This window comes from Phragmites australis, chromosome 10 (genome assembly GCF_958298935.1).
Source record: "Phragmites australis chromosome 10, lpPhrAust1.1, whole genome shotgun sequence".
Classification (NCBI taxonomy): domain Eukaryota; kingdom Viridiplantae; phylum Streptophyta; class Magnoliopsida; order Poales; family Poaceae; genus Phragmites; species Phragmites australis.
In genome coordinates, this window is record NC_084930.1 from 30053485 (window position 1) to 30124952 (window position 71468).

Below are 71468 nucleotides of genomic sequence, written 5' to 3' on the forward strand. Positions count from 1 at the left end.
ATGATCTCTGGATAGAAGGTTGTTTATGGTTATGTGTAGATGCTTACACTTGAATCAAAATTTCTCTTGCATATGAAATTCACTTAACCTTGTTGTCGAGTCCTTGCTAATTATCCAAATTGCATTCTCCTTAAAGTCGGGCTATTTTTAAGTGCTCATTATGAATTAAGTCTTACGAGTACATTCGTACTTACGTGCTTCGTTTGCTTTTCAGGTGAGAAAGGTTTAGTCTTTGGCTACTTTACGCCCGCCAATGTTGGTAATGGGTAGAAGTAGTGTCATTCTACTCAAGTGTTGTTATTTTGGGGTGGCGCTTAGGGCAATGGCGCTACCATCTTTTGTCGTTTTGTAACTCTTTCTGCTGCGTAGCTACTCTAATAACGTTTGGTTTATGCTTTTGTTGTAAAGTTAATCTACTTAAAGACTTGTGATTTAATTTAATTACTCGCTCTTTATTATATCTTGTGATGATGTGCTTATTGTAAAGGTGTGTGTTCTGATCTTGGGCACAAAACACATGACAGGACTATCAGAGTGATATTCTAGTTAATCGAGTGGTCATGATTATACAAATGATAGACATAATTATTAATTAGAATATTATCTAGATGGTTCCTCACATCATACATTTGGGGATGAGTAGTAAGGAATCAACCACATGCTTAAATGAATTTACAAGCAAAAACCATTTATCGACTCAAGAGTGTGAGCATCTACAAAACTTAACAAGCAGTACCATCCTATCATGAGATCATGACCATAAACGTAATTGTCATTTGAACTTAGTCTTCTCAACATCAACCCTCATTGGCCACTTACAAACATAATATAACAATCCAACATCGAAACCCTACAATTGATGTGGATGGATATAAGTATGCTCATAACTGAGAGCACGACAATTCAAATTATTCTTACACCGTGCATGGGGTATATATTTACCCACATGACTCGGGTCCATCCACTTGGCCCCCGAGACAACATTTCTTATACCTGTAACTACCCACTTACGCTTGCCCCTATGGCACCGGAGTTACCGCAAGCGTGTCTCGGACACCTCCAGCTCCCTGCCATCTTGCTTCTAGTCATTCTTTTTCTCTTATGCATCATAGTGCTACAAGCCAAGTGTTAGCATAGCGTGATAATCGACTCATTCGTAGATTTATTGAATATGTGGAAGTACGAAGAGTGCTTAAGCCAACAATAAACAACAGTTGATGCTTAATCGATGCAAACAGTCTATGACATCCGGATTCCTCTCCTGACCTATCCCTAGCACCGCCCATATCTCGTCTCATTCTCACCAACTCTTCATCCCAACATTATTTACACCGTGAAACATATTTAAGCCCTATAGCTCACGAACGATGGTCATACAATCACTCGACTTCTACCGATGATCTATGCATTGCTAAGCATCTCAGATAACTTTTAAGTTAGATATTATCATGGTTATACCCAAGTTACAAGGATGGAGATCATCAAATATTAAGGTCGGAACAATGTATCAACATAGGTTCTATCCACAAATCCTGATATTGACTCTCTAAACATGCATAACATACATAGAACAATAACTTATCAAATTAGACACCACAAGATCCAAAGTAAAGGTAAAATATGCTTAAATGCTTGCCTTATTGCTTTGGTGCTTCGCTCACGTATACCTCCGGTTCGATATCTGCCTCGACCGCTTGGACTGTCGACGCGTCACTCTCTAATCATTGGAATAATGCATCAAATGAAAAAAAAGAATGAATGAAGATGTATGCTCATGATGAATGATTGAGAACGAGATGCAATATGACATGTTATGAAAATATTTGCAAAAGAATGCTAATCGATTGGGCTAGAAGAGTATTGAACATCACATGATACAACCTAAGCTCAGTGGGTATTGAATGGCTGGCGGTCAGACCGGCCCTTGTGACGGTTAGACCGTGGGGGTCAGACAGAGAAGAAAACGGTACTGAGTAGACCTGATGGTCAAATTGAATCCATGGCGGTTAGACCACGAGGTCTGGTGGGCAGACCAGTCCTAGTGGCGGTCTAACTCCTAACTATGGAGTCTGACCGGCCATGTCAGGTTCCGGTGGTCAAACTGACCCAGGTGGCAGTGAGACCGCTGGGCTTAGCTGCCAGCACCTCGCTGAGGTTGCCGATGAAGGCTCTGGTGATTCATTCGATCAATAATGGTATCAAACCACTCTATAAGATTAGGAGGATTCATTTAGGGTGGTTTGGGTGACATGCATGGGGCCAAACTTGAGGACCCCATGGATGATGTCCATGGCTAGGGTGGAGCTCGGGTATAAATTAATGAGGGACCAGTTAGAGCTCAAAAATGATGGGGGAAATGGATAGGGAAGTATCACCTTAGTGTGAGAAAGCTTCCTAGAAGGTTGGTTAACTCCGGGGAAGGTTTGATTCGAAGATCGGGCTCCGGGGTGATGGTTGGCCTTAAGGTGGAAGAAGACATGGGGAAGCATCTCCGGTGAGGAAGATGGCGAGGAGGACCTCGGGGAAGCCTTCTCTGTTGATCTCTAGTTGTCATGGTGGTCGAGGTGGTCACTCTCTCTCTCTCTCTCTCTCTCTCTCTCAGTTTTGGTGAAGGAGGAAGTGAGTGAGGGAGAGAGAGTGAGTGAGAGTCGAAGGGGTCTTAAGTGAGGGTTCTGAGCCCTAGCAGTCAGACTGCGGGCTAGACCAACGTGCTGAAAGTCCTCTTTCATTTTCTTGTTTCTTTTTATTCTTTTCCTTATCCTTTCTAAACAGCTTTGGAGCTTCCTAACTATTTCTAAACAATTCCCACCCATAATTATATGGTGGGAACACGCATTGATCGACCAATAACATTTCCATAACGTTTTTGAACACTTAAAACAAAACTAAAAGTATAAAGCATGATTTCATGATACGTATATGTGTTTGATGACTAAGTTATGATTTTTGGGGTGTGACAAGAGGACAAGTCCATACAAGCTATTAGAAGTCGAGACAACTCCATCAACGTCATTCAAGCCTATGGAAGCTCTATATCCTTGAGCCCTTCTGCAGTTTAGATCTGTATTAACAACTCATCTCGACTATAATAAGGGAGCCATCAGACTAGGTTTAGATCCATTTAAACTAGCCACATACCTCTTGTAACAGTCTTAGATCATAATACAAGACCAAAATAACGTAGAGCTATTATCCTCAAGAAGACATGAACCTGTATAAAAATCTTCTATATGTTCTATGATCCGTCTACTTGAAACATCCTCTCCTTCGTACAAATTCATAAGATCGACGATTCACCAATCGTCGACACTTTGCTTTTGCCAATTTCAATACTAATCCAAATTTTCAACATACATGATCTTACATTTGTACACTAAATATGCATATTATTTAACTAATTGATGGTCAAAGCTAATGAATGTTGATTTTTCAAATTAAAATAAACCTAATAAAAATGGTCGGATGGAGTATAGACCAAAGGCTCTTGTCATTCTTTATTGAAAGCAATGCTTGTATATATGGCTTTAAGATACAACAGGTCAGAAAATGCCCCTAAGCATTTGATTTTTTGCGGAAAGCCCCTAAGCATGATTAACTAAACAACTTGCACTTTACAATTTGGCCCGGCACTTGTCCCCATATTCTGCATCGGTTAGGTTCATGATGCCCGGCATATGAGTTTGCGATTTTTTATTTCAAAAATAAAAAAGTTGCAAACCTGGGTGTACGTTTGAAAAAATTGCAAAAATATGCTACTATTGTCAGTTGAACGTGCGATAGGTTAAAAAAATAAATCTCTCACCCTTCTAACAGATGACATGTTAGCAAAAATATATCATTTCAATGTTTTCAAAATTCAAAATACTATCAAAATAGTCATATTTTTTAAAAAAATAAATATATTGCAATGAGAATTGCTTTGTCTGGATTTTTTAGAGCTAGATTATAGTATACTCTATATCACTAATTTTTTTTCAAAATTTTTCATTACTATTTCGATATTGTTTTGAATTTTAAAAGCAATAAACACAATTTTTTTTATTTTTAACCTATCATCCATTGAAAACAACGTCTATAAACATATCACCCGTTGAATAAACAAAGGTGTCTGTCACCCTTCTAACAAGTGATAATAATCTATTTTTGTAAATTTTCAAACAAACATCTATTTTTCAAATATTACTATCTTTCTTTTTTTTTCCTACTTAAAAAGATCCTAATACCTCCTTTCCTCCCGCATCGTCCCATCTTCCCGCGCTCCTTTCGCTCGCCAACGCCTCCGCTCTATACTGAACAACTGCCCACGCCGCTGCGCCCGTTCCCACTCGCCCCTCCTCCCGCTCTGGACGCGCTCCTCGCGAGACAGCCGCGTTCGTTCGTTCCTCAATCGCACCCCTTTTCCGATCCGCATTTCGCTTCTGCTCCCCGTTTCGCGTTCGGTTCCGTCCTCTCCCCCCGATTCCTTTCCATAACCGGCCCCCGATCTCTCCTCCCCCGCCCCGATCCCCATCCCAGAAGACCTCATCCGCGCTGCCGCGCGCACAGCCGCGCCGTCCTCCACCTCGACCTCATCCGCACCGCCCGCATCGACACCCGCCCCAGCCGCGTCGTCCTCCTCCATGACCTCCTCCGCGCCGCCGCCCGCACGCGCCCTCCAGCCTCCAACTACCCCTCAGTCCAATCCAGCCCAGCCCAGCCCCGCTCGGGAACCTTCCAGAAGCGCAAGCCTCCCAAAGCTGTCGCCTTCCCATCCCTTCCTCGCCGCCGGGGTCGCTTGAGGTATGCTACTTGACCAAAACCACCCCTCGAATTAGTGGGTTTCCAATCGCACGCGCTGCGCTGGTGTTTCGTACGGTTCATTCTCCGGTTCCGTAGGAGCAGTTGTAGCTGGATCTTAGATCGGCGGGTGCGGTTTCGTTTCCTTTGTTCTCTGTTTTTGTTAGCTTCTGATTGATTGATTGTCGATCCAGATTATGGATTAACCAGATGACCTGAGGAAATCCCCAACAGGCCTTCAATTTTTCCCCTGACACTAACTAGATGACCTGCATAGTGTGAGGTCACCAATACCTCGCGAAACTGGCATCGCAATTTTAGATGTCATGGGCTCGTGGTTTCAGCCTATTTGATGTTAGCAAAGCTTTTTAATCACATAAGATCACGGCAGGGGACGAAAATCCCCTCGTGAAGTGATTTTCGTTCCCTTCAGCATTCTAACGATTTCTCGTCACGAAGGGATTCCTAAAGTCAGTTCCTTCAGGATGAGATTCTCTCCTTTCCCTTCGCGATGAATCTCATCCTGTCCCTTCGCGATTCCTCTCAAAGGGAAGCTATTGGAGATAAGAGAAAGTAAAGATAATAAAAACGGGGAAGTGAATCAAGAAGGAAACGAAATGAAGGGATATTGTTGAAAATGATCTAAGTTGGATTGTAGTATGAAAGTGTTGTAATCACATAAGTTAGATAGTAGTATCAAAGTGTTTTAATCACATAAGTTGGTAGTATCCTGTTATGATTTGTCAGGGGAAGTGAGCACGATATAATTGGGATGATTGGATTAGCAAGGTGACCAGCCGAAATCACCTCTACCTTCATGACTATTTTTTTCCAAGTCCCATTTCGACAATCTGATGTTTTGTACTTGTGTGTACATCAAAAGAATCACAGTTACCTCGGATCTCCATGTCATGTGCACTCATGTGTTGGACGTTTTGTTTGAATGAAGCTAACATTCTTGAGAAGTGCCAGTGCATTAGCAAGTCACTATGTCAATCAGTTTCACTAAGGATTTTCACTCAATAAGTGTCACTAGGATTTCTTATTCACATATCACTTTTTCAAGCTGTCAGCAACCTCACGGCCATCTTTCTGAGCCCCAAGAGAGGTGATTCACTCGACAAGTTACTAGAAATAATAAAACAGAACGGTCTTTCTTTTGAGCTGATAGATAATTATGATCCTACCGTCTGGAATCTGAAATTGGATCTTGGTTGAATGTTTATAAAATCTCTGTTAAACTTGCAATTCGACCAGCTTAGGGGAAAAAATGCTTGCTTGGAACGCATTAGTGGAGAATTCGGTGGCAGTAAGTTGTAGTGACAGATTAGATCCTTTTTTTCCTCCTTTAGCAGAGCAAAAGCCTGTCTCTACCTGAAGCTAATTGATGTTTTGGTTAAGAAAGCCCTTATGTGGCAGTAAGTTGTAGTGACATATTACGTATTTAATTGATTAGGGAGTCAAACTTGAGTCAATTGAAGTTATGCTTTGTTAAACACGCACGCTAGTAGTGGCTCAGCTAGAGGACCACAGCAGCCGAAGCCGCGTCATGAGCACCGGGCAAAGGGACGGTTGAGCAATTTTTTTAGCGGGCTTAGAATCGGCTGTCAGACCTGTCCTTAAATCAACCCCTAGGGATAATGGCTTTATCTGCCCTTGATCGCTTCGAGGTATTTACATTCCCTGAGCTTTTTGTTTAGTGGTGGGTTAAATAAGGAAAGAGTAGTTACATCCATGAAGATGCAGTGATTCCACATCTCCTAGGTTGTTAGGTTTAAGCGTGGCAGCCTGATTGTGCTGTAGATGCTTGGATCCAACTGTTGAGTGTGGACATGGTTAGATTCCATGTGAGTGCCATATATTAGATGTTCATTTGTGAACTCTGATGATGTTTGAGTTGGCCTACTTATATGGTTCATTGCTCCTGCATTTTGATTGGCAGCTACTGAACTTGAAAACAATAGAGTGGCAGGGGGCATGGGACCTATCATTTGAGCTCTATAAATTTGAATGGTTTCTAAATATAGGCAGTGGGTTTTGTTGGAACTTTTTTTGATTGATGAATCGTGAGAGAACATGAACATATAGGCGTCCAACTTTCGTCATTAATTCATGTGTACCTGTGATGATTTTTTTTATATTCTGATGATGTTATTAGTTATAGTGTAGACCAATCACATGTTTCTTCCTCGCAGATGGCATCAAATAAAGAAATCAGTGATCGTACTCCATTCAAAGACTTAACCAACACAACGAGCACACGTAATTCTTATCAACTACTATCTAAATATCACATCTGATACTCCACAACTAAATACACGTTGTATTTTTTAGATGACGTTAACAATAGCAATGTTGGTGGATCCACGACATCCAATGAGCAAGCCATCTCATACAACAAGAAAAATATGTCTCCTGCAAAAAGTACTGATTGGCTACATAGAAATGATTCATACCAGAGGCAAAAGATTCCTATAGCAAATCAGGTTGAAGAAAGCATGATGACCAATACTCAAGAAACAAATTCCTCTATTCAACTGCCAGGTAACGTGAATAATTATCTGTTGCCATCGTTTGGTTCTTTTTTAGAAGTATATAAGATACATTTTTAACTATGATTTAGGTTCCAATACAAGATGAGTAAATTACACAAAACCAAACTATGATTGGAAAAACTATCGCAAAACTACGCTCTTAAGAAGCAGTTTCGCAAAACTATGCTTTGATTGGCACATGTATCATAGAACTGTATATTTGTGCTCATTCTTTATCACAATACTATGTTTCTAATGATTGCATGTGATTCTATTATAGGAAAGAAGCGTCCTCGTGATGCGCCGCATTATAATAGCATGCCAGAAGAGCAAAGCCAATCACAATGTACTCATGCAACTGCTCATAGACAAGAATTAACAACTGAGCAAATACATGCAAGACGTGCAAATGATAGGACGCGATATGCAAATATGACACCAGTGCAGAGGCAAGCAAGACGTGATTGTCAAAATACACGAAACGCATTACGACCCAATACTCTAAGTGTGTCAACTAAGATGGAAAATACTATGGGAAATCCATTGAGCATACATGACCTGTCTAGCTTATCTAATCCAATTGAGTCCATAACCAACGCTGATTGTGCGACTCCTACTTCCCTTGCTGAGAACGCTCGTAAGTTAACTAGTGAGCAAATTAAAGCAAGGCGTGCAAGATATAAACCACGTTATGCAAATATGACACCCGAGTAGAGGCAAGCAAAATGATACTGTCAAAATGCACAAAACGCATTGCGACGCAGCACCCCAAATCAAGAGTCAATTGAAGCAAGGCGTGCACGTCATAAGATGCATTATACAAATATAACACCCGAGCAGAAGCAAGCAAAGAATGAGCACGACAGAGCGAACCATGTGTTGCGACACAACACTCCGACTCAAGATTCCATCGCCATGGAGAACCCTATGCATATCCCGTCGGATGTGCCGCTTCCTGATAACGTCTCTATTCCAATTGGATCCATAATCATGGGTGCCTGTGCTACTCCTGCAATTGAAGGTTCTCCTATGGACATAGATACCGAGCAAAGTTTGTTAGAAGTGGAAACCAGGAGATGAATGCTAGCCAAAGATGCATATGGAAATAGATGATGCTCTGATGAGCTCAATTCGTAGGTCACATCCACTGGAGGAAACTCGGCGATGGGGCAGACCCCCGATATCGCCTGGAAGAACTTCCAGAAGAAGACTAGGGCTAAAGTTAGGAACTGGCAGAGGAAAAGGAGCTTCCCTCAGACGATTGATGGTGCCGAGGCATGTCTTGACTTTTGACACCTCTATTATTTTGCATTTCACATTGCATCAAAATGGTCAATGTAGATGGTCATCCCTACATTGTTCTGCCTACTTTTAGGTGACTTCATAAGCAATAAAAAAAGTAATGTAGATATGGTTAATTGCGGTTCACCTGATTGTATGTTTGTTACCCTGGTGTATTTTTTTTCTCATACATTTGGAAGATGAAATATTTGGTTTCTCTAGCATCTCTAGCATATGAGCAATTGCTTTTTGGTCAATGGAACACCAAAGGAAAAAATGGAGGTAGGCATACATAATCATGAACATTTTTATTCAATCAATTGAGGACTAAAACTCAAGGGCCCTGGCACATACACCAATTATATCATTGGAATCTAGATACTTTGTTCCAGTAGGAAACAACAAGTTTCTATTGATCAATAGGAAGCATTGCTTGATTATTGCTTTCTTGAATAGAATTTTTAACAGACAATAAATGCACATGTTAACGTGTTTACTGTATCCAGATTTTAATCATGTTTTAATTTTGCTATTGCCTTACACAGCTTTTTGGGTTAAAAAATGCATCTGTTCAGAGATTGCGTCGTGAGCTTATAGTAGATTCAACTGAAGCAGTTGTACTAAACTTGCCTTGTCCAATCACTTCTGATGCTACTTCACCATCAACAAATAAAGATGCAGCTGATGTTCCTGATGCTGAAGATCTTCCTGTTTGCTTGGACAAGATAGGTGGAACTGCTAAAAGGGGTATGAAGCCAAGCCAGATGGAAGGTGCCGCTAAGGGTCCACTACCAGGGCATTCTTGCTTCTGTTGATAACTGTAGTGAATCTGCTCAAGGGAAGTGCAAATGAAGTAAGCTGAGCTCTTCTTTCTTAAACCCCCTTCCCCTTGAAGTGTGGTTGGTGTTTGATTACTTATGTATCACACAATATTTTTGTCAGTCAACTATCACAACTTCCTTTGACATGTCGGTGATTGTCATCTAATGTACTCGTGCTCTAACAGACTTTATTTCATATCACAACTTCCTGTGGGTCATTTGATAAAATATCCATGAAGCAATTGTAGTGTATTTGAATCTTTTTTACTCTAACAGACTTTATTTCATGTGTATATGTTCAATAATTCATCTGCACGTGTATATGTTCAATAATCCATGTGAGTGAGACAACTTTAGGTACTTCTTTATAGCTTCAGTAATCAATATCGTGCTGTAAGAATCCATAGTTTTAAGATGCCTCTGATTCAAGATGCCTGCTTCCATTGCTGAAAGAAATCCCTGACAATTCGAAATACACTTGGTTGATAATTTGGGAGAGCCTTCCCCAAATTTATCTCATCAAGTTGGTTTGTCTTCTGGTTCTTCTTATTTAAGCAATGAAAACTCTGATCTAGAATCAGCTGAGAAGGAAGTAGCTAAGTCTATGATGCATCTTCTGCTAAGTAGCTAAGTCATTAGTTCTGCTTGATTACATTGTTCATTTCCCAATAGTTGTAGCCTCCTCCTTCTGAATTCAAATAATATGGAGGGGAAGTATGCTGTCTATTCCCTCTAGGTACTGTTCTTACCTCGATTTGGCAGAAAACAACTCAGTTATATTGATGTGCCTAAATAGTGTATGTAAGTGTTTTTTTTAATGTTGGCTCAGTGTATACTCAAATAAGTATGTAAATTTGGCTGTGCGATGGTGTATTACATGATTTTTAGAATAGTGTCTTTAGTGTTTGTAGTGCTTTAACAATATAAACAATGTTATAGTTTGAAAGATACTTTGACGATGATAACTAATTTTAGAGAAGTCAATAATGTTATCGTGTGTAAATTTTTGACTCCTGTTGTAATGTACGGGTATTCAACTTAATTGTAACTACAAAGCAATGAGAACCTGAGGTACCTAATTAAATCGTTATTTGGTTATTTCTACGATCAAATATACTATGTGGAAAAATCACTAGTAAAAATAAAAAAGCTCATGAGTTTGTAGACTCTGAAGCTTAATTACGAGACAAATGGAGCAGTTTTACTGGTCCTCTAGAGTCTAGTCTTTCATGCCATAATTGGGCACGGCAAATTGCCATATATTTCTACAACCGCCGACGGCTTGTAAAAACAATTTTATATTTTTTTTCTTTAATATTTTCAAAATATATACCTGTTTAAAAAAATAGTATGTGTAGACTACCGTTGTCTGTTTATCGGATGAGAATAAGATCTTATCCGTTAAACGAGCGAGACCTTGTGGACCCTAACGGTTAATGTATTATATAACCAGAGAAAGCAACGTCTCACTTGTTCACTAGACGAGAACTTGATCTTGCCCACTGAGCTGGCGAGATCTTCGTGGTTGCGATGTCGAGCGTGCCGACCTAAAAGGTCTCGCCTGTTTAGTGAGTGAGATCTTTTAGGTATATAATTTGATCGCGTCGTACCTATTGACGTCAGCCGATCATTTGATTCCAGCCGAGTCGAGAGGAGAGGAGAGGGAGGGGAGGGAAGAGGAAAAATTTCAGCGAAGCCTTGCCGAAAAAAAGAGGTATATTTTTTCTATATTTTTTTACAAATCTCGTATGGTAGCCATTAGTGCTAGGTTTTAACATAGATTAGATTCTAGATATAGGATGTTTTTACAAACCTGGTAAGATAATCACTAGACATAGGTTAAAATATAGATCTAATTTTAAATCAGGGTTAGATATAGTTTAACAACTAGATTCTGTTTGCACGTATATTTTAGTAATTAGATGCAGTATTTTAATACTCCCTCTGATTGCAAATGTAGGTCGTTTTAGCCTCCTCAACTATTCGTTAAATATAAGTAATTCTCAAATTTCTATACATTTTTTTCTCTTTTGTTACCTTCTGCCCTTGTTTAATAAATGTTATCACTCTCACAAATGAATGAGTTATCTTTTCCAATGCAAAATAAATAAGGGATAACAAGGTCATTTGATCTACTTTCTTAATCTTTGTGCATAAGTCTAAAACGACCTACATTTGCAATCAGAGGGAGTATATGTTAGGTATTAGATGTAGAATTTAGATATAGTGTAGTCATAACTGATGTGGTAGATGTAGGATTTAGAGGTGTTTGATGTAGCACCTCGAGAATATTTTGTTGCAGTATAGATTACATGTTGGGCTATGTTTATAATAAATTTTTCATTGTAGATGTAGTTTTATATAATTATTTCTGTTTTGTCACAATAATGTTATGGTTTTTATCGATGATTATTAGGTATATCGGATATGTGGCGGTTTGGGATTTTTTTTATAGGGACGATGAAATAGTATATGGTTTAAAAGGGATAATATTGTTCGTATTTCAGTTAATGGATAAGGGTATCTTCAAACTTATGCATAAAAGTGTCATACACTTGTACATCTAGTTGATGCAGGGTTTCAAAATAGACTTCAAGGTTCAAGAGCTGACTAGTATATTATGGGAAACCAAGTGAGAGATGGTATGTACTGGGAGATGTACCCACTCAGGGAAGATGATGTGTGGAAGAGTTACCTGTAGGATGTTGTGCATAGATGTTGGCCTCCTATGTTGCTTGTGCAATGGAAGAATAAGTAGGTAGTTGGGGAGATGCAAGGTGGGGTAGCAGAGGAGGATAGTGATGATGATGTCTATCCGGATGGCCCACATTCATCAGATTATCTAGCAAGTACACGAATCCTAACTGCTATTGAGATTGATGGGAATAACCAAGTTCTATCGTTAGCCTTTGTATTTATAGAGAGTGAGAACACCAACAATTGGTATTGGTTTCTATATCGTGTGAGGATGATAATTATTGGTACTCGGCTAAATGTGTGCCTTATATATAACCGGTATGTTCGGATACTCGCGACAATTCTGGATCTACAAAATGGAGTGATTGATGGCTTGATTGGACCTGTGTGGTCAGATCTGCAGAGTATGTGGTGCATGAGGTATTTAGGTGCAAACTTCTTCCGTCAATTCAAGAACAAGAACCTCTTGAACAAGAACCTCATGAATATGTTCAAAAGGTTGTGCGGTCAGAACCAACAATGAAAGTTTGATGCTCTTTGGAAGACATTGGATAGGCTAATGAAGAAGCAAACACATGAGCGTGAAAAGGAGGCTCGTGAGTGGATCGAAGGATGAACCAGTACCTCTTGCGTCTCTGCCAACAAACAATGAAGCTGGCATCACGCGGGGAAACGTGTCATCTACCAGTTATTTAGCGAGTGGATTGAGAATGAGCCAAATGAGAAGTGGAATCTTCTCTATGACACAAATAGGGCTAGGTACGGTATTATGCCTACAAATTTAGCAGATGTTTACAACTAGATGATAAAATGTGTGAGGGGGTTGTCACTGGAAGGGATCGTAGAGTTCATACTTCAAGTGACATGCAAGTATTTCAGGGACTGCTATGCAGTGGCGCAAACAACGCTAAATAATGCTCGTCTGATTTATGGGACGAAGATGACCAAGTACATGGAAAAGAAGACGAAGAAGACAAAGATGCACTGGGTGAAGATCATAGGAACTGCACAACACAGATACAAAATTCTATACAAGGACAAAGGAAGGAGGGGGCAAACGTGATAGAGTTATCAAACAGTGCACCATCTTCATTGATAGGTGCATTTGCACCTGCTATGAGCTGATGCTACTGTAGAAGCCATGCTCCCATGTAATTACCGCGTGTGCTGTGATGGGGATAAAGATCCGGAGGTACGACTCCGACTATTTCAAGAAGTAAGTTCTATTGGACACCTGGAACCATGATATCTATGGTTTTAGGATTTTGGTTCTTTCACGAAAGAACTTATGCCCGATTGTTTGTTCATCCCTGATCCTGACAAGATGATGAAGAAAAAGGGATGACGCAGGACTACGAGTCTCTGTAATGATATGGATAAAAGAGAAGCTGGGCCAACTACTAGTACAACCTGCCTCGATATGGACTGTATGAGTATTCACTGGTATAGCGATATAAATCACTCATGTGGCACTTTCCATATGATTTCATGCATTGTCTTACTAATCTTCCCTCTTGTTTCATTTCTCCAGTCTCCTCCACCTATCTGTGACTTTATAGGATGGCTGCACATAGAGCAAACTGAGAACTAGAAGAGATGGGTCGACATGAGCATGCAATGGAGGCAAGCTTATGAACACTGAGAGTACGAGTAACAGTAGGAGAAACTACGACTCAAGCATCAATAGGAGGAGCACACGAGGAAGGCAACGAAGGAGCGTGTCGGAGCTGAAGCACACGAAGCAAAGAGGGAAAGGAAGTGGGAGAGAGCTCGTCGTGCTAAGGCGGAGGTACTCGATGCCCTGCGAAAGGGCAAATATCTTAGGTGCACCCAGTAAAGAGTATTTATTGTAACTCGACCTATTTTTATTCCCTAAGGCAAGTTAGGTTTAGCAGCGGTATACTATTAGGTTAGTCTTTAGGCGTACTGTATATGTCAACGTTTGTTTTCAACATCTCTTTATGGTTAGGGCTCATTCGTGTAATGACGATAAACCTCATGTTCCCATGTAATGTTTATTACCGTATATAACCTTCGTGCCGGGTTATATAATAATTACGTTTCACAACTACTATTGTTCAATAAATTAGATTTTGTATCCTTCTAACATTACTTCACTAAAAAATAACACACACACACTTTTATGTCAACTAAATAAAGAAATATTAATAAAATTACATCGAACTAAAATTAAGGATAAAATAAACCACTCTGTGAAGCTGTTTGGACAACTATTCGCACAACCAATATTTTTTGCCAAATGAATGTATAATATTTTACAAATTTCTGTATACAAAAGTTATATTAAAAAATTCTATGTATACCTATTCTGTTGTAAATTAAATTAATTTGAATGTATCGCCCATTCACTGAGTGAAATAAAGTTCTCGTCCGTTCAGCGAACGAGATCAAGTTCTCGTCCAATGAACATGTGGAATCTTATTGTCGTCCGATAAATACACGACGATAGCTTATACCAGCCATTGTTTAAAATGGACATACATTCTTGAAAATATTAAAGAAAAAATATTTTAAAAAATTGTAAAATCTGGTCATTTCTGCTCAAATTCTACAGCCCAAATCCCGAACCACATTGTCGGTTTAGAGAGCCTTTGGTTCAGTAGGCTTTCTGCTACGACTTCATCAGCCATTCTCGGCCGCCTCGATTATTTGGGCCTTGGCCCATGGGTTTCTCGGAACCTTCTGTGGGGGTTCGTTCTATAGCTCCACCAACTCAATCTTCTCAAAAACGTCGGGGGGGGGGGGGGGGGCATAAGCTCTCTCTCCAAAAAAAGAGGGGAAAAGAGATCTCAAGTCCCAGACCCCAAGAATATACCGATAATATAGCCATGCATGATATGCATTCGAAAATTTCCCGGAGAATTTCTGAGATGTTGATATGAAATCTAGTTTGGCTTTACAGCGGACCCGCCAAATGCCAATGCTCAAAAAAGAATAGGAAACAATGAAAGAAAGAAATATTTGTCGTTTGTTTTTGGAGTCAACATCCTGAGAGACTGTTACAGACCATCAATAACTTCGTCCGCACCAGATCGATCGAGACTTTCCTTTTCCAGTCCAAAAGAAAAAAGTCAGTTAATTTCAAAGGTGTGTTGAATCCGATGTTTTATCTTCAGTTGTTTTGGCCTTAATCAGGCGCCCGGATGAGTATTGCTTGCGGTCGTGGCTCGAGCTGCAGGGGCGGCCTGATCAGCTGACTGCAAATCTGCCACATTTCAGTAGCAAAACGTCAGCTATATATGTTCTGAAAACCTGTCGTCTCAAGAACTCTAGATGTTCTACACTAAAATAGACACATCTGGTGCACAAAGTGCAAATGCGCATGTGAAGGAGCAATATCGTACCGAATCTTCTTTTTTGAAAGGGAAAAAAGCAGTATATGTACCTGCTGTGTTGGGAGCCAATATTAACATTGCCTGAGGAGGCAGCTGCTGGAGCCTGAAGTTGTGCGGAAGCGAAGGCGCGGGAAAGAAAGAGCCCTGGATCTGCGCCGTTGGATGATGGACCAACGGTTGCACTGCGACCGGCTGTGCCGGCAGCGGGAGTAGCGCCCTCGGAGCCGGAGATGAAGACGGCATGTACCCAACGTACTGGTGGTATGTTGGCGCCGTAGAAGTCAGCCCGTAGAGCTGAGCATAGTAGTTCTGCAACACTTGAGGATTGGCCATGGCCTGCTCACCCATACAAGTTATCATACATTGGAAATTGGTCTCATAATGAATTAATGATCACACACAATGAAGAAATAACAAAGTGTCGCAATTGCCATCTTGTCAAATTTCAGAAGACGTCATAAGAAAATGATGATGCCAAGTGTTTGAGCAGTGCCACTACGCTTCTAAATAAAACGTACAGTACCAAATTTAGGATATTGATTTGCTAGACAAGCACTTCCCATCTTAGTTTATACAAACTCCACATTTACTAAGACGAGCGCTGTCAATGCAAATATGACTGAGATCAGTAATATATTTTTTTGAACGATGGAGATCAGTAATAGTGAAATTTATCAATGCATACATAATGGAGTCATCTCATCCCTACGCATGTGGATTCCAGGTGGCACTGGCAAATTTGCATGCGAGAAAAGGTAAAACAAAGGAGATGGCATTGAAGGGCATAGGGAGCATGCTTACCTGTTGAAATTGAAAGTCAGGTGGGTACCAGTACCTGCAAAAGTTTGCAGAGCTTCTTCAGTGACTGATTTAGAGAGTGTTAAAAAAAGCTTGGGTTTGCCCACATCTGGCCCAACGTATCCACACTACCAGTACAGTACATACCAAGGCTGTAAAGGCTAGAATCTAGATCATTGACCACAGTATCTACTCCATGGCAGAGCTGCCGGCACAATCGAGCAGCCCGAGTGCTCCTGGATCAATCCTGGAACACAAGCACGCTAGCTGGAACACAAGTACTTGTGCTGCTTAAGAACTGAGCAGCCTTTTCCTTTTGTCTGATCAGCTATATAAAGGAAACTAACTACCTAAACTGAACACGCCATGACCTCATACAACCGTGCCACCCCATGATCTCAGGCCAGGGCGCACACGACGCTTAAGAAACGCAAGGGAACGTAGAAGACCCCACATGAATGCAGCACAGTGTCAGTCCCCTGGACGCGCGTGGCCACGAGCATGACCATGCTCACTAGCTGAATGAAAATCGAGATGCTGAACATGCATGGATTATTTGACAATCACCCCCCTAATCCTCGCATTGTTCACTCAACCTTGACAACACCGATCTACATGCGCAGTTCTACGAACCGAACGCGCCCAAGTGGCTTCGTCAGGATGTAGGCCAGCTGCTCCTCAGTGCTGGCTCATCTAAGCTTGATCTTTCCCTTGTCGACGCACTCCCGAATGTAGTGGTATCGAACATCGATGTGCTTGCTTCGGTCGTGGTAGACAAGGTTCTTGCAGAGAGAGATGGCGGACTTGTTGTCCACCTTAAGCATTGGCGCACGGGGCTCTAGGTTGAGCATGTCACCTAATAGCCGCGCTAGCCACACGCCCTGACTCGTCGCGGTGATGTACTCAGCTTCGCAAGATGACAGTGCCACCACCTTCTATTTTAGAGCTTGCCAGGTGATGGGGCAGCTGCCAAGAAGATATAGCACACCAGTCGTGCTCTTGCGATCGTCGATGTTGCCAGCCATGTCGCTGTCACTGAAGCCCAGCAACTCTGGCCGTGTGTTAAGCTTCCTTGGGTAGAAGACCCCATAGTCGCGTGTGCCTGCGATGTATCTCAGCACATGCTTGACAGCGACCATGTGACCTTCGTATGGATCCTCCATGAAACAGCTGGCATAAACCACTGCACAAGCCAGGTCAGGCCATGTGTTCACCAGGTATTAGAGACTCTCGACGATGCTCCAGTACTAGGTTGGGTCGACCGCCTGCGAATTGCTTGACTTGCTAAACTTTAGTCACAGTTCCATGGGCACATGGCTCGGATTGCAATCCGCCAGCTCCACCTTCTCCAAGATCTTTAGTGCATACATTGCCTGGTTCAACATGATACCGCTCTCGCTCTGGCGCACCGTGATACCGAGGTAGTAGAGGAGCAATCCCAGATCGCTCATGCAGAATCGCACCTCCATCTTCTCCTTGAACCGGCTAATCTCACGAGCGTCAGAGTTGGTGATGACCAAGTCGTTCACGTAGACACCAACGATCAGGTTGTGGCCACCCTTGTCATGCATATAGACGGTGTGCTCACTGCTGCTTCTACAGAAGCCAAGCGACACCAGAGTGTCATCAAGCTTGGTGTTCCATGCGTGCGAAGCCTGACGAAGACCGTAGAATGCCTTGCGTAGTCGGAGCACCTTGCTCGGGTGGTGGTCGTCGACTAAGCCAGGCGGTTGCGCAACGTAGACTTCCTCCTAGAGGTCCCCACGGAGGAATGCCGACTTGACATCCATGTGGTGGACCTCCCAGGTGCAGTGCATGGCGACGGCGAGTAGCAGCCTAACAGTCTCCAGCTGTGCCACCGGAGCAAAGACTTCCTCGAAGTCGACGCCCTCATGCTAGACGTAGCCTTTGGCAACGAGGCACGCCTTGTGCTTCACCACGACATGAGCGCTTGTCCCACTTGATCTTGAAGACCCACTTGACACCAATTGTCCAGTGACCTATAGGGAGATCCACCAGGTTCCATGTTCAGTTCTTATTTATGGACACCAACTCCTCCTCCATTGCCTTGCGCCAGTATGGTTCCCTCTTGGACTCGTCGAACGAGGATGGCTCCTCTGCTGTCACCGCATGGAGCTCGCCAAGGCCACGCTCTGCTAGCCCAGGGTTGTTGGCCGCGCCCAGGACATTGTTAAGGTCACGGAGCCTCAACGGGTAGTCATCGTGATCGTTGTCGAGATGACCATCGACCCCTGGAGGTAGGGATGTAAACTCCATGCTAGCGCTAGGTGTCAACGCGTCATATGCTGCATCAGGGTTGGCCGCACCCTTGCTTTCTGGTGTGATAGGGGCGTGGTGCGGTGTGATTTCCGTCGCTAATCAAGTTGGGGTAGAAGAGTGTTCCTCCGGCTTGTTGTAGCTCATCGTGTACTCCACGGTGAAAGGATCATTGTCCGACACCTGGTTTCATCGAGTTGTCCCATGCTTATGATGCTAGCAGTCAACTTGGGGATGTGGTACACCCTCATGAGCGCACAGTGTGTGACGCCCTAGCAAGAGAACAACACAGTGTTGCACCCTTCAATGCTTACAACGGATCCATCCCTAAAATAGATGGCCTTAGAAATCCTTGTGTAGAGCTCAGAAAAGGCGCCCCTCTCACCAGTCATGTGGTTGGTGGCGCCCGTGTCAAGGATCCATTGGCCTTCGTAGCACTTCTCCTCTCCTCCAGCCCTCCTGCAGTGTAGGCGATGCCAGGGGATTAGGGGCTAGGGTTGCTCGAGCTAGGATCAAGGTGGGCTCATCGTCCTCCACTTGAGTCAGATGGGCCTCACCTCCCTTCTTGGGCTTGCTATGATAATCCTTGGCCCGGTGGCTCACCTTGCGGCAAATACGGTAGGTGTCCTTGGACACGTCTTGACTTGGCCCAGTGCTACCACTTTCACGCCTAGCTTCAGCGCACCCACAACCGCACCCGCATCAACAGTTTCCACTGCCACCGTTGTCGCTGCTAGATCCATCGATGTTCCCTTCGAGCTTGTGTTTCCTCAAGCGAGCCATCCAATCCTCCTCCGTGACAAGAAGTCGACTGCCAGTGTCGTCTGCCACCCTACTGAAGCCGCTACACTCGTCCGCCGTCTGTAGCCACTCGGCTAATGCCTTGACCGACAACGTCTCAACATCAAGAATTGTCTCGATGGAGAGCGCGATCTGGGAGAGTCATGAGGGAACAGCCTGCAGGAAGTGCCGGACCACAACCTTGTCATAAGTCTACTCACCGAGGGTGTTGAGCTCACCGGTGATGCCCATGATGCAGAGGGTGAAGTCGTCGACCGTCTCGTCATCGTGGAACATCAATGCCTAGAATTCGCGTCATAGGGTCCATGCCTTCACCTTGCAAACATGGTCGATGCCGACGCGCATTGTGCGAATCGCATCCCAGGCCTACTTAGTGCTTCCCTTGGCGACGAGCGTGCACATCATCTCAGATGGCAAAGCTTGGAGGATGGCCTCCAATGCCATCCGGTTCTCCTGTTAGTCGACATCCCTTGTCTTGACAGCGGTCCAGAGGCCATGAACCTCTAACATCACCTTCATGAGCACTGCCCAGTCATTGTAATTCATGCTGGTAAGGTCCGGGTACGTTCTGGATCCACCGCCCTCCTTCACCACGCGTTGCAAGACGATTTCGCGGCCACCATTGTCGCGGTGTCACCCACCCTCTGCGTGGAAGAGGCGATGGAGATTTCCGCCGCCCACTCTGGGGCAGCGTCCTGGACGGCCTCACGTCGGTCGGTGCCGACATTGCTTGCTCACTGGACGCAACATGCTCTGATGCCAATTGGTAGAGCTATCAGCGCAATCAAGCAGCCGGAGTTCTCCTAGATCAATCCTCGAACACATGCACACTAGCTAGAACACAGGTACTTGGTGCTGCTTAAGAATTGAGCAGCCTTTTTCTTTTATTCGATCAGCTATATAAAGGAAACTAACTACCTAAACTGAAGAGGCCATGACCTCCTACAACCGTGCCATCCCATGATCTCAAAGGAACGTGGGTGACGCCGCATGAATGTAGCACATCGTCGGTCCCCTGGACGCGCGTGGCCACGAGCATGACCACGCTCACTGGCTAAATGAAAACGAAGAAGCTGAACATGCATGGATTATCTGACACTCCAAAGCTAAGACTATATCCTGAAAAAAAATGCCCTTACTTGCATATATAGGAAAGAAATGGTTACTATTGCTCATTTCATATCTTCGAAAGAAATAGTTATTACTACTGCTTTCTTGTACGAAATGGACAAAACAGATCCACTCCGATCTCTTCAAAACTTTTCCTACGTGTGAAGGAGGAGCTAACCACTTTGGTAATCACAACGTGGTGCCACAGTAGTGCTCCTATTCATCTGTTTTGGATTCCATGTTCCAAACACGCCTAGAAAAGTCTGAAAGGATCCATGCACTACCGCATCTTAGACTAAAATCCAACCGATAATTGAAGCCCTAATCAATTGCATGGCTGCTGAAGTGACTAAAATCCAACCGACAACCGATAAATGAGCCGAATTAGCTTGCAGGATGCAGCACACCAACAAGGGCAGCGAGTGTTGGCAGGAGAGGCAAACACCCTGCATGCTGCATGGTGAAAGAGAACCACAGGAAAGAAAGGGTTGGGGGACGATCCACACTGTTTTGACCGTTCTTCAATAGGAGACCTTGAGTTGATGCTATGGTTTCGCTCTCATATGCTTTGTGATGAAGACATGGTTCGATTATCACCAACAGTACATCGATTTGTTTGGTTTTTTTACTATGATAATCTATATGGAAACGTCGGTTTATTTTACTCTCCCAACAATTCACTTTATCCGTAGGACTAATACAAAACTTAGCTCATTTTACATCCCAAACTATTCAGTAAAACTACAATGTACACCACGGAAAAACGATGTGATTATAGTTCTACGACATTTTTATCTTGTGCTACCTTTGAGCAATTTAGATTCAAAAATATACAAGTGGATCGCAGGAGTACAGGACACTCACCCATATTGAGAAGGGTAGATCGTAGCAGGACCACTGTGCTGTGCCGTCATCTGGGGCGGTTCCCTGGGGATGAACGGCGGGCCCTGAGGCGCTGGCGGCGGGACCTGCAAGTGGGGCCCGGGGGAGGCCCTGCCTGTGCGAGCAAGAGCAGGAAACAATCATCTGCGACAGGGAGAGGGTAGAAACGAAAGCAACAACACCAAACGAATAAATGGGCAGCGCAGGGCGCCATCACATTCTCGCATTGGAAACAGCCGGGCGTGCAAAGCTACAAGCCTACACGACTGCTGCTTCGATCTGCGCTGCGCGTGGAGGGTGCAGTACAGCCATGTGCGCTACACTCACCGCTTTGACTGGCTTCGGCAGACGCCTACGTCCTACAGTTTGCGCGCTTGTTCGTTTTCAGTTCTCGCGAGCCGAGGGCAGCACTGCAGGCCCACACGAGCATCGAGCATTCAAACTTTATCATCACAACATGTATGTGCTGCAATGGTTCATGGCAGAGGTTCGAGTGCCTTGTCGTGGCTTTCGCCTTGCTTCTATCGGCCTGACTGTTGAACCTGTAACATCACGCGAGACTGAGCACTACCGAGGAACAGAAAATTGGTTTCCACGAGACGAACACGCACGTACATACGCGGCAGAACATTTCCTAAAGTTAGGTAGTACATTTCTTCACTAGGGCAGAGTGGATTCCGGATTCTCCAACTCTCCACTTGATAATCGCCATCGGGGTGAAATTAGGTAGAACTGGAGTAGTGCATTAGCATCAGGGTAAATCAAAATTTTAATAATAATTGTCCTATTTTAATCATATGTATACCAAAATAAATTAAGCTCTATAACTAATACTAATTTGGATTGCGCATTTGACACCAGTATCATTTAAGTTGTAGCTTTGCGACTGTTGTCCAGGTCCTTTACATCTGATTCTCGCTGTCACGAGCACGTTCAGTCAAAGGACGGATCCTCCTCCCTCCTACTGATTAAATTAAACTAAGCAAAGAAGCAAAAAGATTAAAGAAATAGAACGAGTCTCAAGCCGCCGCCTGCCGATCGAACCCATAACTGCCATTCTAACTGCCAGTTGGTCTGCGGCAGCAGCAATAGAAAATGGATCGAGCATACGGCTGCATGGCCACGCCACGCGTAGCGGGGCACGCAGGCAGCGAGGGAGCCAAGCCAGTTGAACTGACACGCCAGCCTGGGCAAGCTCAGCCACATGACTCGAGCCGTGCGTGCCGGCTCACGAACTGGGCACCCCAGTGCGCGGCTTTACTCGCTTGATCCACCGTGACCTCACCCGCCAGCCCGATCTGCATGCCAGTCTATTTTATAGGACTTTGTTCAGAAAAGTTCTTCGCAAGATCTCATCTATACCATCTATTCAGTAATTTAATAATTAAATTAAAAAAGAAAGAAAAAAATAGACATGTATTATCACAAAAGAGAATTTTTCGTAGCCTATAAAATTTGTTTTCGCCTACTCTCGCACTCCGTCTTTGAGCCTTTGATCGACTTGCTGCAGTCAGCTGCTTGATTGTCTGGTGTGGCAATGGCGATGGGCTTAATCAGGAAATCTACGCGCTCATGTCGTGTGCGCGTGTTGCCGAGCAGGGGATGGGGTCGAGTCGGAAGGAGCAAAGAAACTTGATGTGATGGAGAAGGGGGCATGGAGGGCAGGCATCGGGTTCAACTAAGATTGTTTTCCTCGGGATAGTCACTCACCTCGATGCTGGGCGGGGCGCGGCGGCCCCAACGAGGCAATGTTGCAGTTGGCGCGCCGCCCGGTGATCGTCGGGTTCGGGTCCTGCACCGCCCGCCGCGCCGCCTCCGGCTCCCGGAACGTCACCTGCGTGCATACATACAGACAACCAGTCGGCCAGCTCAAAGAGCCAGAAGAAACATAGCAAAAGGGGCGACGCGCGCACCGGATGCGCGTCTTCGTCTACGCGAAGATCGAAGTGATTGACGAGAGAGAGTGTGAGCAGGGCTTACAAATCCGTAGCCCTTGGAGCGGCCGGTGAGGCGGTCGGTGATGACGACAGCCTCCAAGATGTCTCCGTACCGCTCGAAGTGCTGCCGCAGCCCCTCCGACGGCGTCTCCCACGCCAGCCCGCCCACGAACACCTTCGTCAGCGTCGTGTCGCCGAACTTCGACCAGTACGGCCGCGGCCCGCCGGCCGGCGACCTGGACGTCGACGATGACGAGGCCGCAGCCATCGCCCCCCGCTAGCAAAGCGGCCGAAGCCTCGATGACGATCTTGACAAAGAGCTACGCGCGTGCCGGGAGGACTGCTAGCGATCTAGTGCGCGCACTGCAGCCTTGCACTCTCTCTGCGTGGCTGTTTTTTGCAGCGGAGGAGTCCGCTTCCATATAAAACCTTACTCTGATCGAGGTGGCCTAATGATCAGATGAGAGGAGGAATCTGATCGTAGGTGGGTTGGGAGAGAGGAGAGACAGACAGACAGGTTGCAAGGGGTTTTGCGCTTGAGGGGACGGTTTAGATGGGAAGCAAATTTTAGAGGATTATATCTAGAAAGATCTTTGTAACATCTAATTTATTCTGTGATTTAATAGTTAAATTAAAGATGAGAGAGAAAGAGTGAATATATGTTATCATAGTGGAGAGAGTCTTTCGTAGGACATGATCTTATAGAATTTGCTTCCATTTAAATAGGATGATAGCTATGTTTAGCCTTTTATACTGTTTCTTCTCCCTTTCCTTTTCTTTGTTTTATCTCTATAGTAATAAGCGGGTGATCTTACTTCCTCTAGTAGAGGATAGACCTATGTGTCGTCCATGTGCTCACTGTTGGATTGGACTATCGTGTCATTATTTCCTCTAGCGGATAGGCCTCTTTGTCGCTAGATTTCATTCGTCCATGTGCTCGCCGTTAGATTGAATTTTTGTATAGAGGGTGTCTGTTAGCTTGTGCATCCAGTTTTCCAAATTTTGATCACATGATAAACCAATCCACAGTGCCCCTCCTATTGCATCTTCAACTGTGTTGCCACCCTCAACCACCAATCCCGGCTTCCATTTTCCCACAACTTCTCCCTTTTTCTCTTATTTGCAAAGCCCACCCCTCTCATGCTCTTTCTCTTCACATGTTCCAGTATTCTACCTCTTTTTTTCTTGTGCGCCCCACCTCTACAATATTCCTTACAAAGTTCCAGCCATTGCTATCATTACTGCTATGATCCTCACAAGAAGCAAACGCCAACACTACACTCAGCAAACCATATCTAACGACCAAAACAACACCTCGCACACGTGGAAGAGGAAGAGGGCAAAAAAAAAAAAAAAAAAACCCAAAACCCAAACCAAAAGTTACATGCATGTTGGTGGAAAGGTGGAACCACCAAATCAAAATCTAATTCAAATATATGAAGGGTGACTATTTTGGAGCATCTCAAAAGGGTAAGGTGACCCGGCTTCCAGAAGTAGAACAAGGTAGTGTGCACCACATGTAATTATGAAGGAATCAATAGACATGATTGGTGTGTAACATGGCAAAATAATTTATTTTTTGTTGGCTCTATCTATTGTCTATTGCTCTACCCAATGTGGTTTCTAGCTCTGCCACTACCTCCCATAGCCACTCTCCCACCTCATAAATGGAGATCCCCTTCTCTATCTGCGGTTTCTTGTCCCCATTAGATCCACTGCTGCCACTACCTTACATCCTCGTCATCCCTCTAAGTTTGGGTGAACCTGGCCTAAAGCTCTAAACCCTAAATTTGCCATGGAGCTCTAACCTCACCATCGGTGGGACCTACCCTTAGAGACAACGTGAGGTGATCCATGATCGTATGATAAGCATTGACGATTAAAAATTTTATAATTTTCAGGCAAACTAAGACTTATGATAATCTTTTTATTTATACAAGAATACATTACCTGACACTTAATTCCTTAGTCATTGTGCTTGCTCTATCTATACTACACAAAGTCATGCATTTCTTTCATGCCATGCATTGCCAGGACATTTGCTTGGTGCTAAAATGTTGATTCACATCTGTTGGGAACAAGGGTTACTAAACAGGGAGGGCCATTCGGCTTCTCCGAGGGAACCAAAGACTCCTTTATGTGACACGCGCTTATAGGAAACTGTGCAATATCATTCATATCATCCGTCTTTTTATTTATAGTACCGGCGTATTTATAGCCCGTACTCAATCACTCCCGGTTATAATTTACAATTTTACCCCTCTAACTACCACATCCCGACATATTAGAGGGTATTTTAGTACTATCCTAAGTACATTAGCATATTTAATACTATACCCTCCACCATCATCGGATTCCAGCTAACGCCACCCCCTTCGCCCGATTTCCCGAAGGTCTATCACAAATGGGGCCTTCAGCGTACCTTCAGTCGGCTTCGTCATGGTGTCACAAATTGGTCTTAGGTTGGCCTCCAAAGGCCCATCAAAGGCTTTGCCTACGATGATAGCTTCGGCGCTCTCTTCGGGGGATTTCCTCAGGGTGACATGGGGAGCAAGTATTTCTTAAAATTACACAACTGTATTCTATCAGTAAATAGTGTTCACTAGAGGTCTTCAACCTACCATTCGAAGGAGGCTGGGGAATGTAAAGCATTCCCCAACAGCAGCCCCCACGTGTAAGGTTCTTCTTCGATGATAAAATGATACTCTTTGCCAATGCATCTAATTGGCTCTCCTTGTTGGTGATGTGTTGTCTCATCCCTTCCTCGGTGACTCTTCAAACATGTAACCATCGGGCTTGCAAATAACAAGTCATTAGAATTTTCCATCGGGAGAAGTTTGTGCCATCAAAAAGTGCAGCACTATGAAAATCCATCCCCAACTCCGTACGTCACAGCTCACTAAGCAGTGGAGCCTAGCCGATCACAAAGAGACTAAGGCTCAAATGCCATAGAATTAGTGAAACCTTGTGAAAAGTGTGAAGCTCTAATAAAAATTAAAGAGCTAGATGTGAGCCCTAGCTCTGATATCAATTGATGGGATTGGTGACATCCTAAGAGGGGATGAATTAGGACACTTAAAATCTATTTAGCTCTAAAACTACATAAGATTAAACTATATCAATTTCTATTGAGATGTGCTTTAGATTTATTTAGTGTGTCTACTCTACCGATCAAAGGGCTTGCAACCTATCTAAGAAGGTACATTGCAAGAATGTACATACAGAAACGTAAATAAGGTAGAGAGAGCAAACTTGGCACAATGATGTTTATCTCGTGGTATGATAGCATGAATGCCACCTCTAATTCACGTTGGAGCTCCACAAAGGATATGCTCCTAGTTGGCACCGGTCACGGCTCTTGAGCCACCAAGTCACAAAGATAAGGCCTCCACCCAGATGAGCCACTAAGCCACCAAGGAATGTCTCATCACTAGCCTCTCTTCTGGTCCCTTGCTGTCGTGATCACTTCATAGCTTGAGCCACCAAGGCAAGTGTCTCTGCGTACCTATACACGTTTTTCGTCACCACTACACACCAAATCGAAGGGTCAACAAGTTTACCATCGAGTTACCAAGACTCCAAGGTGCTAGCGTACCACTTGGTACAAGGTTGGATCACTCCTTGATCCACTCTCTAGGCAGCAATCACCTGGCAACACTCTCTCTAAACCTATAAGCACTAATCACTCACTAATATTATGCTTAATCACCTTAGATAATCACTTTAAGTACTTTGGTGGCTTGGATATCATCTTAAGTGTGTATGAGCTTCATCTAGACTCCAACGGCATGCCACACCATCAAATAATTTAGTGGGGGGGGGGGGTATTTATAACCTCAAACCCGAGCACTAGCTGTTAACCTAACGGCTCAGAAAAGTTGTTAACATCGGATGATCCGGTGAGAACAATAGTACTAACACGGGATCATCCGGTGAATATACTCTCACAAACTAGCCGTTGGAACCCCACTCAAGCCTCTGTGAACACCGGATACTCTGGTGTATACTTTATCTCCATCACCGGACTATCCGGTGAGTTATCCTGAACCATCTGAGCCAATTGCATCCTCTCTATGTAAATTGCTCCGGTGTTAGAATCCGATGCACATCACTTCATCACCGAACTATCTGATGCCTTGAATTTTGTTCTATCTCTTTGCACTGTTCGTTGTCTGGTGTATTTTTCGGTGTAGCCTTGCTTCATCACCGGACCTCCCAGCCTGTTGATCTTCGATCTTCCACGGCTGCAACCTTCTTTAGTGGGTATGCTCTAGTGTGTATCTTACTCTGATCACCGAACTATCCAGTGGATTGTTCCATTCTATCTTTTGGACAGAAACACTTCAGTGTTGCCATGCTTTGATCACCGGACTATTTGGTGAGGCTTAGCCTTCATTCTTCAGCACGATACCCTTCTATGAAAGAATTGCTCTAGTGAGCATACTTGCTAATCAACAGATCTTCCGGTGAGGTCTTCAGGTCTCTCTGCCCTTTTATCAAATATGCTCCGATGAGTTTAACACCCAGAGCACCGGACCATCCGGTGAGGTAAATCTTTCTGGGACTTCTCCAATTCAGTTCAACTTTGTTCCGGCTACGGTGACTTCTTTATATATTGCATCTATGAGACATATTAACTTATATTTTTGACAAACACGTTAGTCCTATTGACTATGTTGTCATTAATCACTAAAATCACAATGATGACCTAATAGGATTATTTTTGCTATAGCTGCCCCTTCGCTCGAGCTCCCGAAGGTCTATCGCAGATGGGACCTTCGGCCAGCATGGTTGTGGCGTCACAAATTGGTCTTCGGTTGGCCCATCAAAGGTTTCACCTGCGATGATAGCTTTGGTGCTCTCTTTGGGGGATTTTCTCGAGACGGCGTGGCAAGCCCGAGTCGCTTGCCCGAAGGATCTATTTGTCATCGAGCATTTCTGAAATAACACAATTAAATTCTGTTAGTAAATAGTGTTCATCAAATATCTTCAACTTACCATCTAAAGGAGGCCTACCAGAGTATTCCCTAACAACTCGGGAGAAAAATGTATTGGATGTGGCGAGTCTATTTTGCTATTTACAAATATCTTGAAAACGCAGTTGCAAAATTCCCATGTGTAGGAGTAGGACACACAATCGACACAGGGGAAAATACGCATGCATATCAACATCGATAAATGGAGTCATTAATCAATGTTGTAACCTGGCTAGAAGTGGTTCGTATATAGGACAACAAGGCTAACAAGATGGTGAAGTTTCATGGAAACTACCGAAAGAGGCTTAAACGAAAATGCCGTAGCCCCTTCGTCAGTTTTGTTGGACTACGCAGATGATCACAAATCCAATGTATAAGTTACATTGGTGAATCCTAGCTGGCAACTGCCATTAAAAAAATGAGTTTCATGGTATTTTATTCGAGAAGTTTAGAGTTTGGATTTTGTGTAGCCGCCACATCCTTTCGTGCAACTTTGTCAACTCATGATAACAACAGCCAGTGGTTTGCCATTTACACCGGCACGAAGCAGACTCGTTGAAATCGTAATACCCAACTCATTAACCTTGTATTTACGGAGAACATGTATATATTGACGCGCATATTCTTATGTTATGTCTAGGCCGGTCCCACTACCTGTCGTGGAAACATGAATCGTAAATTTCTAAGAAGCACTCCTGGAACTGAAATGTCTACATCGTCCCACCTGTCAATGGCACACATAAATAAGAATAACTTTGTGTGACCATGCACGGATTATTTGTCTCCAATATGGCTATATGCACGTGAAAAAAAGTCTAGTCTGAATATCTTCGTTTTGCTATCCTCCGATCATTTGTGCCCATATATGCATTGTGTTTTGCAGAGACGCCTAGCCATAACACGAGGAGATGATGATGGTCCAGGAGCACAAGAAGCACGAAAAAAAATAATCTATGTAGCGGTGTTGGAGACATCTCATCCTATAGCACCGTCCGAATAATTTTTACCTATCCTCAATGTAGATCTTAAAACGGTGGATCTCATTCAAATAGATTATATTGTCATGCGGATAGTTACAAACAAAGCTACATGGTTGCCGAACATATCGGCGAGTCTGTTCCACTAATTTATGAGCTATCCTGTTATACCATACTTCGTATGAGATAACAATATAACATATACGAGCACAAACTCAGAATTTGCAACCAAAGAGGAAACAGAATACGAATGGATCAATTAACCCAAATTTCATACAATTCAAACAACTATGATGCATACGATCGTCTGAGGGAAAAGGCCAAGAACATGTCCCCACCACAAGGGCACACTCCTCGTCAGTGCTCTCTTTAGGCAAAGCGATGAACACCTGGTGCGCAGTACCGGCAACCAGCCGGCACACATAAAAGCCAGAGACACCGGCTAACGAGACGAGAGAGCAAACAAGCAGAGATGATTGCGCTCATACTAGAGATTTGAATATGGATGAGTACCTGGATGAGGAAATGTGGAATGCGCGGCAGGGACTTGCGAGGGGACGACGAGCAAGCCGACCGCGCAGTCGCGCACGCGCAGCCAGCGCGGGGAGGAACCGTAAAGCCGTACATGGCGTCTTGATCCATGAGCGTTTCCTCGCCGTTTGCCGATCTGTAGCCTGTAGGGTGGCCAGTATGGTCTCCCTCTGAGCACCGCGCGCTCTCGACGGGCCGCCGTTTGAGCATCTCCGGAGGAGCTGGGTCAGCGAGCACAGCGCGCGGGGCCGACGCCAGTGTATAGTCGCGTTAACATAACAGAGGTGGAGCGCGGGATGCATGGCGGCGGGGCTAGCGGAGTTCGCCGGCGGCAGCGCAACCTCGTCGCCTGCAATGTCGCCGGCTCGTTTTTTTTCTTCAAAAATCTCCCTGGTTTGGATTAATCGCGATCCGAATATTTTCAAAAATCCTCCTGATTTGGATAATCACGATCTGAATATTTGCATAAAACCCCTATTTTGAATCACAGTTATTAATCATAATCAGAATATTAACAGAGATGTGCCATTTGGATGTAGGTTGAAATGGTAAGGTATATGATCATGTGGAGGTATTTAACTATTTGTCAAATTTATGAGGTAAGTGGTAACAATTGAGTTTGAGAAATAAAAATCTTTTTCCATTTTTATGTTTGGCTACACTAGATTGAGTTTGAAAAAATGAACATAAAAACGATCCCCTCCACTCCCCTGCTCCCTCGCAGCGACGCGCTTGAGCTCGCGGCGTGGCCGGGCACGGCGGCTCGGGCCGTAGCGAGCGCGCCTGCCTTCGTCTCCTCCCGGACCGCGGTTGGTCGGACCGTCGGAAGCCTATGCCTGCCACAGCCGCGGCTGCTTGCTCCGCCACGAGAGACGAGACCGAGAGCTCCAACCGCGCCTCCGTGAAGACGCACAGACGCATGTGTGTCTTCTCTCTCTCTGCTCTCGTCTCTTCGTGCTCCTCGCCCGCGCCTCCGTGCCCGTGCGTCTTCTCTCTCTGCTCTCGTCTCTTCGTGCTCCTCGCGTATGGTACGAGACATACGCTGGCAGCTTAACCAAAAGAGTACCGTTCACCCTAAAAAAAAGAGTACCGTTCACACGTTACTTTGGTCAGCCATGACCATGCCAGTCTCACCCCGAGCGAGAGCAGAGCAAACAGCTCCAATCGAAACCGGTCAGTCACGCAGGTCATTTTTAACAGAAATTTTAAAAATTTATCATTTATAATACTATTACAGTATCCCTTAACACTATTATAACATCCTTTATTTTTTTATCTCCAACATACGCTCTATTTTTTGTCTTTCATTATTCTCATCTCTCATCGGATCCACACTCATACTCTAGAAACAGGAATACGATTCCCGTATCCGATCGGCAAATTTGCCGCAAGAAGCCGACTCCCTTTTCCCTGTAGCGAGCGGCAAATAGGATTTGCCGTTTCTGTTGGAGCGGCTGACGGGCGTATGGAGCGGCAAAAATCACTGCTACAGGTTTTATGGGAAGTATGCGGCTTTTGTTGGAGAAAGCCTCTGCACATCCCAACTCGATTCTGAGAGCTTCATCTGGAACCACGGGAGCACAACCAAGCATAGCCAGAATGCAGAGCGTAACATAAGGAGTATGGGAAGTATGCGGCTTTTGTTGGAGAAAGCCTCTGCACATCCCAACTCGATTCTGAGAGTTTCATCTGGAACCACGGGAGCACAACCAAGCATAGTCAGAATGCAGAGCGTAACATAAGGAGCACGGCCAAGCGGTTGAACGAAGTGGCCAGTTGGTGGTGACCATAGCATGGTACTAATGTATACTCTATTCGTTTAAAAATAATAGATATTTTTTTAAAAAAAATCAAAATTTATATATTTTGAATAACATTTAATTAAATTATAAAAATATCTAGTGTATAAAAATTACACAACTAGATTTATGATTTAAAATGATTTCCTACTTATATAGGTTTATAGCTATTATATTTTATGAAAAATCTTAATCAAAATTCAATTTCGAATATCTAATCCAAATAAAATACGCCTGCTATGTCTACTATTTTTGAACGGAGGAAATACATGTCGGCTAGCATGTAGCCAAAAAATAAGTTGGCTCTTGCATGTTTATGATTATATACCGGAAATCGCCTCCAACGAAGACAGTGGAAATTTACCTCACCGTTAAAAAAAATTATGTACCGGAAATAATGGAGTTTTGTGGACGAATTTTGATGCTAGTCTATTGTAATTACGCTGCCTTTGTGATGGTGCAAGTGTTCGTGCCACTACATCTAAAGAGAAAGTGTTAATGCTACAGTGAAGGAAAAATTGTTCGGCTGGTCATATCGGCCCAGTCGCTGTAGAAAAAAATTGGCCGGCCCATATCACTTCGGTTTCCTGTTGATCGGATTGTTCCTGACCGTTCAATATGTATCCAACGGCCGGATCATACCCGAACTGGTAAAGCCATGCCTCCCAAGTCACCGCCCTCAGGCGATCACTAGGATAAGGTACGATAGATATGGATACTGCTCACTCGTAATTATATCTGTTAATTTTTATTTGTTTGTGAGTATATTTATAAGTGTTTATAGACGAAGAGCGGCTCTCAAACCTACTCACATGGATACTTATCACCCGTAGATATATCTATTTATCCGTTTGCTACAACAAATATACTAAACACCATCACTAAGTTACCTGTATCATTTGTTCATTCTATATAAGAATATTGTAATGTTTATAACTAGACATATAAATAATTTTAGCAAGATACATAAATAAATAATTTTAGTATAATTTAGTTTAAATAATCTCAGCAAGACGTATATTAAACTTCAATATGATTATCTATTCTCAAGCACAGCATAATTTCCACTCAAATAAATATTTGAATTGATGGGTACTTCAAAAATTCAAATAAACATGTGAACATTGAATGAGGACATCATCATAAAACTATATAGGTATATAGGTTTTGCGGATATAAATATATCTTACTCATATCTATACTCAGTCTATCTGTTGGATAGTATTTTCTATCTATAAATATACAATAGTACTACTTATATTTTATTCTATTTAAATATTTACCTACAGGTAGAGAGTTAATCGGGATAAATTGCCGTACTAGTCGCTGACTCACACGCCATAACCAAACCAAATAGTACTTTCCCACGGGCCGGGCCCGTCCAACCTACCAAAAGCGCCGCCACCGCGCCTTCCCGGCGCGAACGTGGCATGCGCCGCCGCCCCGGAGAGCGCGCTCAGATATCTCATATAGTATTTCTCCTCCGGGGACCTATGGCGGCCCGGCAACCGTGGTGGGCGGCGCTCCTCCTCTCCCTCCTCGTCGTGGCCACGGTTGTCGGGCCGGCCGACCGCCACGGAGGTCTTCCTAGGATCCCTCAGTACGTGCTCGCCGCGTCGCCACCTCGGCGGCCGGCTCGGCATTATCGAGGTGAGCCTCGGGGAGTTGGTGGAAAACTCTGTTTGCTTGCTCGTCTATGTTTCAGTTTATTCTATTCGTCGTAGGCTCATGCTTTGATACTGTTTCGTTGCAAGATTAGCTTGGTGCTGTGAAGTATCTAGGTTTTAGCGTAATTCTAGTGCGCTTCACGTGCGTTCAATTGAGATTTCGTTTTAGCTTGTAGCGATTCTCTCGTGTACAAATAGTTGTGCATTGGCTTCAAATCTTCCACTCTACTACGGCTCATGTCCATTCCTCTTGTTCCAGTTGAGCACTAGTGATCCTGTTTTACTCGATTAGTTTCTCAAACTACATCTATTCGTCTCCAGCATTCTGTGCCCTCATGGTTTTGTTGTTGCAGGGAGACGAGGCTACATTGGCGTGGGCAATCGATTTCCTTCACAGGAACAAGCAGGATTATGTTGCTGTGCTTTTTTTATGCTTCATGGTGTCCATTCTCGCGAGAGTGCCGACCGCGTTTTGAGACATTGGATTACTTGATTCAGACTATTCCTCATTTTGCATTTGAAGAATCTGCAATCAGGCGAAGGTGCGTCTGTCTTGAAATGCTTGCAAAGTAGTGCTGTGTGATGCCGTAGACTTTTGGTGTAAACATTAAATGAGACCTTTGAAACTGCAGAACAAGATCGAGGAATGGGATTCATGGGTACCCTACACTGTTCCTCCTAAATTCAGCAATGCGAGTGCAGTACCATGGACCTCGAACTGTTAAATCTCTAGCTGCTTTCTACAATGATGTTTCAGGTGTGTTGTTTTTTATTCTGTACTTGTTAAAGTTTGTCTTTAAGTCAGTAGTTGGATTTTTATGCGGGCATCTCTTTGGTTGCTAATTGTGATTATTACTTCTTATATGTGATTGAAGGTATCGATGCTTCAATGGATTTACAATTGGATATGTGTTACCATCTTTGGGTTTTACTGGTTAGAATTATTGGAGCCGGCCATGTAATATTTTTTAATAAATTTTGAAGATCTATATTGTGAAGAAGTGGCCTATTTGAGATCTATTTTCTATTAGTATCATATTATTAATAGAGGTAGATGTGAAGGTTTTTCTTTTTATATATATATATATATGTAAGGATTCACACATCATTAGATACACGTACAATATATACTGCTAATTAAGAGTAGCCTTAAAATTAAAAACGCTCTCATTACGTGAGTCTATATAAGAGTTAGTGTTTTACCTCTTTTTCTCTTGGTTGTGCTGCCGTTGTAGTCTATTTCATCTCGGCGTCGGCGTGCACCGGCGAACGGGAGAGCAGGTCTTTGAAACCCTCGCTCTTGAGATCTTCCATTAGGAGAGGACGAATAAGGTTTTTAGGAAGCGCTCCGTGCGACTGCTCAAGTTCTTCACCACACCTCGTCTTCCTACTCGTTTGGGCATTGCCCGTTGTCATCGTAAACAAACTCGGTACGTTATCGGTATGATCGATCGTGCCGTCAATATAGTGCAACCAGAATCTTCAGTAACCTTCACAATGCAAGACCAGTACGTAAAAATCATATTACTCGTACTTTATTTCCTACGATTTCTAACTTTGAGTATAGTAGATCTAGTAATATGTTATGCTTTCGTACACATATCTAGATTATACTCTAATGATATGATCATATCAGTTTATCAGTTTCTACTCATGAATTATTTATGGACTAAATTAAACCTAAATGTGCCTTATTTTTAACAATTTGAAAACCATGTTGTAGGCACTTAGGTTTATCAATGGCTGGTTTTATCGGTGCAATGAGGCCAGATAAATTTTCTTATGTGCACTTTAAGAGATGGCAAGTCAAGATCACTCTGTGGCTGACGGCTATGAATTTCTACTGGGTGGCTAATGGCAAGCCGGAAGGAATACTTACTGCTGAGCAGGAAAAGGCATTCATGGATACCAATTCACTCTTTGTAGCATGCATTCTTAGTGTTCTTGGTGACTGTCTTTGTGATGTGTACATGCACATACAAAGCGTGAAAGAGTTGTGGGATACATTGAATGACAAATTTGGTGCATCAGATACAAGAAGTGAACTGTATATCATAGAGTAGTATCATGACTATAAGATGGTTGAAAATCGCTCTGTAGTCGGGCAGGATAATAAGGTTCAGTGCATCGTGAAGGAACTCGAACTCCTCAAGATCAATGCACCCGACAAGTTTGTGGCTGGAGACATTGTTGCCAAGACACCTCCTTCGTGGAGAAACTTGCCACTATTTTAAAGTACAAGAGATAAGAGATTACTGTTGAGAGTTTGATCATGTATCTTGATGTTGAGGAGAAAGCTCGAGCTAAGGATGTGAGTATAAAAGGAGGCGAGGGACAGACTAGCGGTAATATGGTGCAAAAGCCATTCCGCAATAAGAACAAAGGGAAAAATAATAAGCCAAACAAAACTACCACATTCAAGAAGAAGAAGATGAATATAGCAAAACTGCCTTGCTTTGTGTGCGGTGAGATTGGACATTTCACCATGGATTGTCTAGATCGCAAGGGAAGAAAGACTCCACAAAAACAGAACTTAAAGACTACTAATGTGGTGACCATTGGTGAAGCTAGAAATAAAGTTGTAGGGTATAAAAATTTACCTTCAGTATTTTTAGTATTGCAGCCTACTAATTGGTGGATTGATATAGGAGCCAATGTTCATGTGTGTGCTGATATCTCAATCTTTCTTCTTATCAGGTCGTCTATGATTCTTTCGTCATAATGGAGAATGGGTCATATACTTTTATTCGTGGTGTTGACATAATAGGTCTGAAGTTTACTTCGAAAAAGATCGTGTAGCTGAGGAACGTGCAATATGTCCCTATAATAAACAAGAATCTAGTTAGCGGCTCCCTTCTTTATAGAGATGGGTTTAAGGTGGTGTTAGAGTCCAATAAAGTAGTAGTGTCAAAGCACGGATAATTTATTGGTAAAGGCTATGAGTACGGAGGCCTGTTCCTTTTTCCTTTCTGATTTCAGCAATAAGTCTGTGAACCATATTTGTAGCAATGTTAATGATAATGCTAGTGTTTGGCATTTGCGGTTATGTCATTTAAATTTTAGTTCTACGACTTGACTTTCCAGCATTAGTTTAATTCTAATTTTTTTCATGGTCAAAAGTTCTAAGTGTCATAGTTGTGTGCAATTAAAACAACCTTAACCAAGGAGAGAAATTTGGCATCTCTAGAACATTCATTCAGATATGCGTGAAATGAATTATGTGTTGATGAAGGGTGAAAAAAGATATTTATGACTTTGATTGATGATGCGACTAGATATTGCTATGTTTATTTGCTGAATACGAAAGATGAGGCTATAGATCACTTTAAAATCTATAAGACAACAGTTGAGAATCAACTAGAGAGAAAGATCAAAAGAATTCAATCAGATCATGGTGGAGAGTATTTTCTAGTGATTTTGATTTATTCTGTGAGAAATATGGGATTATTCATGATAGAATACCTCTCTATTCACCCCAATCAAACGGGACTGCCGAAAAGAATAACCACATATTGACTGACTTGGTTAATGACATGTTAGACACTGTGGGTTTATCTAAGGTATGGTGTGGAAGGTCCTGTTGACTTCATGTCATGTCCTGAATAGAGTCCCTTCAAGGATAAGGAGAAAACCCAATTTGAAGAATGGGAAGAAAAAAAGGCAGCATTTTCTTATTTGCGCACTTGAGAATGCTTGGCGAAAGTCAATATACCAATAACTAAAAAGCGCAAGCTCAGAACAAAAACAGTGGATTATATCTTTCTAGGATATGCTCATCAGAGCATTGCTTATAGGTTTCTAGTGGTTAAATCTGAGGTACCTGCATGTTGATACAATGATGGAGTCTCAAGATGCAATATTTTTTTAGTACATATTTCCTATTAAAGATTTACATATCATGTCTAGACTATCTTTTGAGATAATCTATGAACCTACTCCACCTCTTGAGTTTATTGAACAAACACATAAGTAAGATCTTGAGAAGGATGACAGTGATGCTCCTAGGAGGAGTAAGAGGCAAAGGACTACAAAGTCTTTTGGTGATGATTTCAATATGTACCTGGTGGATGGCACTCCCAAATCTATTTCAGAAGCGTTTGCATCTCTAGATACAAACTACTGGAAGGAGGCTGTTCGGAGCGAAATGGATTCCATCCTCGCAAATGGGACTTAGGAGGTCACAAAACGACCATATGGTTGTAAACCTGTGGGTTGCAAGTGGGTGTTTAAGAAAAAGCTTAGGCCTGACGGTACTATTAAAAAGTATAAGTTTTGGCTTGTGGCCAAGGGTTATACCTAAAAGGAAGGTGAATGCTTCTTTGACGCTTATTTACTTGTTGCGAGATTGACTACTATCCAAGTGCTACTTTTCTTGGCTGCCTCATATGGTCTCATCGTTCATCAGATAGACGTTAAGATATTTTTCCTTAATGGAGAGTTGGACGAGGAATTTATATGGAACGGTCTGATGGGTTTCTAGTAAAAGGTTAAGAAGATATGGTGTGTAAATTGTTGAAGTACTTATATGGCCTTAAATAAGCTCCTAAACAATGGCATGAGAAGTTCGGCAGAAGTTTAACATCTACAGGCTTCTCGGTAAATGAGAGAGATAAATGTGTGTATTATCGCCATGGTGAGGGTGAGGGAGTTATTTTGTACTTGTATGTTGATGACATACTGATATTTTGGACAAACCTTGACGTGGTTAATGAGGTCAAATCTTTCTTATCTCAAAGCTTTGATATGAAAGATCTGAGTGAGACTGATGTAATATTAAACATCAAGTTAATCGAAGGAGAGAGTGTGATTAATTTTACACAATTTCATTATATTGAGAAGGTCATGAGCCGCTTTGGCTACCAGGACAGCAAGCCTTCTTCAACACCTTATGATCCTAGTGTGATACTTCGAAAGAATAAGAAAAGTGGCAGGAACTAACTGAGATACTCTCAGATTATTAAATCAGTCATGTACCTAGCTGGTGCTACATGGCCTGACATCTTATTTGCTGTGAGTAAATTGAATCACTTTACTTCTAACCCGAGTGATGAATATTGGCATGCGCTTGAGTGAATCATGCACTATTTGCTTGGTACTATGAGTTACGGTCTTCACTATTTTGGGTACCCATTGGTACTAGAGGGTTATAGTGATTCAAACTGGATATCTGATGCTGATGAGATTTACGTCACAGGTAGATATGTATTTACTCTAGAAGCAGATCATCTTAACGAGATCAACTATAGAAGCAGAGCTCACTGCATTAGACACATCCACTATTGAGATAGAATGATTGCGCGAGTTGTTGATAAACTTACCTGTGGTTGAGAAACCGGTACGGCTATCCTTATGAATTGTGATAATCAGACCGTTATTATCAAAGTAAACAGTTCTAAGGATAATGACAAGTCCTCAAGGCACGTAAAGAGACGATTGAAGTCTGCCAGGAAATTAAAAAACTCTGGAGTGTGTCGGTGAATCAGGAACCGGGGGTCCCCGAATCCCGAGGCCAGGCCAGCAATCCGCCACATGGCGCCATCCCGCGGAGTCTCCTCCGCGAGGTAAAAAAGATTAAGTCCCGGGAGAGGGCGCTCGGGGCCACAGTCAGTGGTCCCCGAGTACCCGAGTTCCCCGATGATCTACGAAAGCTAAGTACCGAGAGAAATGTGCCCGGGGCCGCGAGCGGTGGCCCCCTGGGCGCCCAAGTATCCCGAGGACCCACAGAAGGAAGCTCCGGGAGAGAGTGCTCGGGGTTGCGTGCAGCGGCCCCCGAGCGCTCGGTCCCCCGAGGATCCGTACAAGCGTGCCCGGGAGAGAGTGGTCGGGGAGGTGAACAGTACCCCCGAGCACTCGGTTCCCCGAGAATCAAGAAAGGGCATTCTCGGGAGAGAGTGCTCGGGGAGATGAGCAGAGACCCCCGAGCACTCGGTTCCCCAACGACTCAGAGAGCCCCCCGACAGTGGCCCCAGAGGGGCCCACTGATGAGGTGTCGGCCGGTCAAAGGCCCAAGGCCGCATTTATAGAGCGCGCGTGGCCTGTCATCCCCAACTGCTCCCGCCACGCTCGGTGTCAGTTCCTGCCACATTCTGGCAGAAGGGCGTGGGGTCATTGAATGCACGGGTCCCATCCCATGCCATCTGACCCGTCTCGAGATAACGTCGTAAGGACCGAGGCGTTCCGTCTGCTGCGCCGCTGTGGCAAGAGAACAAGACAGGGCGGCACGCTGGGCCGCTCCGCGGCTGCCCGGTGGGCTCTCTCCACGGCGCCCGTTGCCAGTGCATTTATGGTGACGGATGACCGGGCGTGGGACGCATTTTCCACCCCCGGTCACTTCGCACAGAGGCTATGATGACGCCCTTTCCATTTATAGTGTCTCGGAACTCGTGCCCCCCCCCTCCCGTTCGGGGCACGCTACTGTCGGTGGGTATTTAAAGCCGCCGGCAGCACAGACAAAAGAAGAAGTTTTTGGCTGAAGAAGTCTTTTTCGAAGTTACTCTTTGCGAAGCATTGAAACCTCTGAGCAAGCTCGACAAGTTAGACGATCCCTGAGAAGTTTTGGAGGTAGCGAAGAGAAGCGCAGACCGAAGAACAAGGAGCCCCAAGCTCTAAGATAGATAGACATTTTTGTAACCAACAATATCCTTGAGGGACATTCTCAAGGCATTTATAGTATCCATACAGTAGTAGGGTGTTACGCCTCCGTGCGACCCGAACCTGTCTAAACACCAGCGCATTTACTCCTTTTCGCATTAGATCATTCCACCCCACCGGCCATCGCGTTCATACCCATTTATTTCTCCGGCGAACATATTCAGGATCATCCCCCGGCCGAATCTCTAAAAAGGGGTCCCTCAGGATCCCTACGACAGAAGTTAACCCTCTTACAGCTGGCGCGCCAGGTAGGGGGGAAGCATTCCTGAATTTGTTTGTTTGTTTCCTTCTACAGAAAAAATGGCCGGTGGTCATCGCCTCCAGCGTTCCGGCTCCAGCTCCAGCGGGGAAATGGAGCCCCTCGCACAGGAGGCCCCAGTCGCTGCTGCGTCCCAGCAGCAGCCGCGATCTGCACGCGCGGCGTTCCCCTCTCAAGGGGACCAGGGCGCTGAGCCCAGCAGGGCCGCTGCCACCATCGCCGGTGCACCACCGAACCCCCAGCAGGCGGCTAAAACTCCTGCCGCCAGGTCCGCGTCTGGACAGCGTCGGGCGCCTCTCTGGCGTAGACTCGCCTTCGGCGAGGCCAGTCCCGGGAGCGCGCTGCTTGCGGCGCACGCTCTCCTCAGGCATCCGCCAATCCAGGCGGCGGGGGAAACCCCGGAGGGCCGCTGGCTCCAGGAAGTCGTCACCCTAGTCGGCACGGCCCGCCGCCAGGTGCTGGCCAAGAGTTCCCGCGCCACCACCTAGCGTAGCCCCGCTAGGACCGGTCCATCGTCGGGTGGCGTTCGCGCTGGCCGGGGGGCCTCCAGGCGGAGCGCCGCCCCCTGGCCACTTCCGGAACCCGGGACCTCCGCTTACACCTCAACGAGCGGAGGGGCATCGAAGACGCGCGCGTCACTCTCGAGCGCCAGCGGGAGACTCGGAAGGAGGCTGAAGCTGAGGACCAGGCCTCCTCTTTGCCGGCCCATGATCACCGGGGCTCCCTGGCTCGCCGGCGTTCACCGCCCAAGGGCACTGCCCGCGCCGCAGGGTACGGCATCGGGTGCCGTGCCTTCACCAGTGAGCTCCGCGGGGTCAAATGGTCCACCAAGTTCCGCCCCGAGCTGCCAGAGAAGTACGACGGGTTCATCGACCCTGTCAAGTTTCTCCAGATATACACCACTGCTATCCAGGTAGATGGTGGCAGCGAGAAGGTGATGGCTAACTACTTTCATGTTGCCTTGAGGGGCTCTGCCCGCTCTTGGCTTGTGAACTTACCCCTAGGATCTATCTGCTCCTGGGATGATCTTTGCCACCAGTTCGTGGCTAATTTTCAGGGCACATTCACGCGCCCCGGCCTGGAGTGCGACCTCCATGCCGTCAAGCAGCAGGAGGGGGAGACGCTGCGGCGTTTTATTCAGCGTTTCAGCCAGGTCCACAACACCATCCCGCGGATAACCCCCCACGCTGTCATTGTCGCATTCCGGTGAATGAGAGCAGATCTCCGAAAACATCGCTCTTGAGATCTTGCACTGGGAGAAGACGAATAAGGTTTTTGGAAAGTGCTCCCCGCAACTGCTCATGTTCTTCACCACAGGTTGTCTTCCTAGTCGCTTGTACGCTGATCGCTGTCATCGTCAACAAACTCGGCGTGTCATCTGCAGGATCGATCATGCTATCAACACAGTGCAACCAGCATCTTCAGCAACCTCCACAACGCAGGACTAGTACGTAAAACCATATTACTCGTACTTTCTTTCCTGCGATTTGTAATTTTAAGTATAGTAGATCTAGTCTTATGTTGTGTTTTCATATACATATCTAGATTATACTATGATGATATGATCATATCAGTTTATCAGTTTCTGCTTAAAAATTATTTATGGACTAAATTAAACCTAAATGTGCCTTATTTTCTAACATTAATGAGCTTAAAAAGGATGATGAGCAGGAAAACTCTCCATTCTGGTGGGCAGTTCACAAGAGAAAATGCTTCAGCAAGATACATATTTAGCTCTAGCAGCCTGTTTTTTTTTTTACAGTGCAATCCTATCTATATGATTTTTATTGGAGGTCATAAGGCGAAACCTCACTAGAGCTCAACTCTACAGTGGAGTCAAGCCCACCACGCTCCGTGCATGCCCGTGAGGAAGCCAGGACAATCTCGAGTTGGCGCATACCTGTGCGAGCACTTGTGCTCGCACACGGACTGACTCAGGAGCGACGCTCCGTCCTTGCTAACGGAGCTGGCGCTGGGATGCAGCAGCCTGTTTTTTTGGATCCTGAGGTTGCTCTATCTTCTGTCTCGGAAGATTACTTCTTTGCCAGATGGTCACGGGGGAGCCATACTCCATTTGCGAACTTGATGAACGTTCATGCATTTTTCTTCTCCTACCTTGAGCGAAGAAGACAGAAATTTAACAGGGTATACCCATCTAAGCAAGTGCATGAGGATGCAAGAAATGCTACTGCTTGGGCTTTGACATCGTTAGCATCTGTTTCAATCGGAGACCAAGTAGACAAATGAGCTAGTATGAAGAACATCATTTGTTGACTAGGACGATGTATATAGTAGGGTTATCAGGAAATGAAAATCGGGCGTTTGCTGTAGTTGACTTTGCTGCTTATTGTAACAACTTAATTTCTCCCAGAAAGCTGTATACTGTTAGGCATACTTCAATAGATTGGCAAATCGAAACTAACCTTTTGCAACCTAGTAGCATATTTTTACAATTGTATGATTGGTCGATTTTCATACTTCCATGGCTTGCGGCAAAATGTGGATACTGCTACAAACAACAATCAGTCTGATAGTTGAAAGTTTGATTCTTTATCTTCAACCTTGTCCATCAAAGCAAAATGTTGATGTGCATGCTAGCCACAAACACATCCGTATCTCTATTCACATGCCTTTTGTCGCTCGATGTCACATGCAAATCGCTCCAGCAGCAGTTGTATCAAGCGGCATAGCGATACAGGAAGGAGATCGACATCCGTAAATCTGCGACCAGAGAGAGGAGGCTGTATTACTGTGCGGCGAAGTGACTGTAGATGACTATAGGTCCGAAAAAAAGATAGAAAGTAATAAAAGTAGAAAATAAGGTAGCTGTTAGATATAAAGAAAATAGAAAGTACTTTAATAGTATTATGCTGTTATAATAATGTTATAGATGATGAATTTTTAAAATATTTACTAAAGATAGTTTTACGATAGTAAGTTAACATATTTTAAGTTTTGAGTGATACACATATTACAGTTCTGATATCATGTATGTTCAAAGGCTGATGCTGCGGATCTTTTATTGCACCAACCCTTGACATGTTCTTGGTCATGAATTGAAGAGGGTGATTGCAACAGTTCATGTCGAGTCATGCTCTCATGGATTTCCCTTTGTTGTCATTTTGCAACTTTTTTTTAAAAAAAAACTCTGATTTGCACAATAAACTCTTAACAAGTGATGATATCATAATAGTTACTACGTACCCACTACATCAAAGGTGGCTACATCAAGCAAGAACGAAAAAAGAAACACGATAACCGCATAAATTTTTGAGGGAAATCTTTTCAATTTTTTTTTAGGGAAAGCATGCCACTCCGTAACAGCCTCCACCAGCACCTGATCCGCGTCGATCAAGATCTCCCCAGCCGCTGTCTCAGAATCAACGGCGTGAATGCGTTGAAACAGTCACCATTACCCGCCCAATTCGCTCGCCATCGAGTGATCACGGCCGCAACACGAACACCCTTCTCCCTAATCTGCGCTGCAACACAGATTCCTCTACCTACACCATAATTTGATCGACGTCACTGTGCCGTCACGAAGCAAGTTGCAACGCCGGCGGCTGAAATTTCAGCTGATCGACGCCGTTGTAATCTGCCGGTCTTTTGCCATTCTTGCGCATTGACGTCGTTGTAATTTACCGGTTGCGACGTGAGGAAGGCGAGCGCAAGCTCGAACGCGACGGAGATATTTGCTCATACTAAATACAGAGTAGGTGTGCTAATCTGGTATACTAATAGTTTGTTATAGACGTCACATCAGTCGAGTCGGGTTCATCGAATATACGGATCTGGTATTTAGATTAGATCATGCTAACCTGTGACGATACTCCAAGTGAGATCATTGTTGAGGATAAGGACTAAGGAGAGGTCGGGCCCCGAGATTTATTGAGCCGTAAAGCAGCGTACGGTGAGCAAAAGAGGTGATAAACAAATTGATATCTTGCACATCAGGGTGTATCTGGTGTAGGTAACTGTTACGGATCGATCAACTGTACATAACCGCTGACGGCGGTTGTATGTTCGTGTCCACTGGGGAAAGGATGTGTCCCCAACAACACATATTCACCATGTATATATGATTTGTTTGATTGAGCATCTTCTGAATCGAATTGTTTAGGGAGTGATTTTTTAGGAAATTAATTTTATGGTTGAAATCAATTCTCTACTAATTTTCTAAGGTAAAATCTATAGCCGAAGTGATTCTGTAGGGAAAATAAATTAGGAAAAACTGATTTTTTTTTTCAACTTCTACCATCTATTTTATTTCAGAAAATCAATCACAAAAATTACTTCAAAAATTAAAAACTGCAAACTACCGTTTGACATAACTTCCTCTGATTCCACTCTGATACCTGGTTGTGGGCTTTACCAAATAAATCTATAATCATCCATCAATCAATGGAATAAACACACTAATTTTCTATTCTATTCTCGAATTCTACCGTCTCAATAACTATCGACTTCAAGAAAAACGATGCTCATGACAGGAAGGGACATGCATCAAAAGAGGGCTTTTCCAATGGTTAAGTGAAAACCATATATCCTCACATAGAATTAATTCAGATGAATCGAAATTACATCCGTAAGGTAAAACAACAACCACACCTGCTTAAGCTCAAAAAGCAACATCTTGAGCTGCATAAACTCTAACAAAACTAAGAATCTATATTACAATTTACATGTTCTGCAAAAACATATAAACAAAAAGAGCAAGACCACATTGCACCAAACTAATTACATTCTCAGGTTTCTAAGCGGCATTGTCGTGTGACCCTAGCTATCAGTAGTAGGTTACAGAGTCCCAACAAGTCTTTCCACCTAAGGCTATCTAAAAAGCTGAGGCTTGCGAGAGCCAAACAAAAAGAGCAAGTTCACATTACACCAAACTAATAATAATCTCAGAGTTTCGAAGTGACACTTGTGACCCTAACTATTAATAGTAGTTTATAGAGTTCCAACAAGCCTTTCTTCCACCTAAGGTTATAAAAAAACTCAAGGCTTACGAGTTACTCATGGCTCGAAGCAAGCAAGCCTATTATTCTGTCTAATAATTTGATAATTAATATATTTGTTTAGAAATAAAAAAGAAAATTAGTGAATTTTAGCAGTTAACGTGTCTACTCGTGGGTATGAGTCGAGCTTTAATCAAACCGAACTCAAGCTTATCTTAGATTGGATCAGCATGCCAAGCTAGACAAACGAGCTCAAGCTCGGCTAGCTACTTCCACTTTCATCGATCACTCTCGCAAGACAGCTAGCAACAGCCGAGAGTGAAAACCCGTGCAAACCCCACACTCCATGCACATGTGGACCTCCTCGACCTGCCGGTTGGTCAGAACACACCCGCCGCGCTCATGTGGCCCTGCGGTTTCGTGGAGCTGACTTCTGTTCCGTTCCGCTACTCCTCGAGGATAAGCAAGCATGCCGTGCACGCACTAGGCGTCAACGTGCACGCCCGTACCAAAGGATATCACGTTTCACGCATCTTGGCGCCATGATCAAGTCCGCCAAGCTACAACGTATCGTGCCATCGAGTCATTTGTCTTGGACGTAGATAGACCGGCCAATACTGGTATGCCGGCACGTTCGCTAGCTTTTGCACCTCGGCAGCAACCGCCGACCGAGAATCACACCCTGCCTGTACCAAGCAGGCTAGCAGCTAGCGCGCTGTTTGAACGGAAGAGGCCATGCCCGTCCCATTCCGCAGGAGGCCGGACCGCGACGCCCCACCTAACTCCAAGCGCCCCGGCAGACGCGGCGCGCTCCGCGTCACACGCCCTCGGGCGCAAGGAATCAATGTGCGCCAGATATTGCGCGCACGAGCCCCGCGCCCCACCCGTATATATAAAAACGACGCGACGACGCAGCGAGTTCCTCGTGCAGAATTATATATCCTATCCTCACACTACATTCAGCCTAGCTTGGCCTCTTGCGTATATACGACGATTGTTGTGTCGCTGCGCCTGCGCCTGCGTGCTTAGCCGGGGCAAGGACGCAAGGTACGGTGATCGGAAGCGACGAGAGGCGGATCGCGCGGATTGATGGCTCTGGGAGCGGAGACCCTGCGGCGGCCGTTCCCGGCCGGTGGCAGCGACGGGGAGGTCTCGGGTACGGGGGCGCTGGTGTTCCTCGCCACGGACGGGGACCGGCCGGTCGACCCGGCGATCTGGGGCGACGAGAAGCGGATGAAGCGGGAGATCGTCGCGTGGGCCAAGGCCGTGGCGTCCATGGCGGCCAACAAGAACAGCTCCTCGTCGCCGTCGCCGTCGCCGTCCATGAGACGCAGAGGATAGCTAGTGCGCAGTTCCTTGATGGATGGGTTTGTAGTAGTTGAGCTTGTAGATAGATCGATCGCTGAGCCTTTAGTTTGATGGATGGTGACTGCCGGAGTCTGATTGTCATGATGGCATGCGCCATCTTTGTTTGGCTGCTTAGATGCGCGAAGCAGGTGAATCGAAGCTTGCTTGCTTTAGGCAAGGCTGATCTATTATTCTTTGTTATATTTTTGCTAGGGGGGCTTAAGTATATAGGTGCTCCCCCGTCTATAGTGTTCTTGTAATTTTCGATTTTTCTCTGTAAATATATATGATCAAGATTTATAAGCTTGTAGATATGAGCAGCCTATGGTTTTGATTGACCTACAGGAGTACTGTTTTGACGCAAATGCTTCAGTGCTCTGCGAGGCGAAGCACAAGTTTCCCTCAAAGTCGTCGTGTTCACTGTCGTTCACTTATTTGTATGCTTCACCACAATGTTGGCAAATCGGTACATGCGTACTATCTGGAATGTTGTCCTGCTGATACTACTTCTTCCACTAAAATATAGTGATCTTTCAAAAACTTTCGGCCAAAATATTTAAAATTTTTATATGGTATCAGGTTGCTTAGATCGGTCCTGCGGAAAATAGCGCGTGATCTGGAACAATACTTTCGCAATACCACAGAAATCGGTGATTTTTCCCACAAAAAACGAAAGAAAGAAATCAGTGGTAAGACATGTGTTCTAGCAACTGTAACCATATGCGAAACATTGCCTTTTTTGTATCTTGGGGAGTGTTTTTCAATATATGCTCCGTATATGCGTCCATTTGTCTTAGGAATAGAAGTAGTAGTACTCAGAGTTAAGGTCGCCTCTATTTCTTTTTGAAACCAAAGTTCACCTCTTTTTCAGCCTTCAAACTTCACGGAACTAACTCAATAACCTCAAAACAGGAGAAGTGCTTGTATGCTTTTCGAAAATAGAGAGGCACGAATCACAAAACACTTAAATTACTTCCGTCTAATTATACAGTTAAGGGTCGTCACTTGAGGATTCGAGCCATCAGAGCCTGTATCAGAAGCCCATCTGGGCTGAACCGTCCACGCAGTCGCCACCTCCCCACGATCCCCTTCACTCGGTCTTTCGCCTCCCTCCCCGTCCGAAACTCCCCGCCCTCTGCGACTCGCCTGCCGCAATCCAAGTCCGGCAGCCGCCGCAGTCCCATTGACAGCAAGCTCTCATTCCGGCAGCCGTGGCACGTCCGCACCATCGTGATCCCCGGGACACCGGTGTTCGCTTTTACCTCACCCGCATCTCTTCCAGCCACCGCCCGCCGCCGCCGGCATCCATCCGAGCAGCCCTGCCTTACTCTCTCGTTGCTGGCGTCATCCATCCGAGCAGCCCTGCTTTAATCTCTCGTTGACGACACCTCCATTCGCCTCCCCGCACCTCGTCTTCCGGACGCCACCATCGCGGACAGCTGCGCCCGCGTCGCCTCCTCCCGCACTCCCGCACCCAGCCAGACGCTTCCCGGGGCCCATCGCTCCACGCGTGCATCCCGCCTTGTCGCGGCAATCCCCCACGCGACGCCACGGCTGCCTGTTGTCTCTCGCAGGCCGACCCTCACAGTCACGCTCGCCTCGCACCCGCGGCTCCGACCGGCGATCCCAAGGCGTGGTCAACTGAGTCGGACCTGTCCCTGACGCCGTCGTCCGAGCGGAATATGATGGCCTGTGACCTGGCCAGCCTCTGAGTCGGGCTCGTTGTCGGCATGACGTCCTGCTACCTCGCAGGCAGCATCGTCGACCTCGGCATGTCCGTGCTGCAGGGCATCGCCACGTTCGCCTTCGCCAACCTCATCGTCCTCGTCACCCTCGTCATCACGGCAGCGCTGGCGGTCGCGCACGGCCTGCCATTCCCTCTGCTCGCGCGCACCGCCTTCGAAGTGCGCGGCACCCACGTCCCGGCCGTCATCCGCGCTTGACGGCTACGAACCGGCAACGCCCTCGCGGTGCTTGATGATATGCTACGCCGCGGGTGCATCCCCGACGTCGTCACTTACACCATCCTGCTCGAGGCCACCTGCAAGAGGAGGGGGTACAAGCAGGCCTTGAAGCTCCTCGATGTGCCACAGCTCATCGCCATGGATGGGATCTTTGCCGCTGCGGCCGAGGGATGGATGCGCATCCGCCTCAAGTACCTTGCGCCGCCACCGCAGTTCTTCTCCGTGGTGCTCGTGCAGATTCTCATGTACAGCGAGAGGGAGGTGAGCTCGAAGCAGCAACTTTCAAGTTGCGATTTATGCGTTGGGTGTTTGTGATCTTGCATATTAAGCAATTAGTCTTATCAAGAATCACTCGAATTCGTGATTGAGTAGAGGTACAGCTCATGCAATCACTAAAATTGCAGGCTCGAATTCGGGAAGGAGCAGAAAAGATTGCAGGGAGCACCATGCTTGAGGAGGCAGTCCATGTTTGATGTAACAGTTTATACGGGTCAGCACCATGCTCATGGTTATCTGGAATATGCCGTAGAGCTTGCTACTGCAAGAGCAACTGCTGCTACAAGAACTATGTTATACGATGGTTTGGTAGATCACAGCAGCTTGAGATGCATCTGCTATTTCCAATTATAAGTCCAATGTGCTGATGTATACCTATATAGCTGGATGTGCATGCAATTGAAACTTTTGATAATGTAGGATCAAGAGTGGCGATAAGAAGGGATAAATAGGTACCTCTGCAAATTTATTATGAAATCGGTAATCTTCTTCTATTTTGATCACCTAACGCGCTGTAAAACTCAAACGAAAGTAAAAATCGAGAGAAGTTTTAATAAGAGAAAATTGAGACAACAAGATCTATAGATGGCGTATGAACCATATGTTTTATTTAAGATTAATCAATATGTCTTAGCACTTGAAAGATCACAAGCAAAGAAACAAGAAAAGATAAATACTGAGCAACGAAACTCTCCAAGTTGATTATCTAGAGGCAAAGAAATTCAAGACCCCATCACATAAGCATGTGTATACGAATTTTATGCCTCTAGCAAAAAAAATGATCTCATAACGTGCTGAAATTTCAGCCCAAAAACCAAAACAAAAACCAAAACCGGAAAGGAAAAACTTGCATACAAGTCGAGGGAACCAAAATAGAGAAACTAGAAGGAGGGGAATTCAAACATATGAAACAAAATAAACTTTATTACTCAAAGATATCAGCCCTATTTTAAACGGATTACAAAGATTTTTCTCTCAAAATTCTCACCTATTACATAGGCTAAGCAATCATCCTCCTCTCCACTAAAACCCTAGCACAAATGACACAAGGGGCTTAAATGGTCGGTTCTCCCTCTTCCATAGCCATATCTCTTGATTTATAGGCCTAGAAAATTTGACCCCTTAGTTTCCTAGCATTTTCCCAAAATACCCCTCTCTAGTAGTATATTTTTACCTACCACTGAGGGTATTTTAGTCCATTTTTTTTTCCATTCATCGAATAATTGTGACACCTTTATGACTTAGCTTCACCTCGACGCAAGATTCATGATGGAGCCACATCCTCCTCCAGTCATCCCACGGTTTTGAGGTCAAACCGCGAAACCCTAGCACGCTTCTCAAAGCGTGACTAGCTGCCGCTTACTTCCACCTGAAGTAAGCTCTTCGAAGATCACGCGTGTCCTCTATACTGTGATCTTGACCGTCGGCAAGTATCTCCTGCTCTCGATCCCTCGGGCCACCTTATCATTTGCACCGGTATTCCCTTCGCTTAACTTTGTCAACATGGCATCTTCATTCTCCGTTTCATACTTTGTTTGACCTTCATGTGTATAGCTAGGATCACTCTTGACTCCTCCTAGCCCTTTTTGATCGTCTGTCGATCGCCAAGTTGCATCCATCACCTGCATACCTTGAAACAAGCAAACATATTTCTCTACACTCTAAAACATCTCCAGTTTAGCACAAAATCAAAAACTTCAACTCAAAGCACATCTTGCAGAAAACGTGAACATCGTATGTTCCGGTGTGTTATGCTCCTGAACACCGAACCATCCGGTGAGTGTAACACTATCTGTTCCAGGAAAACTTTGCTCTCTGCAAGAAAAGGTCCAGTGAAAGCTTCTGGTGATCTCATGTCTATCACCGGATAATCCAGTGTGTGTCAATCCACCGAACCACCCTTCTGTATCCTCTCTACAGCAAAGGTATAGTGTATTCTCTGGTGTTCACAATCTCAGCACCAGACTATCTGGTGTACATAATCAAACTTGGCGCTAAAATCTCCTCTCTGCAAAAAATAGTTCGGTGCTCTTAAAGTCTATCACCGGACCATTCGGTGTTTGTTTTCATTTATGCTTCTGTACTAAAATTGCTCCAGTGATACCATCCAGTGTAGTCACCACACTCACCAGGGAGGTGCTCGGTAAATTTTAAACCGAATTACCCAGAACCTTTGGGTGGTACCCAGAAACTTTGGGTTCCGGAGTGTCCGGGTGAACCTCCAGACAAGGCTCTCGATTATTTTTGGTTAGGAGCACCCAGACCCTCTGGGTTGTGACCCGGAACCTCCAGGTAAGATCAGAAACACTGATTTTTACCGGGGATCTCTCCGGAGACAATTCTGGCAACTTTTGGGGGTGGGGATTTTGGACCTAGAGCATCATCTTGACTTCCTCTATCATGTAGGACAATATGCATAAGCCGAAAATGATCGGAACTCGGCTATTGCCTCCAATGGTGGCACTGGCCATTTTTGAGCTCTTTTGAGCTCAGTGCCAGTAGATCCGACCATGGAACTTAAATGGGAGGGGGTTGAGGTGCTCACCACATTCTAGCAAACACGTGGCTCAGTCTTTGGGGTTGGGGAAGGGCCAGAGCTCAGAAAGAAGTCAGGGAGGTGTTGGTCGGCTTGAGGAAGAAGAAGATGTGGCCAGGGGGCTCAAGCTCGACGGGGAAAGCAACCTCTAGTAGGCTGTGTGGGGGAGCACGCCAAGGACCTCCTCCTTGGCTTCCCTTTACTCCTCCTTCTCTCCTCCTTCTTCTCCTTCTCCTTCCTCTCTTGGTTCGGTTAGGGAAAAAGGGAGTAGCAGCCCTTGTGCTACTCGGTTGGAGAGAGGGTAGGTGAGTGAGAGTGAGAGATAGAGGGGGATGGGGGTGCTGCTGTGGGAGTGGGAGAGAGTGAGGGTGGTGGGGCTGGCCAGCTCAAGTGGGCCCCATATGCTAGAGAAGCAAGCCCGTCTCAGCTACAATTCTACTCCCTCTCTTTCATTTTCTTCCTCTCTTTTATTTACGCAAAAGAGATGACCTGGAGCTCTAAAAATTCTATGGATTTTTGTGTCACAAAAATACAAAACGAGATGAACCCAATTTTAAATTGGATTCACTCAAAAACTTAGGCGAGACTTAAATAAACAAAAATTGTAACGTTGGTTAATTTCAAAATATATAGCAAATAAACCATCGTTTGAATTTAACAAGCAAATCCAAAATTCTTAAGAATTAAACATGATGATTATGATGCTAAATTATTCTTAAGGACATGATTAGAAATTGGGATGTGACAAACGTCCCCCCTTAAAGGAATCTCGTCTCAACATTCGGGTGAGTAAAGGGGATAGTATGGCGAAACTAGGAGCTTCATGACTTACGCGACAACCACGCTGTGGGAATTAAAAACTAAAGCAACACTCACATATTGGACAAAAACTCAAGATAATCAACACGAAGTTGATCTTCTCATTCCCATGTCGCTTCATCTTCGGAGTGATTACTCCATTGCACCTGTAGAAATTTGAATGCGTTGTGTCGCGTCTTTCGTTCGGCTTCGCCAAGGATGCGAATAGGATGTTCACAATAAGAATGGTCTAGCTGCAACTCTTGATTTGCCACTTCAATGACTTCGGTTAGAACTCAAAGACATTTCTTCAACTGTGAGACACGAATACATTATGCACGGTGGAGAGAGATGTAGGTAGCTCCAGCTGATAAGCCACCTCACCACGCCGAGCAATAATTCGGAAAGGGCCCACATAACGAGACACTAATTTTCCTTTTATCTGGAAACACTGCGTTCCTCTGAGAGGAGAGACCTTGATATAGACAAAGTCTCCAATATTGAATACAAGCTCACGCCAACGACGATCGGCATAGCTCTTCTATCGAGACTGGGCCGTGAGGAGACGCTTGCGTATATTTAGAACCTACTCTTTTGCCTCTTTAACTAAATCCAGGCCCAGAAAAGCTCTTTCACTAGATTCGAACCAATTCAGCGGGGTTTGGCACCTTCGGTCGTAGAGTGCCTCAAAAGGCGGCATTCCAATGCTTGACTGGTAGCTATTGTTGTAAGAAAACTTCGTGAACGGCAAGCATATGTCCCACTTATTCCCATATGTGATAACACACGCTTGGAGCATGTCTTCCATAATTTGATTCACCCTCTCAGTTTAACCATCGGTTTGAGAATGATACGCGGTGCTATGGAAGAGCTCGGTTCCCATGGTTTCATGAAGGCTCCTCCAAAAATGAGAGGTGAACTGAGTGCCTCGATCGGACATGATCTTGTTCAGAATCCCATGCAAGCAAACAATTCTGGTGAGGTATAACTCTCCATAGTCCTCGGCACTGTATCGAGTCTTCACAGGGAGAAATGCGCTGACTTTGTGAGTCGGTCTACAATGACCCAAATCGAGTCATACCTCTTAGGGGTCTTTGGCAATATGGTAATGAAATCCATACCGATCTCCTCCCACTCTAGGAGGGGATTGTTGTGAAACAGGTAGGCTACGCTAGCCTAAAACAAAAAAATTCTACCACATTCACCCAGAAAACTATGCCAGTAGGAGATCATAGATCATTACAACTCAACATGCAGTGCAGTGGAAGAAGAGATGGAGTAGGCCGATCCAACATTGTGCGCGTCAAACTCCTTGAACAGCTTCTCGATCAGAACCACGACCAGCCCCCCGCAGATGGTCACACTCCTCGACCAACTCCAAGCAGGTGGTCGTGCTCCTCGACCAGTTTCTCAACCAGCTCCCGATTAGGTCTGTCGTGACCTCGACCAGTTCTAAGTGATTATGTCCAATTCACATGTTTTGTTCCAACCCATTGAGTGTGTGACCCATTAGGCTCATGTACATACGACTATGACTTGGAAATTCTTTCCAAACTGAAATCAATAGCGGTCTCCAACAGGACATGTTGACTCCCAAATATACACAAAAGATCATATCGGCTGAAACTTGATAGACACAGACACCGATCCCTTCGCCTCATGATACTAGTCAAGCTCAAGGCGAGATACATCCCACCCTTGTGATAGCTCGACCATTCACTCGATCAAGTAGTGGACTCATCATAATTAACTCTTTAATAATATTTGTTGACCATGCACTTTCTCAATTCACCTACCTCGAGGGGCCCGGAGATATCTCTCCTGTTATCAAGGAGGGGCAAATTCGATCTTGATCGCTCGCAACCCACGACATATTTCATAACAAACCCAAAAACTACCTTTATGACTACCTAGTTACGGAATAGCGTTTGTGAAAGTGCCTAGAGGGGGGGGGGGTGAATAGGCTTTTCTGAAAAATTAAAACTAAATAGCGGATTAAAAGCTGCCGGATACTCTGGTGAAGGTCGGATACTCCGATCAGTCTGGAGTATCCGGTCTAGTCCAGAGTCTCCGGTCTATACAGGATTTCGAGAATAACTAAGAATTAACGCGAACAGCTAGAATCTAAAGGTGATACTAAGTCTACTAGATATCACAAAGCTTAAACAACAATAAATACTAGCAAGATGATCACTAAGACAATTTATATGAAAAGTCTCAAAGCTACACAATTAGGTAAATTGCACAAATGAGAACACAAGGGATTGTCCCGGAGTTCGGCCACCTCACAAGAAGCACCTACGTCTCCGTTGAGGAGCTCACAAAGAGTCGGGTCATTTCCAACCCTATCCTCTTTTAGCGACCACAAAGATCAAGCTAGAATTTCCTTACTCAATATGAAGTCGATTACAAACTTCTCGTGGCACTCCACAAAGATTGGGTGCTCTACGGGCGACGTCTTGCCGTCTAGAAGCACAAAGCTCCAAGAGAAATGATCACAGCGAATGCTCGATGAAGAACTCAATGCTCAAGTGCCTTAATCTCACTCCAAACCCAAACTCACTAAATTTACGCAAAACTTAGCACTAGAGATGGTTGGAGGGACTTTGAATGCTCTAGGAGTGTAGAGTTCAGCAGCAACAGTAAGCATTTAATGCCATGGGGTGTGAAAGTATATATAGCCTTCTCTCAAAAACTAGCCGTTACTGTTCTGACAGACCTAACCCGGAGTATCCGGTGAACACCGGAGTATCCGGTCTCAATTCCAAAACGGCGTCAGAACGGTCACAGAATTGTGTCAGAACTAGCTGTTACGGTTCTGTTAAGTTACCGGAGTCTCCGGTGAACACCGGAGTCTCCGGTCATGATAGGGCTACCACTCAGACAAAGTCCGAAGACTTGCCGGACCCTCTAGCTTCTCCAGATACCAGAGTATCCGGTGAACACCGGAGACTTCGGTCCTTTTTATCAAAAGAATAAATATTAACCGAGCCACCCTTGCCGGAGTCTCCCTCGGAGACTCCGGTAAAAATATTTTCTCCTACCGGAGTATCCGGTGAACACCGGAGACTCCGGTCTTTTTCAACAAAAATAAATACTTAACCAAGGCTCTCTGGCGGAGTCTCCCTCGAAGACTCCGGCCTTAAAACTCACCAACTACCGGAGTATCCGGTGAACACCAGAGACTCCAGACAATTTAAAATAAAACGGAACCGAGCACCCTCTGCCGGAGTCTGTCTCGGAGACTCCGGTCTAAATACTGAGTACCGGAGTATCCGGTGAACACCGGAGACTCCGGACTCAGTGAACTTCTTTCTAAAATCCCGGTGTCCGTGAGTGAGTGTGTCTCTCAATTTATTGGTACTAAAGGATATCTTGAGCATTGAGACACTAAACAAGCAATCAAATGCAACCCTCTTAATAGAGCAGCTATCCTAGACTCAATTTCAAAAATAGAGAAATTTAAATCCTATTGAGTACTCCTCGTTGTTTCTCTTTTCTTTTCGAAGGGCGTCAATCATCATATGTCTTCTCAATTTAGACTAAAACATGTTCATGACTTAGATAAACATATTAGATCCTTAATCGTTTTGTCATCAATAAGCCAAAACCCACTTACGGGGCCTAGATGCACTTTTAGTTTGGCAACCCCAAAGTATATCACTACACATTCTGGAAATTAATGACAATCCCAGGTCTAAGGATCCTGTAGGTACACCATTTGAGATAACAACTGATGGCACATCATAATAACAATCTCAACATTATCTCAAGATGGGTCTATCCAATATTATGTTCTCTAACATAAATATCCACATTATTAAACTGGTATCTCTATACCTATGACCTTGAAATATGATCATCAATCAATATATGTGCTGGTCTTATGTATCATCACAAAGCTATGCAACTACGGATCGACTAAGAATAACATCATGATATAAACAAAGATTTTTATGAACACGTCACATACTTGTCAATCAAAGTAAATGATAGTCATTATTAGAATAATATATTATTCAGAAGTACATGAATATAGACGTGTGATACAATCATCTTTATGATTGACTCTAGGGCATATCACCTTCAGGGATAGGTAAGGGCTGGAGCGTACTAGCCAGCTTAAGAACCTCGGCCTTCACTCTCCAGCAAACATCACACTCAGTGACGTATCAAGCAATTTCTCACTTCATGCGAGTCCACCAGAATCTTGGCTTGAGATCTTGGTACATTTTTTACTCACAGGTTGAATGGACAATAACGAATCATGAGCTTCATCCAGAATCTTCTTCCTCAGCTTCAAAACTTTGGGGACCACTATTCTCTTCTCGAACCACAGGACACCTTCGTCGTCCAGTGTAAAGCATTTGGCTTGCCTTCCTTGAGCTTGCCACGAATCCTCTCCATGCCTTTGTCTTTCTTCTAAGCCTCTTTGATTTGGTCCATGAGGGTTGACCTTATCTCCAAGTTGGGGAGATAACCCTCCGGAACCATCTTGAGTTCAAGCCTCTGGAAATCATCACAAAGGGTGGAGCTCTTAGGCGAGACCATAACACAATTGCACTGAGCTTTCTGGCTCAAGGCATTGACAACAACATTTGCCTTTCCTGAATGGTAATGGACCTCCAGCTCATAGTTCTTAATTAACTTGAGCTATCTCCTTTCTCTCATGTTGAGATCGGCTTGAGTGAAAATATATTTGAGACTTTTGTGGTCGGTATAAATGTTGCACACATTCCCGAGGAGATAGTGACACTAAATCTTCAGGGTGTGTATTACTGCTACAAGATCTAGATCATGAGTGGGTAATTCTCTTCATGTGGCTTCAACTGGCGTGAAGCATAAGCAACCACGCGACCCTCTTGCATGAGAACACAACTAAGCCTGATGCGAGAGGCATCACAATACACATCGAAGCTCTTGTGAATGTCCGGTTGTGCTAAAACCGATATTGTTGTGAGACGAGATTTCAGAGTCTGGAAAGCTGCTTCACACGCCTCGGACCATTCAAACTTGACATTATTCTTCAACAATTCAGTCATGGGCTTGGCAATTTTAGAGAAACTCTCGATGAATCGGCGGTAATAGCCCTCAAGTCTGAGAAAAACTCCAAATGTTGGCAATTGAGCACATCATGCGCTTTACTCAGGTCAACTGTGACACCACCTTCAGAAAAAACGTGTCCAAGGAAAGATACTTCCTTAAGATAGAAGGCACACTTGCTGAATTTGGCATAAAGGCAATGCTCCCGATGTCTCTCAAGAACGGCACGAAGATGACCGCATGTTCTTCTTCGGTCTTGGAGTAAATGAGAATGTCGTCAATGAAAACCATGACAAACCAGTCAAGCTCTTCTATGAAAACTATGTTCATCAAATACATAAAGTACACCGGCGCATTGGTCATGCCAAAGGAAATAACCATAAATTCATACAGTCCATAGCGAGAAGAGAAAATTGTCTTCGAAATATCCTCCGGTCGAATCTTTATTTGATGATAACCCGACCTCAAATCAATTTTGGAGAAAACCCGGGCACCGGTCAACTGATTGAACAAAATGTCAATCCGTGGCAAGGGATACTTGTTCTTGATGGTGATGACATTCAACGAACGACAGTCAACACACATCCGCAAAGACTGATCCTTCTTCTTCACAAAGAGCACCGGGCATATAGACAAGATCTATGGAGACGACACCCTCCATTGCATAAAGATATGGGCCACTCCCATGAAGGCTTAGAGTGACCCGATCACCGAAAGAACTTGCAAGAGAAATGGATCTTGGCACACATTTGATGACTGCATCATTTTGGATCAACCAATTTATTCCCAAGATAACATCCAAACCCATTGAGTGGATTTGCTTTATCTTCCTTGGTTTCTATCACAGAAGAGTAGATAGACACGATGCATAGGTTTTTCTCTACCACTGTAGTGACTCACAATGATGAGCTTACCAAAGTATCTGATGCCCTTCGTCAATATAAGACACTGAACCTTTGACTCATGCACATGTTTTTCCCTGTTGATGCAGTGCCACACGAATGGGTGAATCAAATCGCATTCAGTGACCAACCGGGGTGTGTGCTTTTCACCAGTGGATCGATGATTTCATATCCCCCAAGGACCAGGAATGGGGGAATCAAAGGAAGAAGTGGGACGAGGATGAGCTGAATTGGAGGCGTGAGAAAGAAGCCCATGCCCAAGTGCGTAAGAAAGAAGCATCAAGTGACGAGGATTGATTATGGTGCGACTCCATTGTAGGTCATCTATTTACTTTCCCTAAGGCGTATCTACATGTTATGCTTATATTTTGTATCGACCATGATACCTAACGCCACAAAAAATGTAACTTTCCTATGTGTGTGCCGTATGGCACTGTAACTGTGTTATGTAACTGTACTCAAATGAATTATCATCGGCTGTTATTCTACAAACCTTTTTTACCTCACAAAATTGGCGACAAAACACGGGCCCGTGGCCTTATACCTACTAGGATGAAAGTCACCACTCTGTATGTATCATTTCCCCTCTATGCAGATGAATCGGTACGAATCAATTATTGTCGCTAATACATGTGACATTTTCCTTGTTGCTATAGTATTGCACGGTGTGGCAATATTCCCCCTTGTATCATTGCTCTCTAAAACATGCCACAAGCACCTTGTATCATTGATCATTAGTTCAGATTGTTCATGTATGATGTAAAAGGAACCACTCCATGTTGTCAGAGAAGATGCTCGAGCGCGTGATGCATCACATCCATAGCACCTGCAGCTACAACTGACCGACACCTATAGCTTGGACACATCTTCACTCCATGTAGTAAACTGATGAGGAAATACTCGCTCGTGACCTTATCCCTTCTTATATAGTATCGTACCACTTTCTCTCTTTGTCGGCAGACGCTTTTGACAGATGAGCGACAATATCCTCTGAGACCCAAACTGACATCACAATAACTCTCCCTCAGTTAACAGTTTATGGCAATATTCCCCCCTTTGTATATAAGGGTAACCTATTCATGGCTACTTCATCTCCAACTTAGTCCCATACAATCCCTTCCATTGCTACTGGGTCCAGGCCCGACAAGAGTAAAGGCAAGATGAGCCCATATGAGCTATGGCACGACATCCTTGGCAGACTCAAGCGTGAGGATGAATAGCATAGAGAAATGAAGAACCAGAGCAAAACAAGAGGGAGATCGAGCTGCAGATAGAAGCGCATGACGCACGCATGCCGCGGTGTGACTGTGGTAAAATATCACGCTAGAAACCATTCCCGCTTGTCACGATTACTTGGGACCAATGTGGGATAAGTGTGTATGACATCCATCCAATAGTACGACAAGCCTAGATGCAAGTATGAATAGTACGTGGACGAAGAAGAGTACGTGAACATCAACTACGACTACGATGAGGCTGATGCAATGAGACGTGCGGATGTTGAACGGCCGAAGATGAGGCTATAAGAGTTCAATGAAGAGTGGTGGGATAAATACCCCACTACATGCAGTAACATAAATGTTCCTTCACAACGTATGTGCACCCTACCAGCTGTGCTGGGGCCTGTGGCACGTGAACTGGCACAAGGGTACGTGTGCAATAAGCTCTACCCCCGTGGATGTAACTTCCAAGAGATCCGCTGAGAATATCTGGATGAGAAGGCTTCATCTTTTCAACCAACCCAGTAGATATTTTCTTTCACCCTGACAATATGTATTTCTATAAGGCATGCTTCATTTAGTGATTGAGTACTACATACTATTGTAACTTGTCATAAATTATGTACAAATAGGGTACGAGTCGGTGCATATTGCCTTCTATACTATAGCCACAAACAGACAACAAATGCTTATGATGACCCTAATATATGATGTACTTTACTTTCATCAATGAAATACCTGGGATTTATCATTCAAACACTACGTTTTTCCTAAGTCCGATGCTTTCATAAGATTCCTTGTCTTCCATGTAGAGGCAACGATAACTCCTTACTGAACTTTTGCATAATTAATGATCACACCAAGCAACAACTTTCATAAGGAATCTCTGACAAGCATCAGTACAATAATTGTTCCAGTTTTCACGGGAAACCCCCGCTCATTTGTCCTTATGCACAATACTCCCATGCTCTAACCCCTAGTCATACCCATGCACTCAGTCTATACACCAGCCCCAAGCCACCATAAATAACCATACCCTCAACCATAGATAGACCACTAATTCCTCAGCTCTCTCTCAACTGCAATATCTTTCTCAGCTTCACCAAGCCCACCCAAGAAACATTGGAGGATTTTCATCCCCCAGGGGATCGGACCACTGATGCGTTTCTGTGACGACCCTTGTAGGCTTCGTGAGTCCCAGAACATCTCATATACCTATGACAAACGTTTCTTCATGTATGCCAATTACTAGTACGACCCACCTTGATATGAACCGTATGAGTACTCACCGGTATAGTAACATAAATAACCCTTGTGGCACTTTCCATACGGTTTCATACATTGTCTTACTAATCTCCCCTCTTATTTCATTTCTTAGTCTCCTTCACCTATTTGCAACTTTATGGGATGGATAGACATGGAGCAAACTGAGGATCAGAAGTGGTGGGTCTACATGACCATGCTGTGGAGGAGGAAAGCTTACGAACGTCAGGAGTACGAACAACAAAAGAAGGAATTACAGCTGAAGTGTTAGGAGGAGGAGCACATGAGGAAGGTAGCAAAGAAACGCGTTGCGTCTGAAGCATGTGAAGTAGAGAAGGAAAGGAAGCTGGAGAGAGACCGTCACGCTAAGGCGGAGGGCCCCGACGCCCTGAGAAAGGGAAAATATTTTAGGTGCACTCAATAGAGAACATCTATTGTAACCAACATATTTTCATTCTCTAATATATGTTAGGTTTAGCAGCTGCACGCTATTAGATTAGTCTTTATGTGTACTATACATGCTAACGTTTATTGTCGTCATCTCTTTATGGTTATGGCCTATTCGCGTAGTGACGATAAACGTCATATCCCATGTAATATTTACCAGCGTATGTAATCTCCGTACCGAGTTCTATAATAATTATGCTTTACAACTACTATTGTTCAAAAAATTAGATTTTGTATCCTCCCAACGTTACTTCACTAAAAAAAATTACTCACACAATTTTACATCAACTAAATAAAGAAATATTAATAAAATTACATCAAACCAAAATTAAGGAAAAAAGGAACCACTTCGTGGTGTCGTTTGGACAACTATTTCCACAACAAACATTTTAGGCTGCTCAACTTCACGCACCTCATTGCCTTAGCCTCCGTGTAGCCGTAGTTGATATTTTCGAAAGAGTTTGAATTCATGATATCGTGCGGATGTACATTGAGCACCGACTGTACCTCATTAAATGCATGATTCTTCTTAAATTATTAATAAGGGAAGAAAAAAAAAAGAGATATTACCTACCTGTCGTCAAATGGTGTGACAGCAAGCCTGTTGGCATTCCAAGTATCGATAGTCCTATCGATAAATGGTGTACCAACAGGTATGTTGATTGTCAAGTAGCAAAACACCCGTATCGTATTTACCTGGGGCCTATCGGCACACAAAGTATTAACAAACATTTTAGCACAACATACATGTCAACATGCCTTCGAGCCCACGATCACGTAGATTGTCAGTATACAGAGTTCCTTATTGATACTCCGCATGCCGATAAGTATATATTCTTGTAATTTTATAAATTTAACTATTATTTTTATAATTTTTCAATAAAAATAATATTATTTAAAAATTCCCTTTCTGTCCACCATTTATTACCTTGGCCACTGCTCCTGCAGTGAACCAATCAAGATGGTTTCTTGCACATATCTCAAAAGTGTGTTTTTACGAATCTCAAGGCTCAATCTAGGCAGTGGAATTTTGACTATTGAGTGCTACTACACGCTAGTTTTTCCTAAAATTTAGTGAAATATTTACAAACATGAAAGACACTTGCTCCAGAGTCGACCAGGGATGTACATTCTATAGACATTTTATACTCACATAGAACAGACAAAACTCTTACAAAGACTATATACTACAAAACTGTACAAGCCAACAGAAGATTGGTTGGCGTCAACCATCAAGAGCTCAGTGTGTTCCGAATGGTTACAGATTCCAAATTCCAGGCTTCTCGGTGCGGCTGATCGTGAGCATCTCTTCATACTTGGAAGCATTGACGAAGCCCCATAGCTGCATCGCATAGGTTATTGGCTTATTGCTATCAGGTTTCATCGTGAGAAGTAATGAAAATTGAAGCATAACCGGAGCTTATTTTTGTACCTCCACGTCTTTGACTTTGAATTCCTGAGTATGTGATAAGCGTGCGTTGCCAAAAGTCTCTGAGGTAGAACTTGAACCATTCAGGCTGCAGAGATCAACACAGAAGCCAGGGAAAATATGTGAAATACATAAAAGAATATTAGATGGAATTACTGGCTAAAAGGTGTGAAGACATGTGCTTCTGCCTGAAAGTTGACATATTCTCCATTAACATTTCTTGATGAATTTTCCATCAGCAAATTAATATGAACAAGGAAACAGAAATTTGTCACAAGGTGGAAGGGAAGGACAGAGATTACAGGTCCTCATCAAGATAAAGCGCAAAGTGACCACCACCTCCCATTGCCAAATATTCAGGCGAGCAAAACGTGAAATAGTTATTAGCACCTGCAATTCAAAATTTAGAAGAGATCCTAAGGAAGCAAAAATTTAGGAGAATTCTCTATATTCATTTCTAGAAATATGATGCATCCTAACAATAGATCAACAACATTAACACAATTTTTCCGTAAGAACAACATTAATTACAATGGACCCTTCAAAAACTTTCATAAAAGATGTTAATGTTTTAGATCTTACGCATTTAGGATAAGCATACATGTTTCATAGACGTATAAGACGAGGGAGCCACTTCAGTGCTGATGGCACAATAGCACAGTTTGGAACTCAAAGTGACAAAAACCAATGCACAAGAAATATGTGTACTTGTTTTTCATGTTGTTACCGGAATTCTGTAAATTAATAAACATAAATTACCTGTTGGCCGGTATATAACAGGAGAGCCGTCTACATTGGTGAACACGAAGCAGTCATTTGTTCCCTGCAAGATTAAATGAAAATTACAATCAGTGTAAGGTAAAATAGATATCTAGAAACATCATCGGCATGTGTGTGGAACCTGATACTTCTTTTTTATAATTGGCTGCAGTGGGGCCTCAACCAAACCACCAAAAACTGCTCCTCTTCGATCCCCGACTATCTGTGACAGCACAGATTATTGTGTAGAAACAATCGATTAAATTGCACAACGAATAAACTAGAGCATTATGCCAAAATGGTGAGCACAATCAATGTAAGCAGAAGTTTTATCTAGAAATCCAAGCTTCACCATATCTCTTTTTTTAGAGAGGGGGGGAAAGAGACTTCACCGTATCTCTTTTTTTGGAGAGAGAGAGAGAGGGAGGGGGAGGGAGGGAGAGAGAGAGAGAGAGAGAGAGAGAGAGAGAGAGAGGCGTCTTAAGACAAAATCCAATGGCACAGTTGTGAATAGCATAATGGATGGATGAAGTATGGCAATCCAAGGTGCATCTGAAGGTTAAGGTGTTTCTTTGGCAAGCTTTCCAAGGCAAAATCAAGTCAGCAAAGCAACTGGAGAAAATAATTGGCCGCATGAACTGAATTTGTTTTACATGGGTGTTAAGGAGATACATGTATAATTCCAGTGCTACACAGCACATTTGTTTGGTGTTGTCAAAGGAATTCAACATTTAACAGGTTCTGAGTCTATCACTTAGAAATTTGAGCCACCAGTTGGTAGATGAATTGCCTAAGGAACTTGCAATATTAAGGTCTTGAATTTATACTTGCTGTTTGCACTTTGCACTGTATTAAACATAACCTGAAAATATGGAAAATCTCTGTTATATGAAATGATATAACAAGGTTTTGACGTTGCATGACCAGAGTGACATTTCTTTTTGGAGAATGCCATACTGACATGATCTTGCATTTTATCGCAGTAAAATTAGCAGCAATACATGCATAACAATAGATAGCATGCGAAGATGATAAGTACAAGTGGAGTGATCATATTTCATACAAGGGTCAAAACTCAAAAGCAAAAAAATAGACTTATTATATTTCATGTAAGGGTAAAAAGTGATCGTGTGTAGCATACCAGAAGTGAGTGACCAGCACAAAGCATGCTCCTTCTATACAGAGTAGACAAAGATATTCCATGCCTCCAGGTACTGCAGAAGTGTAAACAGAAATATCAGAGAATTAAGTATTACTGTGAAGATGACAATAAACAGCACACATTTGTATTGCAGAGATGCTTCGAACCTGTATACTAACATCCAGTTCTTTCCTTGAACAAGAACAGGAAGATATGTATAAAGAATCGCTCGCATCCTTTCTGACAGAAGCATAGATGGTTCAGACATAGCTGGCAACTCATCATGTAAAGCAGATTCCTTTGATCCCTTCAACTCCAATCCAGGTGCAACTGATTCTGTCTGTCCTAGGATTTCACCATCAATGCTGTGGGTGGGTTTTTGTATGAAATTACTGAGTCTACCTGCTTTGCACATAATTTTTCCAATAGAATGCTTCCCTCTACTAAGCAAGCCCTTTCTTCCACTGCTTGCCTTCCCAACAGGTGTTAAAGTTGGATATTCCACATTCAGATTATGCTCAGATATAGTCTCTATTGAATCTTTACTAGAGTTTGGGGACGACACAAATGACATCAGAAATGCTCTGAAGGAAGATGTGTCAGGACCATTAGGAATCTCGGAATTTTTGTCAGAATCTTCATCATCGTATAGGGTATCTTTCCCTTCAGTAGCCTCCTACAAGAGATTAAGAAACTTTAAGCTTTTAAATCCATGGCATGGTCAATAAAATGTTGACAGTAAGTGCAATTGTAGTAGCCAATTGTTCAGAAAGACAGAAATTACACAAACCATCATGATTTCCAGCTTCAGTTTCTTCTCTGTTCGTGGAGCTACCATTCTAATGTTTGCTCGATGCAAAATTCTACAGCATAACAGTGAACTACAATCTTGTCTAAAGAAACCTTTTCAGTTTGTCATTACCCAATGTATGTTACTTATCTCCAAATTGCAAGCTGCAACAACCCATCAGCAAAAGCAGCTTGTCTGAAACAAATGTTTCACCAAAAAAAGAAAGAACCCTAAACCACTACCCCCAAAACGACAGAAACTTAGGCGAACATTTTTAAAAAAACTTCTGTTCTCAGTGTTCTACAAACGCATAGGAGAACATAACTAGAGTACCGTCTTCCAGGTTTGCTACTATCGCAATGCAATTGCCTCCATATTTGTACTCTGCTGACAACTGAGTATCGCTAGAGGCCTCTTCCGCACACCACATGTCTACCATGAAGACAAGATCCTGAATCCGTATATTCCATAATAGCATCCACATCCCATCTCAAAGCCCCCAAATAGCATCACCACAGGAAATCTACCCTAAAACCCCAACAAAAGCAGAAGTGCAGAACCCGAAAACGAAATATCTCTAGAAGCAAGACGACGCTACACTTCAATCTCTATTCGCAGCACTCTGTTCTGCTCGCTAGTCGGCTAATTGCTAGAATCAAGAACGGCAGGCGCAGGAATGAGACGGAATTCCGGAGCAAAGCAATCAGCCTGCAGAGCGAAGGGGGTGGGGGTGGAATGAGGTGGGGGCGGGGCGGGCGCTCACCGGGAGGTAGGAGGGGTGGTGCCGCTGGCGCTCTCGCTCGGAGACGGGGTTGAGGATGACGGCGGCAAGGTCGGACACCAGATGCGCGGCCTTCCCGCCCAGCGCCGGCAGGTACCCCATCCCCGCTTGGGCCCGCGTCCTTGCGCTGGTGAAATCGGGTTCAGGTCAGGACTCAGGAGGCACGCGAAGGGAGCCGGATCAACACCACGAGATGCAGCTCCCCGTGCTCCTCCGCCGGATGCGGCCGGTGTCGAGAGCGTTCGGGCCCGGTGGGGGTTGAGTGAGAGACCGGTGAGAGGTGGGACGAGGGCAAGTGGAAGCGCAGAGCTCGCTGGCCTGTGAGTGGGGCCGTGGGGGCGGATCCGCGGCTGCGAGTGTGACGTGCGGACGTGCCGTGCGCGGGTGGGATGTGTCCGGTTCGCTCTCTCGGCTGCCTCGCGGCGGTTGGCGGTTGCCACGCAGCGTGGGGCGCGTGCGTGACGGCTCAGAGTCAGGCTTACTCGGTACTCCTGTCGCTCGGCGCCTCGGTCAGGCCGAAGCTTGGACCATGTGGGCTGGACACCGGCCCATCCGAGTCTGCTTGGGCCATGTGGGCTGGCGCCATGCTCGGTCTAGTCTGCTACACCACCGATCCTACTAACCCGAAATTTTACAGGTGATCCACGCAGGGTGATTCACTCTCGCTGTAGCTACTGTATGACCATTGTTAGCTAATAGCCTAATACCACTCCTCAACCTGGGTTGCCTTACCGAGGTTGCGGCATTTAGTGTCAGCAGGACGCCGGCCGTCTTTTAAGCGTACATAGCGCGCACACCACACCCTATACTCACGTATCACGCACGCACATATACACGCTCTAAATATACAGTTACAATAGATACACACTTACTAAAACACACATGTATGCGTACCCTTAATTATTCTAAACTAAATTTGGATGGGGCAAAACCCCGGATGCGAACGCGTGCCGAGCCAGGGTCTTGAACTTGCGTCTATGGTGCTCACACCAGAGCGACCAACCATCCAAGCAATCGCTCGTTTGTGAACAGTAGCCATTTGATCAAACTCTTGGAACCTATCTTGCAGCCAAAGTGGCCCCTTCCTAACCACTTGACAAGCCAAGAAATCGCTTGACCAATAGCCGTCCATGCATCCCTAGCTTCACTTCGTTCTCCTCGCCCACCTTACTCCTAGACTCCTCCTCTCTAGACCTACCCATCGCCCGTGCCTCCTTGTTTCCCTCATAAGCCGTTCCATCGACCCCTTACCTTTCTCTAGCCGCCATTGGAACGGCAAGCCTCCCTTCCCAGCCTGATCTTGCGACAGATGCAACATCCAGATCTCCTCATTGTGGCTCAAGCAACAATGATGTGAGTGAATCGAGCGAGGATGCTCCACATCGTGCACGGATTCAAGGCAGCGATAACCTCGCATGTAGGTAGACCTATGTGATGTCTTGATGCCCTCGATGTATGAGGAATAGTGACTTTAAGAGGGGAGTGAATTAAGATACTTAGAAATTAATAGTTTTAAAAACTTCACACGATAAACCTATCTTAATTTCTATTTAAATGTGTTCTAAGTTTATCTAGTGTGTCTACTCTACCGTTCAAGAGGATTGCAACATACTGTAACAAGGTAAATTACAAATATGTAAATGTGGAAACGTAAATAAGATAGAGAGACAAATTTAGCATAATAGATTTTTATCTCGTAGTACCGGTAGCACATAAGCCACTCTTAGTCCACGTTGAAGCTCCACAAAGGATTTGCTCCCGGTCACTAAATCTCTTCTAGTCATGACTCTTGAGGTACTAAGTCACCAAGACAAGGTCTTAAGCACGATGAGCTACTAAACTACCAAGATGAGATCTCACCACTAACCTCTCTTCTGGTCACTTATGCGTCGTCTTCACTTTGAAACTTTAGTCACGAAGACAAAGGTCTCTGTGTCTTCATATAATGTTCTTACCGCTCATACTAAGTTGGAGGGTCAACAAGTTATTGATGAGCCACCAAGCCTCATGGCGGAAGTCGTGATTTAAAGGATTAGAGATTTTCCAAATTTGCCTATTTAGGTAAATATTTGGTTGGAGAGCGATGTGAGATGTAATGATTTTATTCATATATTTGAGGATGAGATGATTTAGTTCATATATAGATACTTATTTAGTGGGTGGAATAGAACGAGTCCATTTTAGTTTATCGGATCTACCGTCAGTGTCACGTTCGTGAAATAGCTGTGTTTTACTATTTTTTAAGGGGCTTTTGCAAATTTGCCACTGGTTTTTTTATTTTTTGCAAGAATGCCACTCGAATGACAGTTCTGGTGGCATTTCTACAAGTTTTTGTGACAAGTTTGCAATAACGGTTCAAAACAGTGATAAATTTACAATTATCCTATTTTTTAAACGACTCTATTTTAAATCTTTAAAAAATATTATGTGATTGTAAGCTATGCTAATAAAATAAATCCATTCCGTCCCGTTCCGATCGAGATCACCAATCAAACACTACCTTAATACCCCTCCTCCCTGCCCGAACGCGCAAACACCCGCCCCGTCCCCATCGAGATCCCGCATCCGCTCGCGTACCGGCCAGCGACGATGGCGACGCTTACGGTCCCCGCCGCCGTCCCGCCCGTCGCCGACGACTGCGAGCAGCTCCGCAAGGCGTTCCAAGGTCACTCACTCTCTCACCTCGTCTCTGTCTCATCCCGTCTCCGCATGACGCACACGCATTTCCTTCTCCGTGTGACCGCTGCAACGTGGCGGGTGTGACGCGACCGCACGATCTGACTGCGCGTTTGTCTCGACTGCAGGGTGGGGCACGAACGAGGCGCTCATCATCTCCATCCTGGGCCACCGCGACGCCGCGCAGCGCCGCGCCATCCGCCGCGCCTACGCCGAGGCCTACGGCGAGGAGCTCCTCCGCTCCATCACCGACGAGATCTCCGGCGACTTCGAGGTCAACCCGCCGCCGCCGATCGTCACGCGCGCTGACCAAGTGTACTTTTTCTAGATCTCTCTCTGATCGGGTGTGCAGCTGTTGCCTGTATGTAATGGGACCAGAGGACCGTGATCCTGTGGACGCTGGACCCGGCGGAAAGGGACGCGGTGCTCGCCAACGAGGCGGCCAGGAAGTGGCAGCCCGGGAGCAGGGTGCTGGTCGAGATCGCGTGCGCGCGCGGGTCCGCGCAGCTCTTCGCGGTCAGGCAAGCGTACCACGACCGCTTCAAGCGCTCGCTCGAGGAGGACGTCGCCGCGCACGTCACGGGGGACTTCCGCAAGGTGATCTGCTCTTTTCACTTGGTTGTGTCTGAATAATCAGTCTCAGTATAGTGATCTGATATATCGGTGTGGGTTGTAGGAACAGTAATGCCAGCTGGGAATCTTTGTGAAGGATAATTGAATGTGGATCAGACCTTGATTTGTTGAATAATAAATGGTTTTCGTTACTCAAATGTTAGTTCAAATCATTTAGTTGTCGAGAGGTGATATTGATCTGTTCTGTTCTAAAGTTGATAGATGTGTTCAGGATTGTTAAATGCCCTACTTTATGATGTTGACTTTTACAATGCTACAATGTGATGAAATGTTAACTGGGTTGGTGGATCTAAAATATTCATTAATGAGATTGGAAGTTATTGGATCCTTTTGTGCGTACAAGATTGTTATTTTCCAAAATTCATACGATTTTCTCCCTTTGTTGCGTGCTATTGACTTGTGAAATTTAACACTTCAAATTGCAGTCTTGGATTCCTTAAGGCAATGTTCAAATCAAAATGTTGTCTTCATTCTTATGTTTTGTTGCATTCATGACAAAATCTGATGTCGAATTCAATTGAACTATATTGTTAGGATGTGCTAATTTAGATGATGGCACAACTATTTTAATTCATTTAAAATTTTGGGCTCCATATTTTACTTTAATTACCTCCTTGAGCTCCCGACAAAATGGAAAAGAATGCGACAAAAAGGAAACATTGGCAAATTCTGTGACCTAATCTTTGTTCTTCATTTCAGCTTTTGGTGCCTCTCCTAAGTGCATACCGCTATGAGGGTCCAGAAGTCAACACAAGGTTGGTGCATTCAGAAGCCAAAATACTTCATGAGAAGATCCATCATAAAGCCTACAGTGATGATGAGATCATCAGAATCCTCACCACTAGGAGCAAGGCTCAGCTGCTTGCAACATTCAATCATTACAATGATGCATTTGGCCACCCAATCAACAAGGTTCATACATATCTTATGAACTTCTGTTATTCTTTTTCTGTTCAAATCTTACAGGATGTGACCAGCTTATTTTTGTCATATATATTGACTATTATGTCTATTTGTGATCTGCATGGCATATACAGTTGAATTCGTCATCTTATAAACGAGGTGCATTACAGCATGTTGTCTCTCTGTTACACATGAATCATTAGCCATGTGAACACTAATTCACCCTCAAATTCTGAAGGGAAACAATGAACAATTATTCTTTAACTGCTCTTCCTGATATACTCCCTGTTAAATTGCTTTGGCTGGATGAGTTGCATTGCAGTGTTGTCACCTTCCTGACAGATACTTTCTGTTGGTCTATTTTCATTCTCAGGTTGTTTTACTTGATTTTTGGTACAAAAGTTACATATCACTCTAATAAAGTTATCCATGCTCAGAATTACTGTTATAACTGAATTTGTTTTCTAGATTACTGTTGATGTTTAAGACTTTCTTGGTCATTTTAAGAGACTATGTTACTGATTGCTCTGTAGAATTTCCCATGGTCAAATGGTCGTGTAACTCTTCTTCTTTAACTGATTGGCAGCACACCTTCTAATTTTCCAAAAAAAAGTAGCATGGTTATTCAGGATTCTGCATACTTTATGTAATCTGGTGCTGGGAGTATAAGAATGAAAGGGCTGTGAACATGGTGTGTTTCGTACAAATATAGTACTAACTACTGCATTATTACCTTGCAACTAAAAGTTTAGAACTGTTACAGTAGTTGGTTTACATGCTTTGTTAGTTGACACTACTATTTTATCTATCACTCTATTAGATTCAGCGATTCTTATAAACCTTTGCTATTCTTCAGACCACAAAACTTTCAGACTGTTCAAAACTTGTTTTTTTTTTCTAGAATACGAAGGAGAACGTTCAAAACATTTGTATAACCTCATGAAAGTGTTGTATTGTTCTCTTTCCTTCAGTTGTCCTCTTCTTATACTTTCATGCTTTGTTCAGAAGACGTACATATCATTTGCATGATCTGCCAGCTATACTCAGGTCTCCTGATGCTCCTGAAAAAAATTATTTACATGACCCATCGTCAACCATATCCTCTCGAGATTTGTGGATCTGCGGATTACCCACTCCCTAATAAGCTCTGTAATCCACAGGATCTGAAGGCAGACCCCAAGGACGAGTTCCTGAAGACGCTGCGGGCTGTCATCCGGTGCTTCACCTGCCCGGACAGGTACTTCGAGAAAGTCATCAGGCTGGCCATCGCTGGGATGGGCACCGATGAGAGCTCCCTGACCAGGGTCATCACCACCCGCGCCGAGGTGGACCTGAAGCTGATCAAGGAGGCGTACCAGAAGAGGAACAGCGTTCCCCTGGAGCGCGCGGTGGTCGGAGACACCTCTGGCGACTACGAGAGGATGCTCCTCGCACTCCTGGGGCAGGAGTGAGCCGTGCGTCTCTGCGCAGTGATA

General features: G+C 44.3%; 5 protein-coding genes and 1 pseudogene across 5 annotated transcripts in view; 4 read left to right on the forward strand and 2 right to left on the reverse strand.

Moving 5' to 3' along the window:
* Positions 1–15064: 15064 nt before the first annotated feature.
* On the reverse strand, positions 15065–23792 carry LOC133883343 (uncharacterized). Its single transcript, XM_062322638.1, has 6 exons — positions 23314–23792; positions 23044–23167; positions 21316–21448; positions 16267–16300; positions 15516–15801; positions 15065–15335 (listed from the first exon to the last, which is right to left on the reverse strand). Exons 1-6 carry the CDS (start codon positions 23536–23538, stop codon positions 15262–15264), a joined length of 876 nt encoding a protein of 291 aa, XP_062178622.1. The 5' UTR covers positions 23539–23792; the 3' UTR covers positions 15065–15261.
* Positions 23793–30586: 6794 nt separating this feature from the next.
* LOC133930225 (5'-adenylylsulfate reductase-like 3) lies at positions 30587–34224 on the forward strand (annotated as a pseudogene).
* An 11780-nt stretch (positions 34225–46004) lies between these two features.
* Positions 46005–46742, forward strand: LOC133930652 (uncharacterized). Its single transcript, XM_062377345.1, has one exon. The coding sequence runs from the start codon at positions 46175–46177 to the stop codon at positions 46424–46426; it is 252 nt and encodes an 83-aa protein (XP_062233329.1). The 5' UTR covers positions 46005–46174; the 3' UTR covers positions 46427–46742.
* A 638-nt stretch (positions 46743–47380) lies between these two features.
* On the forward strand, positions 47381–49108 carry LOC133931432 (probable xyloglucan glycosyltransferase 7). Its single transcript, XM_062378308.1, has 2 exons — positions 47381–48657; positions 48801–49108. The coding sequence occupies exons 1-2, from the start codon at positions 48415–48417 to the stop codon at positions 48867–48869; spliced, it is 312 nt and encodes a 103-aa protein (XP_062234292.1). The 5' UTR covers positions 47381–48414; the 3' UTR covers positions 48870–49108.
* A 12789-nt stretch (positions 49109–61897) lies between these two features.
* On the reverse strand, positions 61898–66195 carry LOC133930653 (uncharacterized). Its single transcript, XM_062377346.1, has 8 exons — positions 65764–66195; positions 64378–64886; positions 64211–64283; positions 63212–63292; positions 63070–63133; positions 62613–62700; positions 62314–62398; positions 61898–62223 (listed from the first exon to the last, which is right to left on the reverse strand). Exons 1-8 carry the CDS (start codon positions 65881–65883, stop codon positions 62140–62142), a joined length of 1104 nt encoding a protein of 367 aa, XP_062233330.1. The 5' UTR covers positions 65884–66195; the 3' UTR covers positions 61898–62139.
* A 2066-nt stretch (positions 66196–68261) lies between these two features.
* The window catches only part of LOC133930654 (annexin Gh1-like), a 3348-nt gene continuing 141 nt past the window's right edge, over positions 68262–71468 (forward strand). Inside the window, exons 1-5 of the mRNA XM_062377347.1 lie at positions 68262–68446; positions 68586–68731; positions 68836–69054; positions 69790–70002; positions 71154–71468. The exon at positions 71154–71468 is cut by the window's right edge and continues 141 nt beyond it. Of these exons, the coding sequence (XP_062233331.1) occupies positions 68371–68446; positions 68586–68731; positions 68836–69054; positions 69790–70002; positions 71154–71444 (945 nt within the window). The 5' untranslated portion in view covers positions 68262–68370 and the 3' untranslated portion in view covers positions 71445–71468. The remainder of the gene's footprint in view (positions 68447–68585; positions 68732–68835; positions 69055–69789; positions 70003–71153) is intronic.

Coding starts and splice junctions, on each gene's coding strand:
- LOC133931432 (XM_062378308.1), top strand. CDS start 48,415: ATGCTACGCCGCGGGTGCATCCCCGACGTCGTCACTTACACCATCCTG. Junction 48,658..48,800: donor TCATGTACAGCGAGAGGGAG/GTGAGCTCGAAG, acceptor CTAAAATTGCAG/GCTCGAATTCGGGAAGGAGC.
- LOC133930653 (XM_062377346.1), bottom strand. CDS start 65,883: ATGGGGTACCTGCCGGCGCTGGGCGGGAAGGCCGCGCATCTGGTGTCC. Junction 63,134..63,211: donor TTATAAAAAAGAAGTATCAG/GTTCCACACACA, acceptor TTAATCTTGCAG/GGAACAAATGACTGCTTCGT. Junction 62,399..62,612: donor CTTTATCTTGATGAGGACCT/GTAATCTCTGTC, acceptor TGATCTCTGCAG/CCTGAATGGTTCAAGTTCTA.
- LOC133930652 (XM_062377345.1), top strand. CDS start 46,175: ATGGCTCTGGGAGCGGAGACCCTGCGGCGGCCGTTCCCGGCCGGTGGC.
- LOC133883343 (XM_062322638.1), bottom strand. CDS start 23,538: ATGGCTGCGGCCTCGTCATCGTCGACGTCCAGGTCGCCGGCCGGCGGG. Junction 23,168..23,313: donor GCTCCAAGGGCTACGGATTT/GTAAGCCCTGCT, acceptor GTATGCACGCAG/GTGACGTTCCGGGAGCCGGA. Junction 15,802..16,266: donor CTGACTTTCAATTTCAACAG/GTAAGCATGCTC, acceptor ATGGGTGAGCAG/GCCATGGCCAATCCTCAAGT.